We start from the raw sequence: 51693 nt of genomic DNA, 5'->3' as shown, positions 1-51693 counted from the left end.
TTTTAAAAATGAGAAGTGTATCCATAGATTTGAGGTTTACTAGGTGGGAATTCTACAGTTATATTTAGATTAGATTCATTAACATTAAATGACTGAATGACTGAATTTTTGGCCTGTTTTATTTTTTTCCTGATTATGGAGTTAATCAAACTGAACTTAAGCATTGGAGAAAAATATGAAAAACAATAAGTTGAGGACAGAACATAGAGAACATGCTTTTTATCATGCATGTAAGACTGTGTCTTGTCAGAGTCATTTCTTCCAGTACATACACATACTCTCTTAAAGACTAAGTTCTGTCTCTCATCTTAATTTCAACTCTTTCCATCATCTGGAGAACAATAAAACAAATAGTATGATTCATGCTGAGACTGTCCTCTGTCCTCAGAGCTCACTTCTGCCCTCTGCTGGTCATTAAACATTCTGTTTCTCTGGTTCATTCATTCAGTCATTCAATCATCAGTTGCACCTGTCTTTTGTTATGTAGCTGTACTGATCTCTGTGTATATATATATACCCTTGTCTGTACCTGTACCTGTGTGTGGTTAACCTGTTTTTCCTGAGTTCTCTTTTTCCATCTGCCTGTATCTGAATTTGTTCCCTGAGCTTTGTATCCTTCAGATTGTTTTTAATAAAGGGTGATTTGTACATACATCCAGCCTCCTTCATGATAGTCTGCTTGCACTGTCAGATTTGGTTGTGTCTTTCCTTGCTTTGGTCAGAGTGTGAACTTTCCTAGTTTGTGAACAATCTGTCTTAAAAACAAAAGGAAGTGAGTGAGTGATGCGGTGGAATGGTTTGTAGGAGAACAGAATCAAAAGAACAGGTAGAGAAAGTATTTTTGACACCTCTGGGTAAGCTGGGAGTAAAACTATGTGTATTGATCACATCATTATTACAGTACTTTTGGCTGTGACTTATCATTAGTCATATCATTTAGGCAGAAGAAATGATAGAATAGACAGAAATCACAAACGCCCAGAAAGCAAACAGGGCTGATTTACACTGCATCAGTTCCTCCAGCAAAATATTATGGAAAATGAAAAAACAATGGGCTGAGCACACCATTATTATTGTTATCATTATTATTATTATTGTTGTTGTTGTCATCATTATTATAACAACAACAACAACAATAATAATCAAAAATCATCACAAAGCCAAAACATCAGCGGGGCCAAAGGCATCACAGTCGTGCACATAAATCACAAGTTAAGTATTAAATGCATGTGGTGATTAAATCAGTAATAATTACAGTCCAGGGAAGCCCTGTCTCTTCTCAGTATCTGTGCTGTCGTGGACTGAGGGAGGTTCTGAATTGATGAGCAGAGTTGATTTGTTTTATTTGAAATGAACAGGATGAACTAAGGCACCTAAGGCACTATGTCATCAGAAACTAACATACCAACGCATTACTTTTTGCTGTTGTTGTTGTTTTTTTTTTTTCTTGTTTTTTGTTTGTTTGTATGTTTGTTTGTTAGTTTGTTTTGTCTTCAGCTTTTCAATGACTGGATAGAGGGCGCTGTCCAAGGTGCTGAATCCTAACTTTTTTTCTCTCTCTCTCTCTGGAATTGTCTTGCTTTTACCACTAGGGGGATACCTTCACCTCAGGACTGAATGCCTCAATCTCCATGACAACAATTACGCTGTCTACCACTAGGCCTACTGCAGTTTTATAAAACATGACCACAAGAGGGAGCCCTTATTTAATCTTTATTAGTCTGTTTTCATAATGATGATGATATTTGTTACTACAACATCTACTACTGACACTATTGTAGTTTTATTGACTTATTCCAGTCAATTCCAGTTATTATTCCAGAGTATTAGAGAGTTCAATAATAATTATGTATGTTCTGTATATTTTAACAATTTAACAGTTCACATTATTAGGTGGCAAGTCCTTACTTGGTCCTCCATTGATACTGTATCAGAAGGAGTGATGTAGCTCACGATTTACTGATTAGATTTTAAGTTGCTAGTTTCAGAATCTTTAAAAAATTTCAACATGTTGTTTGTTACAATGCTGATAGGCAAGACTTGGTATGGATAATGCCCAGCGGCAGTGACATCATATCATAATAAAACAGTTAATATATCGTCTTTTTGAATGTATGATAAATAGGATGAATTTTGCACCTTCTCCCCCAGCTTGCTAAATGTAGGGACACAGGCATAGAAAGTCTGACCACAATGAGAGAAAGAAATGATTGTATTGACAGAGGAAAAATTAACTTCTGTTGAGGCTTTTCTTTTATTTATTTTAGTAAAAGGAAATGTCCTGTAGCAAAAAAAACAAAAAAAAAAACAGGAAACAGAATATCTTCCCAGAGAAAGGTGCTGAAAGCAGACTCTGTCGTTTCTCAGTCGGAGACTGGTGTTCAGGCAACAGACTTTCCGTGCCTAGTCAAAACTATCTAACTAAATCAAAACGATACCCATTTTGCCTGTTGCTGTTGCCTGTTGTCGCAATTTAATATGACGCGGAACGGCGAGTGAATATGTAGGCTACGTACACCAATAAGTTCGTACCACAGCGTAAGAAGAGGACGTCGACGTAGAGTAGGCGCTTGTTTAATGTGGTTGAGTTCGCATTTGCGTTCACACTGCTTTAAGAATGTGGTCCTATGTGGTCCAGACCACCTCCGAATGTGGTCTGAGTGATCAGATCTTGATGCGACCTCAGTGCTCACTGGATGCGTTTACACCTGTACTTTTGAGCTGTCCACTTGTGATCGGATCACCAAAATCAGATCGTAATGCAAGGTGTAAACAGGGCCACTGTCTCTGCTCAACTGCACTTTACACATTCCTGCCACTAGATGTCCTGTCTGTACAAGGGGATGGCATTCAAAGTGTTTATTCAAATAAGTGTTGGTCAAAAACAAACAAACAAACAAATTTAAAAAAAAGTCTTGTTGATATCACTGAGCATTTTTCATACTGACTTCTGAACAATGGCCACAGCTGTAGGACCTCAGTTATTCTTAAAACATAACACTGGTGTGTAACATAGTCATTCTGGCCTCAGTTCTGTGACTGATCTGAAATATGTTCTGCTCTTTGATGCTGTTTCATTCAAACTAATGGGGCATATAATTCAAGGGATGTCCTACTGTGAAAGACAGGATGAGCTGTCTCTAAATGAGGAAGACCTGAGCACTTAATTTAATTTTTCTTTATTATTATTATATTTTTATTATGTATACACTTTCACAACTCAGACTACTGTTAGTTCTATATGATTTAGTTTTTGAAGGAGTATCTCTTCAATTTGGATTGAAGCTGCTGTCCAAGGTTCTTCATCTTCCAATATAATCCAGTAGATTCCTTCTTTGACCACTAGGGGAGCAATTTCACCTGTTGGATGACTGTCGGCACACCCTCCTCTTCCACAGCACCAATAATATGGTTAAGGTAAGAGTAAAGATTAGAGCCAGTATACACACTTGTCTTGTCTGCTCTATGAGTGAACACAGTGGTATATATGCTCTCTGCTCTAGAACTGATCCTGAATAAACGATGGAAAACATTTTCATATTTTGTCTCTCTGTCTCTCTCTCTCTCTCTCTCTCTCTCTCTCTCTCTCTCTCTCTCTTTCTCTCTCTCTCTCTCGCTCCATAAACATTTCAGAAGCCAGATTTATTGATTCTATCATCAGATGCTCAGATGTGGCTTTCGAAACTCTGGCCATCAGTCACCTTTTCATCTTCATGCCAGAACTTTCTTTTTCATGTTAGACCTATGTTAAGACTTTCTTGTATTATCAGATGTTGAGTGTTTCGTAGTGCTGGACTTGTTAACCTGCGTCAGGACTGAGTGGATGATGAAAATCTAATCAAACTGTTAGATCTTGCTGAGTGGAGTTCATTTTGGCAAAACTGTCATTGATCTGTGAGAAAACACACACACATACACTCACACGCACACACACATGCACACACACACACACACACACACACACACACACACACACACACACACACACACACACTTATAAATGGAAAGTGGTCATATGACTCTCATACCACAATTTTTTATCCCTCTATGGCTTGTTCTGACTCATAAATGATTCTTTAGGCTCTAATTTTTTCTGTGTGGTTGTCACCTTTACGCTGAGAAGCATAAAGTGAACAAACTTCAAGACCATTTCAAATCGGAGTTTAGTGTGTCTGACTAAATGCTGACAAACTACATGTTCTGCCAAAACCCTTAAAGAAACAATATATTTTATTCATGATCACAACTAAAATGTTCAAAGAAATGTCTTGTCTCAGACCTCAGATCTTTATCATCTAAACACAGGTTGAAATCCCTTGCTCTATATCATATCTCAATGTTTAATTTCTCTATAGAGCTCTGCAAACAGCTAGAGGGTGTGTGTGTATGTGTGTGTGTCAGTGTGTGTGTGTGTGTGTGTGTGTGTGTGTGTGTGGTGTGTGTGATTGCATATCTTAAGTAGATGTGTTAAAGGTGTTGAACTTTGTTCAAACAAAGTGAACAAAGTTCAACACCTTTTTAATCCACAGACACTGAAGATGTGATCCTAAGTAGGGAGAGGAGAGAGACACAGATAGAGGAGAGAGACACTCATACAAACCTAGGGCAAAATTCTATTTGTTCCATAATTATCAAACCATCTTTAACCTTTTCATGAGCTGTGTCCCGTTTAGCGTGACTGGCTGAATGCCGATAAAGTACATGTTCTGCCAAAATTCTTAAAGAAATGTTCAAAGAAATGTGTACTCTCAGAGCATCTTTAAATTTGGTTTGTTTGGTTATTTAAAATTATCAACGAAAGGAGGAACCTTTCATCTTTTGGATCTTTTTTCACCATGACTTCCTGTTTTTAGTTCTTTACAGGAAGTGAAATCAGTAGTCATAGCAGTAACCATTTCTGGGAAATAAAACCAAAGGAAAAAAAAAAAAAAAAAAAAACTTGTGAAATGCCCCACTCTCTAAGAGAAGGGGGTGGGGTTTCAGTTCCCCTTTCTCTGTGAATTATAACCAAGCCGTTTGGTATAGGTTATTCATTAACCTTCTCATAATAAAATTCATAAAACATTCTTATATTATCATACAAATTTTGATTCATGTGTCAGAGGAAAGTAATAACAGTAATAATTCATATAATACTTTATTTGAACAGTTCAGTCTACTAGTTGTTTAAATCCAAATGGTGAATATTCAGTGAACCATCACTGTAAAGACAAAGAGAAACTAAAGGAATTCCGATAAGAAAGAGAAAAGAAAGATTTATCAGAGAGAGAGAGAGGGATGGTTTCTAGTTGAAGGATTTTAGACGACTTGTTTGAGAGAGAGAGATGTTTTAACATGAGAAGAGGAAGTGAGGGAGGGTTTGTACAGTAAAATGTGCTATTCACACTCTCTAAGGACATATTGTTGGGTAGACTATATTTATACGTGTGACAACTTTCCTTTGGCAGTCAGACGATGGTGCTGAGACCTGCAACACCATGGTAAGAGACACAAGACAGTAACTTTTCCCTCTTAAAGAGCCATGCTATTTTTTAAATAGATTTTTAAATTTAAAATTTAAAGTAAAATTTATTACATTTAAAATAGAATACAGTATTGAACCTTCTTCTGCTAAGTAATGTGAGAAATGAACTGACTCATGTCTTTGACTTTATTGTACCTGTAATTGGAGTAATAAGCAATTGGTAATTTTTTTTAAAATAACGAACTATATTTTAGCCCTGTGATCAACCTGTCCAGGGTGATTCCTCACATTTCTCCCAATGAATTCTGGAATAGGCTCCAGCACCTCCCGCGACCCTAACTGGGATAAAGGGCTTAGATAGTGAGTGAGTGAGTGAGTGAGTGAGTGAGAACTATATTTTAAATGTATGTTTTAGACAATATTGAATACAGTGATAATAGTGTCTAAAAGTATTTTTACTTCCTAAAATGTTGTGAGTTATTAAAAAACTAAAACAATATTATTACACAGGTTAATGTGATGCCATCATTTGTAATGTCTCTTCCTCCTTCTCTGGTCTTTCTGTTTATGGTTCAGGGTAAGTCTTTTCTCTCTCCTTATTCTATAAAAAATGAAATGAAACAATGTAGGAGGTTTATGTGTAGAAAATGAATGCATTTCCTGTACCAACACTAGAGTTGGTCTCTGTGTACTATGTTCTTTGCTTTGTGTTTCATTAAGAAAAGTCTCACTGTATGAGATGAATGTATGTGAAATGAATCAGAGAGACTGTGTAACTGTGCTTAAGACCTCTGTGTACGTTGATCTCACAGTTCACACATCTAGATAATAAAAGCGGTACCACTTTACATAAGACTACCCTTATAAAGGTGTTTGTGAATGGTTTATAATCAGACTATTAATTAGGTTGTGAACACTTTATAAATCATTAATAAGCTGTTATAAACCATTAGATAAAAAGCACAACAGTCACCTGGTGCTTGCCAGATAGTGATCCCACATTTATGTGTACAGTTAAGCCTCCGATCTCATTGGTTACTTCGCTTACTTTGTCTTCTCCATCAGCCAGCATTTAAACCTGTCAGCCCCATCAGATATTTGTCAATAAGTTACTAGCATTTAACCATCAGTAGCATTTCTTAATGGTCAAAAAGTTTCATTTGGCGTATCAAATTACTGCATATTAAATTTTCATATCAAATTACCAGATTCATACACTAAGGCTGCAATATTGTTTATCTTGACATTTTCAGCATGCTATCAGCAGCCGTCCCCATTATTATCACAGGTATTGATATGACATATGCTATCATATTAAAGTGGTATATTGTGATGCATGTTGGGGGGGTAGATGGGTGGAGCTTCCCAGCATGCCTTGGGGCGATGAACTGTTGTTTAACCCCAGTTCGCTATTGTTCAGTTTATGTTTCTTGTTGTGGCTTGCAGAAGTTTATGTGTATTGTTCATCATGTAGTCTTTGTGTTGTTTTGTTAATAATTGTGATGGTTTAATGTTATCTGTGTACGGTAAATGTAATTGTCTGTGTGAATTATGTACTTCCTGCCTACCCTTCAAAACATTTTGGGTATGTCACATCCTGGTTTGCACTGTTGCAAAATAAAAGGTAGTGTTATCACTAACGATCTAACAATTCATTAGTAATCGGTGATGTGTTTTATGTTTTACAGTTAGGTTCTATTTAACAGTTAAAAATGTTAATAAGTCATTAGTAAATGATGATGTGTTTTACACTTAACAATGATGCTCCCTTTTAGCAGTTATAAATGTTAGTAACTCATTAGTAAATGGTGACTTTACAATAAGGCTCCCTTTTTCCAGATACTTTGCTCACACAACATTTGTTTAGACACAAATGACCGTCTACCAAAGTATCATTACACATCATGTATGATGATGATGTGTGTTTTATGTGTTTCAGGTATTTATGGTCAGAGTTGGGGTGTGTGGTACAGGCCTGATAGTATCTGTGCCGTGAAGGGTTCATCAGTAAACATGCCCTGCTCTTACACATATCCCAGCGGTTATAGAGTTAAAACAGTTTACTGGACAAAAAATGAAAATGGTAACCGCCCTGAATTGTCTGAAGAGCCAGCTTATAGAGGCAGGTTTCAATACCTTGGAGATAAACAGTTAGACTGTAGCATGAAACTGAGTGATGTGAGAGAGAGAGATGCAGTTATGTATCTATTCAGATTTGAAACAGATAAAACAGGGGGGAAATGGACTGGTTCACCTGGAGTCCGACTCTCAGTTACAGGTATTTTCACAACATCTATAGATACATGAAACTTTATCATTATCATTATTATCATTATTAATACAGTATTTAAATGAGCACCAAACATCTCTCATTATTATGATACAATTGAATCTGAGATCTTCTCTGTTCTCTCCTGTTTTCAGACCTACACGTGGAGACTCCAGAGAGAGTGAAGGAGGGTGATACAGTCACTCTGAAATGTAGAACCACCTGTTCTCTGAGTAACAGTCCAACCTTCATCTGGTATAAAAATGGACATGTTTTAACAAGGAAAAACATGAAGAACAATGAATTCTCTCTCCAGTCAGTCAGCTCTGATGATAGAGGCAGTTATATGTGTGCTGTACAAAGTCATGAGAATCTTCCCTCTCCTGCTGTCACTCTCGCTGTCATATGTGAGTAGAAATTTATTTCATGAACCATATGTACTGTGACATCACTCATGGAGTTAAACAATCACAGACAGATGTCCGTGAAGATTCTCAGTAATCCAGGTCATGGTTATCCAAGAAGGGGTTAAGTCGAGGTCAACTGGACTTGATTTGTAGATACCTAAAGACCTTTCATCTTTCATCCAAGAGGCTTCTTCAGCTCTGACTGACTCGTGTGGAATCTCGTGTATTTAACCTCTGTGGGCTCATTATCAAGGCCATTCATGTCACTTGGTTTGTTAGTTCTCCTGGTAGTTGTAACGACAGTAGATAGAGTCGCTGGCGTCACACGCGGCCAAGTGTGAATGATTGTTACATCTCCTAGGAAGGGATGAAAGGACAGCATTGTAGGTGAGAGGTGAAACATCTTCAATGATCTCCAAAGCAAGTCCAGCTGCCCTCCACTTAAGCCCCTCTTTGACAATCAAAGACAGCTTACACCTACTTCACATCACAAGGTGAACAGTTCTACCTCCATTAGATATCTCTGTAGAAATGCATATATATCTAATGGGGATTAAGATATATGATATGACTCTTCGTGTTTGTAGTTTCATTCTGGCCTCAGTGGTCATTGTGATTTTTCTATATTTTGTTTTGACTAGATTCTCCAAAGAAGACCACAGTGTCAGTCAGTCCCTCTGGTGAAATAGTGGAGGGCAGTTCAGTGACTCTGACCTGCAGCAGTGATGCTAATCCACCAGCCACCTACACCTGGTTTATGAAGAATGGAACTGTCACTATAGGAAAAGAAGTGACCTACAGGATCAACAAGATCAGCTCTGAGGACAGTGGAGAATATCACTGCAAATCCAATAATAAACAAGGACATCAGTATTCAAATACTGTATCTCTAAATGTCTTATGTAAGTAAGATATGATGTGACTCTTCGTGTTTGTAGTTTCATTATTACCTCAGTGGTCATTGTGATTTTTCTATATTTTGTTTTGACTAGATCCTCCAAAGAAGACCACAGTGTCAGTCAGTCCCTCTGGTGAAATAGTGGAGGGCAGTTCAGTGACTCTGACCTGCAGCAGTGATGCTAATCCACCAGCCACCTACACCTGGTTTATGAAGAATGAAACTGTCACTATAGGAAAAGAAGAGACCTACAGGATCAACAAGATCAGCTCTGAGGACAGTGGAGAATATCACTGCAAGTCCAGTAATCAACATGGACATCAGTATTCAAATACTGTATCTCTAAATGTTTTATGTAAGTAAGATATGATGTGACTCTGTGTTTGTGGTTTCATTAATTACCTCAGTAGTGAATGTGCATTTTGTATACTCTGTTTTCTCTAGATCCTCCAAGATATACCACAGTGTCAGTCAATGCATCTGGTGAAATAGTGGCAGGCAGTTCAGTGACTCTGACCTGTAGCAGTGATGCTAATCCACCACAGATAAACTACACCTGGTATAAAGAGAGTCTAACTTCACCTGTAGGATATGGACAGACTTACATCATCAACAACATTCAGTCCAATAACAGCGGACTATACTACTGTGAGGCCCAGAATAAACATGGCTCTCAGAGAACCACTGCTGTACCAATCAAAGAGAAAGGTATGGAAACTGCCACTGATGTTGTCATATAAAATCTGACTTAACTAGAGACGCATTTCCACAAGAAAATATGAATGCGATTGCACTGCAGCATCATCAAATCTTAACTGTAGAAATACTGGATCTGTGTCAAACTGAAGTTTAGAAACAGAGCAAAAGACCATTGAATCCAACTATTGAGCTAATGCCATCTAAGATACAATTGTTGTCCCCTCAGTTTTCACTGTGGCCTTAAGCCAGGGTGATAAAACGATTTTGATACGTATCGCAATAGACACTTTGTCAACAGCAATAAGAAAACTGTTCAACAGAATGTTCTATAGTTTCACTTATATCCATTAAATACAAACTGCAAGGAAAGCACATAAAGAATACAAAAAGTTTGTTTGCATGAACAAACGCCAAATGTGCTCACCACTGGCTCATAAACAGCCTATCATATCCCTTGATAATAGAGCATGCTTTGAGTGACACGCAAACAGCCAATCATTTAAAAGGTGTATTGTTCTGTCGCACCATCAACATTTGACAGAACAACAGAAACAGCGTGGAAGTGAGAAAATGAGTGCAGACGCTGAGGAAATTGTTGATAAAAGTAAAGCAGTTCAATTCAAAATTATGATGGAATATTAGAGCCACATTGAGGAAGAAAAAAAAATTCTGAGCTTCTGAGAATAATGTCGTAGTGTTACGTGAATAAAGTAGTATTAGGAGAATAAAGTTGTAATTTAACAAGAAAAAAGTGATACTATTACAAGAATAAATATTATGAGAGAAAAGTTGTAATTTTAGGCTTTGTGTTATGTTAGAGGGGAAATATCAGGAGAGCAGCCTGCCGCCTGTGTTAAAATGAGGAACATGGAGCATCTTGTGAAGTTATATTTTAGTACGAGTTTCACAAATTACGAAATACTTAATCTTTTGTCACATCAGCAGCACATTATCATATGTATCAGGACTTGAAAAGATTGTGCAGGAAACTGTGTCTATTCCAAAGAAAGAATCACATGGACTTGGAGGAAATTGCCTCTTTTGTTACGATTTTATTCTTGCAATATGATTTTTTCTTGTAATATTACAACTTTTTTTCTTGATTATATTATGCCTTTATTCTCATTAAATTACGACTTTATTCTCGTAATATTATGACTTTTTTTCTCAATTACGACTTCGATCTTATTCTTGAAATCTCAGAATTTTTTCCCCTCAGTGTGGTCCAATACTCCGTCATACAAAATATAGTGGTTAAATTCAACCTTTTTTTCTTTTCTCCTGTAATTAATCAAAATAGGTCATCAAAATCATCCATAATTATCGATATAGACTGAAAGGAAAATTTTTATGAAGATATTTTTTTCAGCTATATCTCCCAGCCCTGAGCCTAATCATAAGGGCTACATGTTTGCCCCCTCTCAAATCTCAAATGCCCCCTCAGCCATTGCACCCTGCAGCCGGCCCTGGTATAATTAAAGCAAATAAATCAGTTTGAAATAACCTGAATTCATGAATTTCCACGTATTACTTGAAATTATTATAGTCGAAAGAGCCATTAGTTCGACCAACTAAAAGCAGTCATGTAACATGCACTAGAATGAATTATGTTTATCCAAGTCTCACGGGTGTCCCTGCTATTGGGAGACTGCATCTGCAGCAACCGTGCGAAAAACACTGGATGGAAAGAAACGGTAAGAGTTCCTTCCAGTAAGGCAGCTTACAGCTCATACAGCTGAGACTTGGTTTTCAATTGTTAGTGCATGCCTATAACGCCAAGTTTGTTGTGGTTTTTCAGGTGGTTTCCATTTAAATGACAAAGAATCTATCATTAGGTTTATATTTACATGTTTATTGAATCTTAATTTGTTAGATCAAACTTTGAATGAACATGCTTTATTTTCGTGGAAAAACCTTCCCCAATGAAATTAAAAGGGTTTTCACACTGTTTCACACTAGACCTGGGTTAAGTGTCCGTTGGAATACACGACTAATGTTTACATTCTACCATTGTTTACTTTACCCCCGTTTCACACTGACACCTTCTAGCCCCACGTTTAGTGGAATTTCAGGGGATAACACTGGTCAGTACACCGGTTTTAATTTTCCGAACGGTATGAATTTTTCATATACCGCCATTCTGTAGCATAGCTGAAACAACAGCTATAACGTATCAATAAGCAGTAAATTACATAACGTTGTTGGCCGTTAGAAGCCGGAGTACTATGAGTTTAGGAGAGGGGACCCCTGTGCATATCCTCCTTGCACTGTTATAACTTTGACACAACAGTTGATTACCCACAACTCATTCTCTTTAATAAGGAAAAGCTCTATAGCTCACAACAATTTGTGACTCATACACAATTTGTAATACTAATAATTGTACGTTCACAAAATTACACCGCCGAGCGGCATACTGGGTACAGTTTGCCAGGTAGCATAACAGTCTGTTAATAGCTGGGATCAACTCCGTTGGTAGATTAAAGAACAGAAAAAAGAGATCGAGGATGAAAAAACTGGAGAGGCCCAAGAGAGGAGCTGTGTCTGCAGTTTGGAAGTTTTTTGGTTTGAAAAAAATCCGACGCAGACAAAAGACTCGTCCACACCAAGCTGAAGCTGAAGGTAAAACTGAAAACGCAGATTTACGCAGATTAAAACGTTTCTCCGTACACAATATCATTTTCGTACCATTTTCCAAATTTTCCACGTCCACGCCAAAACGCTGAAACGTTTACAGAGCAGCACTGACTGCATTTCGCCTGCCATGTTTGTCTGTGTCTTCAGCACGTCATTGTTTTCTCTATCCACATTTACAACGCGAACCCAACGTTCTCAAGTTTATGCATCTCACAGAGCGTTTTCAGAAAGTATTGTTTTCTGTGGAGGAAAACGCTGTTTTAGTATGGACGGAAGGGTTAAATGGAGAAATAATCATGTTTCTTCAAATTTACCTGGTTTAGTGTGGACAGGAACACTTTGAGTATTTTAGGTCAGTTTACAGTGTTTATCGAACTATCTTAAAATATTTCGTTTTAAAAACAAGCAATGTTAAAGTTGTTGAATCTATTTATTTTTAAGTTCTGTTTTTACTATGTTGCAGTTTGCACAATAAAAACTGTTTACATTTTGCAATTGTTTCATGGATATACTGTGTTATTACACATGATGACATATTGTATCTTTTTTGGGGGGCCACGCAAACCCTATAATCAAAGGCTTCATTATATACATGATGAAATTAAAATGTTTTTATATTCTGTGTACTCCTGACAGTAGAATAAGTCACTATAAACCTATATAAAGGCCCAGTCATGAAAAAAAAAGAAAAATACCGTGATATACCGTGAAACCGCCAGAATCTTCAAAAAAAATACAGTGATACAAATTTTTGGTCATACCACTCAGCGCCAGGATAACCCCCCAACCTCGGGGCTAACCCTGCTCTGGACCAGGGCCAGCAAGCCTTAGGCTAAAGTCGGGGTTAACCCACTTTGGAATGTGCCAGGATTGTGAAAAGCCCCCAGTTGTAAGATTTTCCTTGTGTAGAAGCAGCACCAAAAACTGTAGTACTTCATCCTACTACCTTAAATAGAACAATATGCGATGGCTGACACCATCACATAACTAGAGCTATGTCGAAGTGATTTGTACTTTGTTTTCTCAGGAGACTACAACACTATCATTTACGCAGTTACTGGGATCACAGTGTGTGGAGGAACTCTACTTCTCATTGGTTTAATGTGGATGAGGTCAGTCAACATGTGGGAATTTTACATTCAAAATCTCAGTGATTAATAATCCAACTTGTCTACCTCTGAGTATGTTTGTAGAAGTAGAAAAAAAATCATATTGTTGGCAAAAATATTATTTCCTCATCATATCTTCATTCACTTGTGTATCAGTAAAAAGAAGAAAAGCGGGAGCAATCCTGCAGAACAAAGTTCAAAACAGGCACGTATTCTTGTTTATTATTATTATTATTATTATTATTATTATTATTATTATTATTATTGACATTGTTGTTGTTTTCATTGTTGTTCTATTTATTGCTGAATCTCTCAGGATGTTGCCTGAGGTGCTGTTACAATGCCATGCTATTCTGATTTGGTTTGGCGAGTGAATGAGTCACACTTAAGCTTTTCAGCAGAAATGAGAATATGAAAATTTAATGATACATTCAATAAAAATAATAATCAGAAAGTCAGTGCTTATGCACACTGATGTTTTTAGGTTGTGTTATTAACTAAGTCCGGCAGAACGCTGGGAGCATGTGTTGAACATTGTTTGTTTACTCTTCTTACAGTAAGTTGAGAGAAAAGACAAAGATTTTCCATTTTGTTTTAGGGTATAAGGTTTGGTGAACAGGGATCATGTACTTCCATGCTACTGTATCAGGGTTTTTTTTTTTCATCTTTTTGTCCATGACAAAGCCACAGCCTCCTGTGTCAAACCATCTACACATTCCTCCACTCCACCCCTCTACTGGAGGAACTGTGGTGAAAACACTAGGGATGATTATCCCGTAGTTGTCCCTGATCAACCCCTGCATCAGCACAGGCCCAGAAAGTCAAGATCTCTCCTGTTTGGTTAAGGAGCTTTACAATGGGCCACTGAGCAAAGGACAAGGGAGGAACATTTTATGTCTGTGTGATGAATTACTGCCACTTCATAAACTGATATGAAACCCAAGTCATGCAGGAAATTGCTGTTAATGTTGGTAATGAATTAAGACAGGAGCTGGAGCATGTGCTCAGTGGTGTTTGATTGCTCCTCTGATGTTAAGTTTGTGTTGGAGTTTGTGATGTAATAGCGAGTTTGTTAAAACTGCACCAAAAGAGTAACACTGAGAAGTGATTTATTTGTTTATGTCTGTTGTTGTTGTTTTTTTGTTTTGTTTTGTTTTGTTTACCCAGAATTTATTTTTTTAACAGAAATTGTCAAGTCATCATTTAAATACTCTAGAATGAACAGTTATGTAAGTTTATGCTGTATAAAAACATCTTTTTTTCAATTGCTTTACTAATGTGTCTTACAGGACATTTTGTATAATAATGTCCCACCAAGCGGCTTCAGTGATGGCACCAAATCACATGACCCAAACACTCAGGATGACCCAGCCAATCAGGATGATGAACTGTATGCCAACATTTCTTTTTCAAAAACTGAGTCATCATGCTCTGTCTCTAACATCTGTTACGATGATATATATGCTAACATGTAGACATGGTGACAATGTCATGAAAACAACACAGGCAGATGACATTCAATGACAGTGTAGTTTGGAGGTTTCCTCTTTATTTTGTTTCTTTATTTTCTCCACAATGTTGTTTCTGGGCTGTCTTTTGGGTTGAGCATTTTGGGACAGTTGTCATTTACATTTACATATTTTAAAATTTTACTTATGCATTCATTGTTTAAATGTTAAGTATAATGTTTTTAATGCAATGCTGAGACCAGTGTAAAGTTATAATTTGAACTATTGCCTCTCTGTAGATTGATATAATTAAAAATACTTCTTCTATATTCTACACAGTGTCATTTTTGCTGAAATCTGCCATTTTGAGTTCTCGTTTGAAATCATGAAATGAATGTAAATTCCTGATAATCAAAGGTTTAAAATGCTTTTCTGTTATTGTCCTTTGGTGACATTGATTTCAGATGTGTTTTATGTTGTTATGTTTTTATCACAGTTTGATGTTGCCTAATACTGATATGATTTTAATGTTGTATATGTTCAGGAAAATGAATCTATTCATTCTCCTGATGTACCTGGAAGTGGATCATTGTTAATGTTCAATAAACATGTCATTTCAGTCCGTCACTGTGGATAATTCTTGCGTTACTATGGCTACTAAATCTCCAGAGCTCAGCAGTATTGAGACAATATCTCTGCTCTAATCCAGAAAGCAAACAAATCCAAATCGTTAGGCAAGAGATTGGTCAAAAACAGGGTACAAACAAGGTCAAAGCCAGAGATCCACGGGGCAACCAAATCCAAAACGTTAAGCAAAAACAGGTCCAGGTAAACACGGTCAAACATACAAAATCACAGAGGGCAAACTTTCACAGGCAGGCACAGACAGAAAACGGTCACAATCTGTCAAAGAACAGACGCCAGCACAGGGCTTAATTACACAGAACAATTGTCTTGAAGGACAGGTGATTGGTGGAAGTAAATGAGGCAATGATAGAAATCAGGTGAGGGGCAGGGACAGGAGAACACAGGAACAAACAGAAGCACATGGCAATACTAGACACAAACAAAGGCACATGGCAACACAATACCCAGAATGGCCAGCAGGGCGGCCAAAAGACAAAGTCCTGACAGGAGTACTGACAGGAACCATCTTCAGTCCTGTAATGGTTACATGCTTTGAAGTGGTGTCTCTAAATTCAGTAGATTGACAGCTCTGGAGTGTAGTGACATTTCCAACCTGTTCTCATGGAACTGGAATTGAACATTAACATGTGTTCACATACACCATGGACAAAACACCAATAATCGAATTTACTTGAGAAACTGTTGCAGTTCTTTGTTGAATCCTTTAGAGGGCACTAGTTCACCTCTCTCAGTTCTCAATTTCATTTCCAATACAATGTCTTCAATGTCATTTCATTAAGAACTGATATACAAAAGGTTGTTTTAGAAACGTTTCTGATGCTTAAGATTAACACTTAGGGGTAAAAGCAAGTTTACAACTGCTATACAATTATGAAGAACAGGCCCAGCAGGTAAACAGTTAATCAAAACAATCTCTGAAGAAGACACCAGTACAACAGAGGGTGAACAGACACATTGACACCCACTGTCAGAACCGTCTCTTGATGATTCATGCCAAATTTGATGGTTATTTATTCACCGGTCTAAGACAAGTTTGCAAAAGTAGGTTTTTTCGAAAAATTCCATACAGTGGATGATTCTGTTCAGTTCATCGTGACCTGGGGATTCAGGGGACATACAGATCACAACTCTAGGACAAATGGTTCAAAAGTCATAAGCAAAAATGCACTCTGAAATTTGGCCTGTTAATGGCGCCACAGGGAGTGACAGATTGGCCCCCTTTTTTTTTTTTTCTTCTTTTTTGCTTTTCAGAAACATAAATCATAAAGACAGTAATTAAAATTTGAATGATGAACTTTATTAACCTTTTTTTATGGCAGAGTTTCTGTTTTTGAAGCAAGAAACAGGAAGTGACAGGACACCTCGCAATGAGAGAAGTGTGAAAGAATGGAGTGTTACCATAGCAACGGTGCCACGTTGCTCACACATTACTTAGAATAACCTTTGAATTCACAAGTTCAAATTTTATCGATCGCTCCTTATCAAAAGCGAGAGAGAGAGAGAGAGAGAGAGAGAGAGAGAGAGAGAGAGAGAGAGAGAGAGAGAGAGAGACAGGACTTCCTCATCCTGTGACTGAGTGCACTCCTCTCTATCTCTCATTACATACAAATGACTGACTCTAGTTCATTTTTGGTTGATCTGAAAACTCCAACCAAACTAGCATATGGTCTAAATAGTGGAAACTCTGGCTGACTGAACTCACATCAGTCACAGACAGCTATTGACATGGTAAGTATATTGATATTGGGTATCAATATCGGGCATCGATACCAAAGGTACCACCATAGATGGCATGCAGGCAGTTTTTAAGAAATATTGACAGATGTTAAACAGCTAATTAATTAATATTTTAATAACAGCTTTGTCATCTATAATCAATTACAATAATTACAAACCTGGTATAACCTGAGGTAACAATCAGTCTGTCCTCCACTGGGAGCGTTTGTTAACATGTTCATGCTTTTGCACAGCAGTTTTCTATTTTGTCTGGTAAGTACTAACAGCATAGAGGTTCAAGTCTGTGTTGGATGCTCAAATGCCTGAGGCATGTTAAAAAAAAAAAAATAAATAAATAAATAAAGGTCAGTAACCATGACAACCTGTGTTTGAGATAAAGCCCTACTGCTCTATCTACATATATATCTGTTAAGAGTGTAACTTCTGTGCTTTGAGTGTTAACCTTCGTAGCATTAACCAAAGATCTTTTCTGGGTTCGTGTCAAAAGTTCAAACCGTATGTCCGCAGTTTCACGCCCCGGAAAGAAACAAACTGTGACAGTTGGTGGCTGATTGGCATCTCCAACCCCAGACACCATAACATTCTTAATGCTGTTTACGCTGGTCTGATCTAAGACTCTCCCTTTACCATTCTTGTGGGCATGCAGCCATCTCAAATCATACACTCAAAGAATTGAGAATCGTTAGTGCTACAGCAAATCTTTTGTTGAAGAGGCCAAGGAAATCCCCCAGGCTTCAGCTCAAAGCCCAGTTAGATGGTTCTGGAAGAACCTGCTGCTACTCCAACTGGAAGGTAATAGAATAAGCTTAGAACATTAGAATCCACCAACTGTTACAGTATCTGACTGGGCCAGACTAGAGGTAGCATCTGTTAGTTTGTCAAAATGTGGACTTTTTATGTTCATTTGAATTGTTCTCTCACACACATGCACAACAAGTGTGTGTATGTTTATGTGTGTGTGTGTGTGTGTGTGTGTGTTTGTGGTTGGGGGTGGAGTTAATGAGATAGAAGAACGTGTTGTGATGTGATATATCTGTGATAGAACTGATGTTTCTCACTCAGTTGTGTGCCACTCTGCTGAGAGGAAACAGGGTCGCTAAAAAACAGGATCTGTGCTACTGTCTGAAGTTGGTGTGACTGGCTGTAACTGGTTTGACTGGTCAGAATGAGGACTGTTCCTGTTGTCGTCTGTTGTCTCCTCTCTGGTGAGTTTAGTCTTCCTCTGTTTAGTCTACTACACTGCGTCAGACATTTTACATCAACATGTGAAGAGAAAGGTGATTAGATGAGAACTGTGTCTCGTTTCTTCATGACATGTGTGAATGGTTATTCAATGTATTTTTTTTTCAATTGTTTATTTATTTATTCATTTTTTATTCTCTTTTATTTGTAAGGGACCATGTACAACATTAACCATAAATGTTACCATTTGGTGCATAGTACCAGAGTTAGCCTAAGGCTAATTTTCATCGGCAATATCCTGGCAGGTCACAATTAAAACTTCCACTTGGTAACAGAGCAACATTAAGCAAACTAAAGCACAAAATACAAACCGCAAACAATGATGTATCACACACACACCTTGTCAGGACCATGAGTATGTTAAACAACTTAAAAGCAAAGGTAGTTGAGTACTAGGCAAAATGAAAATAATACAAAGTCAAGCAAAACACATAGAAAATACAGTCAGTGACTGCAAGGTTGAGAGGCTTTTAACAGATTTTTCAATATGACTTTAAAGCTTTTGATAGAACTACAACACTTTGTCATCTGGTAATGTCAGGGCACAGTCAAGGACAGATCCAGCAAAATCAGGTTTATTAGCCAACAGTCAAAAATCAGGAGGCAGAAGTCGAAATCCAAAACACAGTATAGGTATAATTGCAGTCCTAACACAGGGACACCAAAAGATGTAGGTGTGATAGAATTAATAAATCAGTCTCATAAAATTTATTAACCATTAATTTGGGTGTTCAATATTTTATAAATTAAACAACTAAGATTAATGGGATAAGCTAGCTGTAACACTGTGCTACAGTCTTAGAGAGTATTGCAGTACTAATGTATTACAATTACACTACTAAACCATAACACTCATGAACAACCAGGTTGGTGAAGGTAACTGGGAGTGCTTTGATGGCAGAGGTTGGCATTCGGTGAATACTGCGGCAGAAACAGACAGGACAACAGTTTATTTCAAAGATACTATTTATTAACCTAATCAACACTACTTGGCAAACTAATACTGATATGGTACAATCAAGAATCAGCAGCAAATAGAATGATCAAAGGGTAAATGGTAACAAAATGGTGATGAGTCTATGTGCAGGTATTCAGTGTAGGACTGAATGAGTGTTAGACCAGAGATGAGTGAGCGTGTGTGTGTGTGTGTGAGAGAGAGAGAGAGAGAGAGAGAGAGAGAGAGCGTGCGTGCATGTAGGTGTGTGCCCAGCTGCGCGCTGAAGAGAGAGGGAGGAGTTCTTTGGAGAGAGGCTGTGCGCATGTGCACAGGCAAGAGGTATGCGTGGTATGTGGATGTAGTAATCCCAATGTTGGAGGTGTGCAATCAGGAAAAGGGAGTTAGAGAGAGAACGCATGCCAGATCAATCCTTCATAAGAAAATAATAAACGGCTAAAAACCGCAGCGTACATGAAATACAGTGTGTACATTAAAACCATAAAGAATTCATATGATAACACTTTCTTCACGTTAACCGCATATAATCTTAATACTAAAGTGTGCCCAGATACCAGCCTTACTTTGAATAGCTCATTGCGTGGCGACCGAAGGTGCATCTTTGGTGGCCTGATGAGCAGTGCAGTTCGCAGGTCCAGGGAGAAGCTCCTTTCCTTGTCACTTGAAGATCTTCGGGGCTCCGTTACTCGTCCGACGATCTTTAAGGGTTCTTGATTTAGTTCGTCGACGTTTAAAGAAATAAAAAGGGCTCCGGTCGCCTTTTCTTCCGTCGAATACTGTGTGCGTTACAGTGTAACTAGCCGGTAGAAGTTAAAGTTGCAACTGAAAGTAAATTCAGAGAAAGTAAATTAAACTTTGGTTGTACAAATGCTTCGTTGTTACTTTGTCCTTTTCTTCGGCAGAGAAAAAGAGACACCCGCTGCTAGCGAGCCGCTGCTAGAGCGAGCCGCTGCTAGGGGGTTGCAGAATTGCGGAGCTGGAAAGAGAAAGAGTTTGGAATTTTCCGCGGTTTTATGGCGAAAATTGCGTCAACACTGTATATGGTAGCTGGCTCCATTGCTGTATCCAATACCGTTACAGTGAAATCTGAGAAGATGGGTACAGATTACCCACGCAGTCAAGCAGGGAATTATGCGTAATATGTTCTACGGGCCTGACGACCCCTACAACAGGCAGAGTTCATAACCAGGAGAGCAATCAGAAACAGGCAAACAGTCCAAACAGCAGGCAGAGATCAGATCCAGAGACGGGCAAAAATCTAAAAGCAGGATACAGGCAAGCAGAGAATCCCACATCCAAGGGGCAAGAGTAACGTCAAATATACCAGGCAGAGGTCAAAACCATACAGCGCTTACAGAGCAACATGTAATACAATAAGACATGTGAGAAAGGATCATGGGCGGCACGGTGGCGCAGTGGATAGCGCTGTCGCCTCACAGCAAGAAGGTCTCGGGTTCGATTCCCGGCCGGGCGGCCAGAGTCCTTTCTGTGTGGAGTTTGCATGTTCTCCCCGTGTCTGCGTGGGTTTCCTCCGGGAGCTCCGGTTTCCTCCCACAGTCCAAAGACATGCAGGTTAGGTGAATTGGAGACACTAAATTGTCCCTAGGTATGAGTGTGAGTGTGATTGTCTGTGTGTCTGCCCTGCGATGGACTGGCGACCTGTCCAGGGTGTTTCCCCGCCTTTCGCCCTGTGACCGCTGGGATAGGCTCCAGCAACCCCCGCGACCCTAGTTAGGATAAGCGGCTTAGATAGTGAGTGAGAGAAAGGATCATGGCATGCATAAATATCTTGGCTGCATCCACAGAGAGAGAGAGAGAGTTTCTCTGCCTAGTTGTATTTAATAGTTTTTATCATTTTCTTGACATGTTTTTTTTTTAAATTAAGATGTGGATTCAATATTACGCCAAGACATTTAAGTTCAGTAACTATATCAATCTTTTCATCCTTAATGAAGATGTCAACATTAGGAGGTTGTACGTTGGTTTTGGAGAAAATCATACCTTTTGTCTTAATAATGTTCAAGCTTAAACAGGATTGATCAAGCCATTCAGCAATCCTTTCCATAGCAGCGGTTAACTTCATACATTTGTAACTGTATCCCATGGCACTGTTGTGGAAAATCATTAATATACAGTCTAAAGAATCAGTATTTTAGACTTTACAATAAGGCTCCCTTTTTCCAGATACTTTGCTCACACAACATTTGTTTAGACACAAATGATCGCCTACCAATGTATCATTAGACATCATGTATAATGATGATGTGTGTTTTATGTGTTTCAGGTATTTATGGTCAGAACTGGGGTGTGGAATATCCTGATAGTATCTGTGCCCTGAAGGGTTCATCAGTAACCATGTCCTGCTCCTACACATATCCCAGCGGTCATAGAGTTGAAACAGTTTATTGGACAAAAAATAAAAATGGTAAACGCCCTGAATTGTCTGAAGAGCCAGATTATAAAGGCAGGTTTCATTACCTTGGAGATAAACAGTCAGATTGTAGCATGAAACTGAGTGATGTGAGAGAGACAGATGCAGTTATGTATCTATTCAGATTTGAAACAGATAAAACAGAGGGGAAATGGACTGGTTCACTTGGAGTCCAACTCTCAGTTACAGGTATTTTCACAACATCTATAGATACATGAAACTTTATCATTATTGTTATTATCATTATTAATACAGTATGTATTTAAATGAGCACCAAACATCTCTCATTATTATGATATAATTGAATCTGAGATCTTCTCTGTTCTCTCCTGTTTTCAGACCTACACGTGGTGACTCCAGAGAGAGTGAAGGAGGGTGATACAGTCACTCTGAAATGTAGAACCACCTGTTGTCTGAGTAACACACCAACCTTCATCTGGTATAAAAATGGACATGTTTTAACAAGGAAAAACATGAAGAACAATGAACTCTCTTTCCAGTCAGTCAGCTCTGAGGATAGAGGCAGTTATATGTGTGCTGTACAAGGTCATGAGAATCTTCCCTCTCCTGCTGTCACTCTCACTGCCATATGTGAGTAGAAATTTATTTCATGAAACATATTTACTGTGACATCACTCATGGGCTTAAACAATCACAGACAAATGTCCGTGAAGATTCTCAGTAATCCAGGTCATGGTTATCCAAGAAGGGGTTAAGTTGAGGTCAACTGGACTTGATTTGTAGATACCTAAAGACCTTTCACCTTTCATCCAAGAGGCTTCTTCAGCTCTGACTGACTGGTGTGGAATCTCATGTATTTAACCGCTGTGGGCTCATTATCAAGGCCATTCATGTCACTTGGTTTGTTAGTTCTCCTGGTAGTTGTAACGACAGTAGATAGAGTCACTGGCGTCACACTCGGCCAAGTGCGAATGATTGTTACATCTCCTAGGAAGGGATGAAAGGACAGCATGTAGGTGAGAGGTGAAACATCTTCAATGATCTCCAAAGCAAGTCCAGCTGCCCTCTCGGTCATCATTTGGCAAAAGCTGGCATCATGCTGCTTCTCAGACTGGGAGAATAGGTATAAGTTAACAAGCTGGTTCGTCTCAAACAGGCCTGCCCAGCAATGCTGAATAATAATCATCCCCCTAAACAGCCTAAGTGGGAGGCTTACGCCTCACCCATACAGTCACTATGCTCTTGGTTAACACTGTCACCTTCTACATCAAAGACGTACACCTTTGGTGGTCTGAAACATTCTTCAGAATAAGTAAAGGATCTTCTTAGCTTAGCTGTTTGGCCTTTGAACAAGCGTGAAATGAACTTTGAATGTCAAACCTTGTGTCTACAATGTATTTATGTCATGGCCTTGCCTCACACAAGGTCTTCCAGCGATGGGCTGGTCTAAAGCTTCAGCAGAAGTTTCCCTGAGCCCTCTGCCTAATGGAGGCTTAGGAGGCTTAATATCCCTCTTATCTGCGTGATGGGTGACTCTCTCTGGTGACGGTCATCATAAAACGACATAAAATGCCCTTTTTTGAAATATAATGGTATTCTAATTGGAATAGTCTATGCAATAGTCCACAGTCTTTCATTCTTATGTCCATTTGGCACTGCCTAAGAGGTGAGGATCAGTGCTTCAGCTGTGAAGTGAGTCGGGGGAGGGGCTGCTTTTGTTGTGTCTGTTATCATCATCACTCCAAACACCTTCTTCCATTTTTCTGCAGATCCTGAAACCACCAAGTCTGTTTTGGTAAGAATGCAGCCTGCTGAGACAGATTGCACAAGTGAGTAAGAAGAGCACTACTCCATCACCACCACTTATACCCTTTTCCTGTGCAGCTATAGTGTGGTGCTGGCATGTAATACACAGGCATGTAGTTGGCCTGGTTTCAGTGTGGCAGCAGACTATGAGGATAGTTCCTCTGACAACACGGCAGGTCATCTCCGGCTGGCTACTGTGGTTCCTCTCCTATCACTTTGTTTTTTGTACATTGTCCCTGGTTAGAAATGACTTGGCTTGGGCGACTTGTTTTCTTAGGCCTGCTGCAGAGCCTGTTGCTCTGTCTCGGCCAGGATCACTTCGAAATGACCTCCTCGATTCAGTCCTCATGTGCTCAGTGTTTTCAGAAGCAGGCCTTGCTAGAGGAAACAGTAGAAGGTGTTGTGTCCTTGAAATCAACCTGCTTCTGGAAGGCTTAATTAGCCACTCCCCCTTGAGGTTCATGGTTTTGAGATGTGGTTTACAATGCTGGGGCTTTACAGGACTTTGCCAGTAAAGACCCAGCCTGTCATAGTTTGACCTATCAGTTTGACCTATCATAGTTTCACAGTCTGAAAGCACCTCTGTGGGATGAACATTCGTCATATGTTGAAATAAACAGCAACTGATAAAACAGATACAGCCACACTTAGGAATGTACAGAGTTTAAGTCAGTATAAGGTTTAGGAGTCGTTATATGTGCTGAGAAGCTATGCCCTCTCTTGGAGACTATGAAACACATTATACATATTTTATCGTTATACTTCTTTGAGTCAGTAGATTAAACAAACTCCATTTAAAATGTGCTTATACTTTCCTTCTTTCACTAATATTTCTCTCTCTCTCTCTCTCTCTCTTTCATTCTAACAGGAAACATTGACTTGCAAAAGGCGTGGAAGGTATACATGAGAGTAACTGATGATTATCACAGATTTCAGACCAGTGACCAATGTTCTGTCATAACACTAACTTTTTTGACTTTGATGCAATGTTTATAATTTCCTCTTTTGAAATAACTTGGCAGGATGAATGCAGTTATATTGAACAGATTTATAATGTAGTGACACACTTGGATATAGGAATTTTATATTATGTTGAAATGCAGGAAAGTTCCAGCAATGATCATGGTGTGCAATTCCATATTTTAAGCTTCATTTTTCCTCATACACAAATCAGCAAAGTAGAGTCTCATTCTGCCAGTTGCAGTGTCCATTTGCCTTAAGCAGCAATGGAGGCAAAAAAAGATCCGAGAAAAATTTAAAAATGGAAGGGCAGAAAAGGTTACGTGTGCGAGTGATTTAGTAAAATACTTAGCCGTGATGAGTCAAATGCTGGGTATGTCATATGCAACAGCTGTGGAACGTAGACTGCTTTGATCTACGAATACAGACTGATGCCGGCAAATAAGGCACGGAGCCCACTATTCACCATACGCTTTATTTATCGACCAAATACATGGAACATGGAAATACTACGTACATGTGCATACTGCAAACAACTTGAAGTGCTTTCCCATTTTGTTCTGTCTACTCACATGGATGTCTTAAAGTACTCATGTAATATACTACACTCTCTGCCGTTTCCCCTTCATTGGTAATTGCAGTTCAATTAAAATGATAATAAAGTCCCACTTGCAGGAAATACTATAAAAACAATGACAGTGTAGAAAGGTTTCATTACAAATTTTAGATTCAATATTCATGTTTCAGAGGGCAGCAATTCATATTATCTGTTAATTGTTCATAATTTTCCCTCCTTTTTTTTTTTTTTACAGAGGATAACAGCACAACTGGATGAGGAGTTAAATACACTGGAGAGAAAATCTGATAAATCCAGTGAATCAGTAAATCTGGCATCACAGGCAAGCACATTTCTGAACAATTCTGAGACACTGGTCTCTTCACTGGTGAAAGCAACAGACACAGAAGAACTCCTCAACTTTACCTCCAACACCACTGGTACATAATGTCTTTACCCTGACATCATACACACAGTCCTCTCTATCAGATATGTTTACCTATGCATGGATGGGCACCTCCATATCAAATACATTCAAAACAGATCAGTGTTCACTTCTGACAGGAGTGCTACTGTAGTCCAGGTGTGCTCACTTCCTGTCTCTGTGGGTCAAAGTCCAACTGCTCTCGTCTTGGATTGTCTGAGAACTACATCCACAAAAACGAGAAGCACTTTGGTCCTCCAGCTCTGGATTTATATACCCCTGTTTTAGACCAGTCTACCTAAAGGGTGCAAGACAACAAAAGCCTAACTGTGTATCTGTAGCTCAATACTTCCTGTTCAGTTAGGAACACAAGCAATGGACTCAAATGTCTGCAGATGTGTTTTAACAGGAACAATGATACACTTCATGGAGAGAAGAACATTACATGTGCATATATGTGTATATGTGCATACCCTTCTTGTCTTCTGATTGATGTGATGTGGAATTGTCTGTTTTAATTCATATTGTCTGTCAGAAGTGAAAGTCTACACTGTCGGACCAAACGCCACTGTAAGGAACATCCTTCGGCTCAGTAATACTGCCGCTCTCATGGATATCGACATCATCAGTATTGCAAAGAACAACAAGGGTAAGTTCAAAATCTGAACAGTCCATGTTATGCAGAAATTACGATGGTTGGATGTGTGTTTGTAAAGTTTAAGTAAATGTTAAGAACTCAACATTAAACACTGAGTAACAGAAGGTACTGTGGTGATCATTTTTTGGTAGTTTGGATTTAAAACGTTGTTTATCTGAAACTCAGGACATGCATCTGCGGCCTTCATGACGTACGACAACATGTTAGAAATACTGAAGCCCACCTTCTTCCCCTCAAAGAAAGACACAGTCAACACTATGATGTCCACAGTAGTCTCAGCCTTCCTGCCCAAAACCACCAACAAAACGCTTACCAATCCAGTTAACTTCACCCTGAAACACATCATAGTAAGCATTTTGACTCCTTAAATGGATATATGGAAGGAAACAGATGGATCGTTACATGATAACAGCATTATGTATGATAAATGAGAAATTATTATGCATCAGCAGTAATAACACATGCCACAATAAGCATACTTACAAATCATTAAAAAAAAAAAACATGTTCTATACATGTGAATGTACATTTAGACATGTGAGAGGGAGGCACCTGTGTAGTAAGGCAGAAACACAAAAGCATTCATTTCACTTTATTGGATTTTACACTTTTACAAGTTTACACATGTTCCACCTCCACTGACCAGGACATGGATCCTGCAGGAACCCTTTACTGTGTCTACTGGGACAAAACTGAATGGAGCACAAATGGCTGTGTGAGAATCAGTGAGGAAAATTCCAATGATACAATCTGTTCCTGCACACACTTGTCTACCTTTGCTCTCCTCATGCAAACTGAAAAATTACCTGAGGTAAGGGAATGCAGGTACTTTATCATGTAGATAAAAGTAAAACATATTACAGAATGAGAAAGTAATGGCAATTAAATATACATGTTACTTCATGTCATCAATAATGTGTGCAGTGAAGTTTTACCACAGCATTTTGATGTGAGAAAGTGTCATGACGTAGTTGTGATGTCACGGTCTGTCCATTAGTGGCCGCTATTTTCCCCATCTCATTTTTACTTTCAGCATGATTTCATGAATTTCTTATTCGTAAAAGTGACCAACAAGGTCATGTTTCCAAAGTCATATTATAGCTTGTGAGATATTTCATAAGGAATGATAGATCAACATATTATGATGATTTTTAATGGTTTTCATTAGGGCCATACCCGACTCAGAATTTTGTCAATATAGGTTATCTGACAATCAGAAAATCCATTGGCATGAGTCCCAGTGATGATTTCAGCCACATTAACATGCTCAAAGGCAACAAAATCATGGGAACAAATTTTTGAGCATTTAAAAATCAATAAAAGATTAGACGCCTATTTTAATTGCCGACATATAATATCGGGCTACCATGTGGATTTGTTGGAATAATGAGACTGTTTAAATTCAGGTCTTGTAGCCTATTTTTTTTTCATTTCCACTTTAAGCATTAAGAACAATGTGTAGCCAAAAATGAATAAACAAATGAAACAGTTTAAAATAAATTTACAGCATTTTTCAACATTCTTGCATACAAAATTAGCATTTAACACTGTTAGGACTGTCCTTCAAAAGTTCGTAATGCCGCTTTAGACTTAATGCTTTAGACTTCTTCTGTGATATGGTTATAGCCAGCCTAGTTTACCAACCACTCCACCTCAGGTTTCAGCTTCTCTCATCAGTTAACCACCAGCGCATGTTGTCACATGGATTTTTTTTTATTCAGCAAGCGTGCCAGCTAGCCCTGCTAGAATCTAAAAATATATCTATGATTCCCTTTATTTATAATTCCTCACTGAAATGTTATCCCTGTACAACAGTGGACGGGATTTATATAGAAATGTGTGTCAAAAAACACCCTCTGAGCAGCAGTTCTGGGGATAAAAGTAGCTCTTCAAACTTCAGAGTTTAAAGTTGAATGCCAGAAATAGTTCAGTCTTGCAACAAACCATGGTCACGTCCTGTCTAGTATCAAAGTCTGGTTGTTGTGGTTTAATAGTGAGGGGAATGATTTCATTAGATCTGTGAGGTCATTTTGAAATAGATGCTGGTACACTTAAATGCCACATTTTGAAATAGATTCTTGTACACTTAAATGCCACAGCTTACCAGAATATTAGAACAGGCCCAGTGCATGTTTCATAGTCACAGTTTATCCTTTACCACTTGGATGTGTTGGATAGGCAGAGAGTTCACTTTTCTTTAGACCTTTTTCAGTGTGAATGTGGAGTCCATTACAGCAGCATGGGCCATTATTCCATTGAAACCTTTCGAGCAACTTGTAGGATCAAAGGTCTGAAGAGTTGAGATTGTTCTGGAAGCAAAAAGTCATTTGATCCTGTTCAACCTCAACCACTTGTCTTTTTTCAGTGGAGTCATCGCTTGGAGCTGCTGAACACCATTGCTTTTGCAGTAGGGCTGACATTGCTGTCCTTGGCTGTTCTGACCTTCATCCTGTTTCGTAAGAACTCGAGAGTGAGCAGCGTACTTCGACTGAACCTCTGCATCTGTCTGCTGCTAGCACAACTCCTCTTCCTGCTTACTCAACGTTTTCTGGCTCACAGCAATTACAAGGTGTTGTTAATGGCATATCACCCATCATCAGTTCACTTATATTAATGAAATGGTAACAGTGGTATACATGAAAAATAGGTTGATATTAAATTACTTTATCAAAATCACAAGGATGCTGCTGATGTTTATAGGGATGATGAAGATGATGATGATGATGATGATGATGATGATGATGATGATGATGATAGTAATGGTGACAACTAACATATTTCTTTCTCTAACATCTCGCCTTCTGCTCAGAGAGCATGTGCTGTGTTTGTGGGAATATTGCACTTCCTTTTTCTCTCTGCATTTATGTGGATGTTCCTTGAGGCCATAACACTCTTCATCTCGGTGATGAACCTATCAAAGATCAAATCCAGGCGGAGGGAGGTGCTTCAGTGGAAATACCAGCTTGTGATTGGTTATGTGGTCCCCACTCTTGTGGTTGGTATATCTGTGGCTGTTCAGCGTGACGGTTATGACAGTGAGACGTGAGTCCGGACAGAGCATTGTATTTTATCCACCATCGATTAAATTCTTCAAATGATTTTCAAGTTTGTCAGTGAACAAGAATATGATAGTAATTGCACATTACTGAGGATGTAGAAATCAAAGTGTGACTGACAGGATGATACATTCCATTTGAAGTGCTGTGTTGATCAGTATTAAACAATAACAAACCATTTGGTGTAATGGTTTATAAAGTATGATTTGTGATGGATTCTCTTCTCTTCTATGAAGGTGCTGGATTAAGTTGGGGACGAGCTTTGTCTGGAGTTTCTTGGGTCCTGTTTGCTTCATTCTTGCAGTGTGTATCCTTTAGTGATCCTATTCTGTGTTGGTCAGATAGACTTGCCTCTTATACTGTGAATATACTAATACAGAAGGTGATGGGAGTTCCCTAGGTCCTGAACAGGTTTTAACTAATGTACTTAAACTAGTTGTAGAATCAGCAGTTGAAGCTATAATTTGCTCTCACCTGTCCAGGTGAATTTGATCCTCTTCATCACCATCATCATCACTCTTCAGTGTACACTGATGCACCTGAGCGGTGATGTCTCACAGATCAAAACCAGCAGGTAACACAGAAAGACCCACAACACACGCCTTCACATAAACATCTACATTTTTCTACCACTCCATTACTAATGTCATTAATGCACCTGCAAATAAATTGACACTCTTTAGGACTATGGTGTTCAAAGCACTGGCCCAGTTTTTTATACTGGGTTGCCCCTGGATAATGGGGTTCTCCACAAACATCAGTGAGGGGGCAGAGATCATCTTCCTACTCCTCACGTCCCAGCAGGGCACCTTCATCTTCCTGGTCCACTGTGTCCTCAATAAAGAGGTAAAACAGAAACAGTTTCAAAAATCTTTGAATTTTTTTAGCATGCATATGTTTCCATATGTACTTCGACCTGCATCAGTGAACTCTGGTCATGATATCAACACCCCCCACACACACACAGTCCCACCCCTGTCTTTTTACGTTTGTCTTCAGGTCAGAAAGCAGTACAAAAAGTTGTGGTACACCCTTTGCCCTCACCATGACATCTATGCATTGTCAAATGAGCAGATGACAGAGGTGAGTGACATTACAATTTGCAATTTAGCATTTAGCAGATGCTTTTAGCCATCAGTGCATCAGTCGGATTCCTATAGCTGACACCAGTCAGATTCAAGTGTTATATTTCTGACATGAGTGAGATGTAGTGTGTCTTGGCTTAGGACATGACTTGGAAATGGAATTAAAATAAAAGACTTAGGGAAGTCTTGAGTTTCTGAGGTTGCTTTTACTCCACCAATTCACTGTACAGCATATAAACGCATTAAGATATGTAATGAACTGTTGGAAACAATTATGCTGGTTGGATATCTCCAAAGGGTCCGTTTAACACCTGTTATCAGTGTTTAGGTTACGATTAAAAATGAAAGTGTATATAAAATAACGGTTTTCCCCTGACTCTGTGACCATTAATTTGACTTTTGTGTGTGTGTGTGTGTGTGTGTGTGTGTGTGTGTGTTCTGCAGAACATGAGGACTGTCCAGAGTACCATTTACAGCACCGATGCTGTATGTGTCAACTTGAATAAAAAGGATTAGCAGGGATAGGGGAGCAGAGGAGAGGAGAAGAATCTACAAGCGGTTTAGTCCTTAGTTTTGTCTTTTAGCCCCTAATTCAATTTTTTTATTGTTTGAGTGTCCATTATATATATGTGTTCTTAAGAACATGAGGACACAGTGCAGGGTTCGTATGGTCATGAAAAGCCTGGAAAAGTCATGGAATTAGAAAATAGCAATTTCCAGGCCTGGAGAAGTTTTGGAAAAATAAATAAACCCAGAAAGTTTTGGAAAAGTCATGTGAATTTGCTCCACAGATACCTGTTTAACAGAGCATATCTGGTTCAGTAGGGCTGTGTCGAATGCTAATCGAATTTTAGGCAACCTTTTTCGAACGAAGCTTCAAAAGTCTCTGACGTGATCGTTTTGGCCTGTTTTGGAATACTCTACTTTCTACTCAATAATATGAAAAAAGAGATGATTAATATGAGGGAACTGCAAGTCACATTTTTTATTTTTAAAAGTTTGACACTCTTTACTAGACATTATTTACATCACTTGATCCTGAATTTGCTGTCTTTGTGGTGTCCACGGTTGGCATACCTTCCATAGCTGAGGAGGCCTAAGGTTAAGCTAAACTTAGGCGTAACTAACAATATTGTACACCTTAATTATTAAGAGAGCCATTTTACGAATTCAGAAATTAACATTTCAGATGGTTTCCCAGATTTGTTGTTGAGCGATGGTACACGAGTTTTATCTCGCATATCTGGCACTTTGCTATTTTTTTAAAAATCATTTTCAGTAAGCTTAAAATGCTTTCCAACCAGGGATTTTTTGGACATTTTTTGTCCAGGACTGAGAATCACGAAAGAACGTTATTCCTATTTTATCCGCGAATTTAGGATGCCTTCATAGAGAGCAACACGAGGCTTTCGTTACTGAAATTCAAAAAGTACAGTGTGTTTACTGGCAAAATTGTTCGTTAAATGATATTAAAAGTTGGCCGCTTTGTCTTGCAGTAGCAATAACCTTAAAACTCCAACCGAGCACACCTAATCATAGAATGCTTAATTTCCCAATCGAATGCCAATTCAGTGAACCAAGCCTCGACTTTTTCAGCACCACCCTGTGGTTCAGTTAAGGTGGACTGAGAAAAATCTATATTGGTTAAATGGTACTTTAATATTCTGGCAGATCAGTCACGTCATGTTACTTTATGTTGTTCTCTGCGTGGAGCAACATCAGACTCCGACGTGAGTTGCAGCTTGTACTTTAACAAAATGTAAATTTGCGCAATGCCAGGAAAATGGCGATTTAATCATGTCTGGCTTCAAACCGCATAGCTTGTCATTAATTTTAGTTAAAATATACTGTGATAAATTTGGACATGGATTTTTATTCTTATTTTTCATGTATACACAGACATTTCAGAGAATGTAAGGTCATGAAATTTTACCTCATGGAAATGTATTGGTAAAAATGTGTATGAATCCTGACAGTAGTATTTACAGCACTGATGCTGTCTCTAGTGTTGACTCAGATAAAATGGATTAGTAGGGAGGGGAGAGTTCAGTCCCCGTGTCTCTCTTTACATATTAAATACTAATAAAACATAAAGAGGACATGACGAAATAAAGGCATGGAAGAACAGGGGGTTAAGAAACCATTAAAATGCAAAAAAAGAGCGATTTACAATGCCTACGTAAAAGCACTGTTAAATGTATTAATGAATGTGTTAAAATGAGTTCATTTTAAAAATGTGAAGTGTATCCATAGCTTTGAGTTCTACGAGGGAATTCTACAATTCTACAATCAGATTAAGCTTAGATTCCTTAACATTAAATGACTGAATGACTGTCTGTTTTATCCCCCCCGCCCCCCATTATGAAGTTGATCAAACTGAACCTAAGCATTGGAGAAAAATATGAAAAACAGTAAGCTGAGGAAAGAACATAGAGAACATGCTTTTTATCATATATATAAGACTGTGTCTTGTCAGAGACATTTCTTCCAGTACATAAACATACTCTCTTAAAGACTAGGTTATGTTTCTCATCTTAATTTCAACTGTTTCCATCATCTGGAGAACAATAAAACAAATAGTATTATTCATGCTAAGACTGTCCTCTGTCCTCAGAGCTCACTTCTGCCCTCTGCTGGTCATTAAACATTCTCTTTCTCTGGTTCAGCCATTTAATCATCAGTTGCACCTGTCTTTTGTTACGTAGCAGTACTGATCTCTGTGTATATATACCCTTGTGTCTCTTTGTCTTATTGTGAAGTCATGACTCTGACCTTTAGCAGTATTAATCTTGTGTTTCTGTAAGTACCTAAACCCCTCTCTGGACCTGTACAGAGAGTCTAACTAACCAAAGGCTTTCAAAAAGGGGTGGGGACATGTCCCCAGCGTCCCCAGCATAAATGACGCCAGTGGTTCCAGTGTACTATGCTGTCCAATTAAACTAATAGGGCATATAATTTAAGGGATGTCCTGTTGTGAAAGACAGGTTGGTGTGTGTGAGGAAAATGAGCTGAGTTTTTTGGGGTTTTTTTTTGGATTATGTTTTTATTATGCATGTACTTTCATAACCCAGACTACTGTTAGTTCTCTATGATTTAGATTTTGAAGGAGTATCTCTTCAGTTTGAATTGAAGCTGCTTCCCAAGGTTCTTCATCTTCCAATATAATCCAGTAGATTCCTTCTTTGACCACTAGGGGAACACGTTGACTTTAGGGATCACTGGAAACACATCTTCCTCTCTCAGAGCAGCAATTAATATGCTCTACCACTAGGGGCAGTGATGGGACTAAGGTAATGGTTAAGATTGCAGTGAAAATTAGAGTCAGTATACACACTTCTCCTGTCTGTGAACATTACAGTATGATCTCCTCTGCATGACTGACCCTAAATGAACAATGGAAAAACCTTTCTCTCTCTCTCTCTCTCTCTCTCTCTCCCTCTCTCTCTCTCTCTCTCTCTCTCTCTATCTATCTATCTCGCTCTCGAAACATTTCAGAAGACAGGTTCATTGACTGTATTATCAGATGCTCAGATGTAGCTTTTGAAACTCTGGCCATCAGTCACCTGTTAGACTTCATGCCAGAAATTTTTTTTACATATTAGACCTGTGTTAAGACTGTCTTATCCTATCAGATGTTGAGTGTTTGGAAGTGCTGGACTTGTTAAGCTGCGTCAGGACTGAGTGGATGATGAAATCCAATCAAACTGTTCGATGTTACTGGGTGGAGTTCATTTTGACAAAACTGCCACAGATCTGTGAGAAAAGACAGTTTGAACTGACAAATATACGCATACACAAAAATGCAGCAATGAGGGTGAAATGTTTTATTCCTCTATAACAGCTGAAGGGTGTGTGTGAGAGATAGAGAGTGTATGGTTTACACTCTCTTTTTTACTGTGTGGATGTCACTTTCAGGACGAGAGGCACAAACAAAGTGAACAAAGTTGAACACCATTTCAAATGGGAGTTTAGTGTGTCTGACTTAATGCTGAGAAACTGCATGTTGTGCCAAAACCCTTAAAGAAACAATATATTTTATTCATGATCACAACTAAAATGTTCAAAGAAATGTGTTGTCTCAGACCTCAGATCTTTATCATCTAAAATGATCAGCATAAGAGAAAAGCTCACATCTGTGTGATTCAATTTTTCACCCTGATTTTATGTTCCTAGGTCTTTATAGAGAAGTTGTTCAGTAGTCATAGTGAACGAAAGAAAGAAAGGAAAAAAAAAATCACCTTTTAGCCTACATGCCAGAAATTTCTTTTTCATATGAGACTCACCTTGGTCCTAGCAGATGCTGAGTGTTTGTATTTCCTCGTTCACTCAGTCCTGACCCATCTCAGCAACTGTCTCTGATCTGATCTGTGAGAAAATGCAGTTTGAGTGCTAAAAGAAAAAAAAAACAGCTTTAAGTGTGACACTGTGGATCGGAGACAAACCGATGTTTGTTTCTCTATAGGACTCTGAAGGGTGTGTGTGTGTGTGTAGAAGTACTTTATTCGTCACACACACACTGAGCAGTGAGCAGTGAAATACAGCCTCTGCATTTAACCCATCCTAACATCAGTGAGCACACACACTAGAGCAGTGAGACACACACCATAAGCTACGCTATGAGGACTAACTCCTGGTCTTTTCTGCCAGGGCCTTGGAGCACTAATCCTTCTTCTTTTCATATGAGACTCACCTTGGTCCGAGCAGATGGTGAGTGTTTGGATTTACTCATTCACTCAGTCCTGACCCTTCTTAGCAAGTCAAGCACTACCAGTTAAGCTGTTAGTTCTTCCTAGGTGGAGCTCATTTTGAGTGAACTATCTCTGATCTGATCTCATCTGTGTGAAAAGGCGGTTTGAATGCTACGAGAATGTTTTCATGAGCCTCATCAAGTTTACCGTGTCTGACAAACGACAGTCGAACCTCGACTCTCGTGGGTTTAACTTTCGTGGATTTGATTATTTGCGAGTTTGCCAATAATAATTAAATGGGAACTTTTTTTTTTTTTTTGAGTTTTGCGGCCTACTACGGAAAATTGCAGACAGTGCATAGACTAGAAAATGTAAACCAAGCTAAAAAAAAGTTTAGTAAGTCATAAATGCATAAAATGTATATATTATTAATCCATTCTATCATAAACATATCGTCACTGTCAGGTGGAAACCTTGTATCTCCATATTTCATCTGTTATTTTTATTCATAAATCAATGCTGTTGTTCACCCTTTACGTCTGTCTGTGGGTTTCATAAATATTTAACTGATGAAAAGTTTTAAAAAGAGGCCTGAGACAAGCAGAAGCACAGAAGAATGCAGGTAAACCGCTGTGGGTTGGGGTGCAGTTTAGTCTAACGTTTACTAAAGGAGAAAAAACAAACTGTTGTGAGTGTGAAATGAGTACTGGCCTGTGGATCAGAGATCTCACATGTCTTCACACTCTATCATACCCCAGTGTGTATTTCTCTATAAGACTGTTTGTGTGTATGCGTAGAAGAAGTGTGTGTGTGTGTGCATATGCATATGCGTATGTGAGTGCATGCCCATGTGTGTGCATGTGTGTGTGTAGTGTGTGTGATTGCATGTCTTAAGTAGATGTATTAAGCTCTGTTTTTCTGTGTAGTTCTCTTCTCTAGACTGAGAAGGACAAACAAAGTGAAAAAGGTTCAACACCATTGAAAACCACAAACACTGAAGATGTTATTCTGAATGCGGAAAGAAAGAGACACTAATACAAACCTGAGTCAAAATTCTCTTCATCGTACAATTATCAAACTAGCTGTAATGTTTTCACGAGCCTCATTGAGTTTACCATGTCTGACTAAATGCTGACAGACTACAGTCAAACCTCGACTTTCATGGCTTTAACTTACGTGAATTTGTATCTCCATACTTCATCTGTTATTTTTATTCATAAATCAATGCTGTTGTTCACCCTTTACGTCTGTCTGTGGGTTTTATAAATATTTGACTGATAAAGTTTTAAAAAGAGGCCTGAGACAAGCAGAAACACAGAAGAATGCAGGTAAACCACTGTGGGTCAGAGTGCAGTTCAGTCTAGCATTTGCTCAAGAAAAAAAGAAACTGTTTTAAGTGTGACACTTGTGGACACTTGCCTGTGGATCAGAGATCTCACATGTCTTCACACTCTATCATACCCCAGTGTTTATTTCTCTATAGGACTCTGCAAACAGCTGTGTGTGTGTGTGTGTGTGTGTGTGTGTGTGTGTGTCTATGTGTGTGCGTGTAGAGGAACAAATACTTTATTCGTCACACACACACTGAGCAGTGAGCAGTGAAACGCAGCCTTTGCATTTAACCCATCCTAACACCAGTAAGCACACACACACACACTAGAGCAATGAGACACACACTATAAGCTATGGGGACCAACTGCAGGTCTTTTTTGCCAGGGCCTTGGTCAAGGTCACCGACTGGAATACTGATACTATTCCTAACATGCAAACTCCCCACAGAAAGGGCCTGGGACCCAGGGCCTTCTTGCTGTGAAACACCAGTGCTAACCACTGAGCCACTGTGAAGCATGAGTGTGTGTGTGTGTGTCTTAAGTAGATATGTTAAGTTTTCTTTTTTCTGTTTGGCTGTCACGTTTAGACTGAGAATGACAAACCTGGTGAACAAAGTTCAACACCTTTTTAATCCACAGACAGTGAAGATGTTATTCTAAATGTGGAGAGGAGAGAGAGATAGAGGAAGAGACACTCATACAAACCTGAGGCAAAATTTTATTTGTTCTATAATTATCAAACCATCTTTAACGTTTTCATGAGCTGTGTCCCCTTTTAGTGTGACTGAGATGTTCTGCCAACATTCTGCAAGAAATAGTGTGTTTTATACATGATCTGAACTGAGATGTTCAAATTAATGTGTACTCTCAGACCATCTTTAAAATCTTTGTTTGGCTATCTAAAATTATCAGCGAAAGAGGGAAGGTTTCATCTTCATGGACAATTTTTTCACCATGACTTCCTGTTTTTAGTTCTTTACAGGAAATGAAATCATTCAGTAGTCATGGCAGCAATCATGTTTAAAAAAAAAAAAAAAAGACACGACTGAAACCCCCCACTCTCTAAGAGAAAGGGGTGGAGCTTCAGCTCCCCTTTGTCATACTGTGAATTATGACCAAGCCTTTTGGTGTATGTTATTCATTAACCCTTTCATACTACAATTCGTAAAGCTTTCTAATATTATCATACAAATTTTGATTCATGTGTGAGAGGAAAATAATAACAGTAATAGTTCATATAATACTTTGCTTGGACAGTTCAGTCTTCTAGTTGTTTAAATCCAAATGGTGAATATTCAGTGAACCATCTCTGTAAAGGAAAAGAGAAACTAAAGGAATTCTGATCACAAATACAAAAGAAAGATTGATCCGAGAGAGAAAGGGATGATTTCTAGTTGAGAGTTGATTTTAGATGCTTTGTTTGAGAGAGAGAGAGAGATGTTTTAACATGAGAAGAGGAAGTGAGGGAGGGTTGAACAGTAAAACATGTTAAACACACTCTTTAAGGACATATTGTTAGGTAGACTATATTTATATGTGTGACAACTTCAGTGTGGCAGTCAGACGATGGTGCTGAGACCTGCAACACCATGGTAAGAGACACAAGACAGTAACCTTTCTTTCTTAAAGAGCTTTTGCAGTTTTAAAAAACTATATTTAAAATGGAATATAATAACAAAGCTTCTTCTGCTGACTAATGTGAAGAAATTAACTGACTCATTCCTTTGACTCCTTTGATACCTGTAGTTGCAGTAATAAGCGATGTAGATTTCAGAATAAAAAACTATATTTGAACTGTATGTTTTTGAAAAATTTGAAGACAGTGATGATGTTGTCTAAATGTGTTTTTGCTTTCTGTGATGTTTTGAGTAATTAAACAAACAAAACAATACTATTACACAGGTTATTGTGGTGCCATCATTTGAAATGTCTCTTCCTCCTTCTCTGGTCTTTCTGTTTATGGTTCAGGGTGAGTCTGTTCTCTTTCCTTATTCTTTAAAAATGAAATGAAACAATGTAGGAGGTTTATGTGTAGAAAATGAATACATTTCCTGTGCCAACACTAGAGTTGGTGTCTGTGTACTATGTTCTGTGCTTTGTGTTTCACTAAGAAAAGTCTCACTGTATGAGATGAATGTATGTGAAATGATTCATAGAGACTGTGTAACTGTGCTTAAGACCTCTTTGTACGTTGATCTCACAGTTCACACATCTAGATAAAAAAAGCAGTACCACTTTACATAAGACTACCCTTATAAAGGTGTTTGTGAAAGGTTTATAATCAGACTATTAATTAGGTTGTGAACACTTTATAAATCATTAATAAGCTGTTATAAACCATTAGATAAAAAGCGCAACGATCACCTGGTGCTTACCAGATAGGGATCCCACATTTATCTGTACAGTTAAGCCTCCGATCTCATTGGTTCCTTAGCTTACTTTGTCCTCTCCATCAGCCAGCATTTAAACCTGTCAGCCCCATCAGATATTTGTCAATAAGTTACTAGCATTTAACCATCATTAGCATTTCTTAATGGTCAAAAAGTTTCATTTTCAGCATGCTATCAGCAGCCGTCCTCATTATTATCACAGGTATTGATGTGACATATGCTATCACATTAAAGTGGTATATTGTGGTGCATGTTGGGGATAGATGGGTGGAGCTTCCCAGTATGCCTTCGGGTGATGAACTGTTCAGTATATGTTTCTTGTTGTGGCTTGCATGTAGTCTTTGTGTTGTGTTGTTATTCATTGTGATGGTTTAATGTTATCTGTGTACCGTAAATGTAAATGTCTGTGTGATTTATGTACTTCCTGCCTACCCTACACACATTTTTGGGTATGTTACATCCTGGTTTGAACTGTTGCGAAGTAAAAGGCAGTGTTAGCACACTAGAGAATATCTAACAATTCATTAGTAATTGGTGATGTGTTTTATGTTTTACTGTTAGATTCTGTTTAACAGTTAAAAATGTTAATAACTCATTAGTAAATGATGATGTGTTTTACATTTTACAATGATGCTCCCTTTTGGCAGTTATAAATATTAGTAACTCAGTAGTAAATGGTGATGTATTTTACACTTTACAATAAGGCTCCCTTTTTCCAGATACTTTGCTCACACAACATTTGTTTAGACACAAATGATCGCATACCAATGTATCATTAGACATCATGTATAGTGATGATGTGTGTTTTATGTGTTTCAGGTATTTATGGTCAGAACTGGGGTGTGGCATATCCTGATAGTAATTGTGTCCTGAAGGGTTCATCAGTAAACATGTCCTGCTCCTACACATATCCCAATGATAGTACAGTTAAAACAGTTTATTGGCCAAGCATAAAAATGCTAAACGCCCTGAATTGTCTGAAGAGCCAGATTATAAAGGCAGGTATTAATATCTTGGAGATAAACAGTCAGACTGTAGCATGAAATTAAGTGATGTGAAAGAGAGAGATGCAGTTATGTATCTATTCAGATTTGAAACAGATAAAACAGGGGGGAAATGGACTGGTTTACCTGGAGTCCAACTCTCAGTTACAGGTATTTTCACAACATCTATAGATACATGAAACTTTAGATTGTCATTATTAATACAGTACACTCTGAAATGTAGAACCACCTGTTCTCTGAGTAACACACCAACCTTCATCTGGTATAAAAATGGACATGTTTTAACAAGGAAAAACATGAAGAACAATGAACTCTCTTTCCAGTCAGTCAGCTCTGAGGATAGAGGCAGTTATATGTGTGCTGTACAAGGTCATGAGAATCTTCCCTCTCCTGCTGTCACTCTCGCTGTCATATGTGAGTAGAAATTTATTTCATGAACCATATTTACTGTGACATCACTCATGGAGTTAAACAATCACAGACAGATGTCCGTGAAGATTCTCAGTAATCCAGGTCATGGTTATCCAAGAAGGGGTTAAGTCGAGGTCAACTGGACTTGATTTGTAGATACCTAAAGACCTTTCACCTTTCATCCAAGAGGCTTCTTCAGTTCGGACTGACTGGTGTGGAATCTCATGTATTTAACCTCTGTGGGCTCGTTATCAAGGCCATTCATGTCACTTGGTTTGTTAGTTCTCCTGGTAGTTGTAACGACAGTAGATAGAGTCGCTGGCGTCACACGCGGCCAAGTGTGAATGATTGTTAAATCTCCTAGGAAGGGATGAAAGGACAGCATGTAAGTGAGAGGTGAAACATCTTCAATGATCTCCAAAGCAAGTCTATCTGCCCTGGACTTAAGCCCCTCTTTGACAATCACAGACAGCTTACACCTACTTCACATCACAAGGTGAACAGTTATACCTCCATTAGATATCTCTGTAGAAATGCATAGATATCTAATGGAGATTAAGATATATGATGTGACTCTTCGTGTTTGTAGTTTCATTATGGCCTCAGTGGTCACTGTGATTTTTCTATATTTTGTTTTGACTAGATCCTCCAAAGAAGACCACAGTGTCAGTCAGTCCCTCTGGTGAAATAGTGGAGGGCAGTTCAGTGACTCTGACCTGCAGCAGTGATGCTAATCCACCAGCCACCTACACCTGGTTTAAGAAGAATGGAACTGTCACTATGAGAAGAGAAGAGACCTACAGGATAAACAATATCAGCTCTGAGGACAGTGGAGAATATCACTGCAAGTCCAGTAATCAACATGGACATCAGTATTCAAATGCTGTATCTCTGAATGTTTTATGTAAGTAAGATATGATGTGACCCTGTGTTTGTGGTTTCATTAATTACCTCAGTAGTGAATGTGCATTTTGTATACTCTTTTTTATCTAGATCCTCCAAGAAATACCACAGTGTCAGTCAATGCATCTGGTGAAATAGTGGCAGGCAGTTCAGTGACTCTGACCTGTAGCAGTGATGCTAATCCACCACAGATAAACTACACCTGGTATAAAGAGAGTGTAACTTCACCTGTAGGATATGGACAGAGTTACATCATCAACAACATTCAGTCCAATAACAGCGGACTATACTACTGTGAGGCCCAGAATAAACATGGCTCTCAGAGAACCACTGCTGTTCCAATCAAAGAGAAAGGTATGGAAACTGTCATAGATGTTGTCATATAAAATCTGACTTAACTAGAGATGCATTTCCACAAGAAAATATGAATGTGATTGCACTGCAGCATCATCAAATCTTAGCTGTAGAAATACTGGATCTGTGTCCAGCTGAAGTTTAGTAACAGAGCAAAAGACCATTGAATCCAACTATCGAGCTAATGCCATCTAAGATAAAATTGTTGTCCCCTCAGTTTTGACCATGGCCTTAAGCCAGTGTGATAAAATGATAGCGATACGTACCGCAATAGACACTTTATCAACAGCAATAAGAAAACTGTTCAACAGAATGTTCTATAGTTTCACTTGTATACATTAAATACAAACTGCAAGGAAAGCACATAAGGAATACAAAAAGTTCATTTGCATGAACAAACACCAAATGTGCTCACCCTCGGCTCATAAACAGCCTATCATATCCCTTGATAACAGAGCATGCTTTGAGTGACACGCAAACAGCCAATCATTTAAAAGGTGTATTGTTCTGTCGCACCATCGACATTTGACAGAACAACAGAAACAGCGTGGAGAGAGAAAATGAGTGCAGACGCTGAGGAGATAAAAGTTAATAAAAGTAAAGCAGTTCAATTCAAAATTATGATGGAGTATTAGGGCCACATTGAGGAAGAAAAAAAATTCTGAGCTTCTGAGAATAAGGTTGTAGTGTTACGTGAATAAAATAGTATTAGGAGAAAAAAGAAAAAGAAAAAGTGATACTATTACAAGAATAAATTTTATGAGAGAAAAAGTTATAATTTTAGGCTTTGTATTATGTTAGAGGGGAAATATCAGGACAGCAGCCTGCCGCCTGTGTTAAAATGAGGAACATGGAGCATCTTGTGAAGTTATACTAGTACAAGTTTCACAAACAACGAAATACTTAATCTTTTGTCACATCAGCAGCACATTATCATATGTATCAGGACTTGAGAAGATTGTGCAGGAAACTGTGTCTATTCCAAAGAAAGAATCACGTGGACTTGGAGGAAATTGCCTCTTTTGTTACAGTTCTATTCTTGCAATATGATTTTTTCTTGTAATATTACGACTTTTTTCTTGATATATTATGCCTTTATTCTCAGTAAATTACGTAATATTATTCTCGTAATATTATGACTTTCTTTCTCAATTACGACTTCGACCTTATTCTCGAAATCTCCGAATTTTTTTCCCCTCAGCGTAGTCCAATAGTCAGTCATACAAAATATAGTGGTTAAATTCAACCTTTTTTTCTTTTCTCCTGTAATTAATCAAAATAGGTCATCAAAATTATCCATAATTATCAATATAGACTGAAAGGAAAATTTTTAAGAAGATATTTTTTTTAGCTATATCTCCCAGCCCTGAGCCTAATCATAAGGGCTACATGTTTGCCCCCTCGCAAATCTCAAATGCCCCTTCAGTCATTGCACCCTACAGCCGGCCCTGGTATATTTAAAGCATTTACATGACAAAGAATCTATCATTAGGTTTATATTTACATGTTTATTGAATGAACCTTATGCCACTGTGTACTTGTGCCACTTATGTGTGTGATGTACCTCATTCCGCTGTGTGGAAACTTTTCAAACATGTGTCCATTTATTGTGTGATTTTTGAAAATACAAGTTTTCTGTTGGCTTCACGGTGGTGCAATTTATGAGTTAATATTAGATTAGATTTATTTGTTCAATTCACATATTCAAACTGGATCACTGACAGCTGTAGTAAATACCTACTCAAATAAATCATCTAACTTGATCACATTAAACTGATGTTATCACAGTTAATTACATTCATTTAATCCGTTTTAATTTGCTAGATCAAACTTTGAATGAACATGCTTTATTTTCGTGGAAAAACCTTCCCCAATTAAATTAAATGGCTTTTCACACTGTATGAGCTGACCCTGGGATAACTTAGCCCCTTTCCACACACACATTGTTAACCCAGGACTAACCTAAGCCCAGGGCTATACGATTCACACTACACTTCTACTAGACCTGGGTTAATTGTTCGTTGGAACACATGACTAATGTTTACATTCTACCATTGTTTACTTTACCCCCGTTTCACACTGACACCTTCTAGCCCCATGTTTAGTGGAATTTCTGTAGCATAGCTGAAACAACGGCTATAACGTATCAATAAGCAGTAAATTACATGACATTGTTCACCGTTACAAGCTGGAGCACTATGCAGAGTTTAGGAGAGAGGATCCCTGTGCATATCCTCCTTGTACTGTTATAACTTTGACACAACAATAAATTACCCACAACTTATTCTCTTTAACAAGGAAAAACACTATAGCACAGGACAATTTGTGACACATACACAATTTGTAATACTAATAACTGTACGTTCACAAAATTACACCGCCGAACGTCATACTGGGTACAGTTTGCCAGGTAGCATAACAGTCTTGTTGATATCTGGGAGAAGCTCCGTTGCTATGGTAGATTAAAGAACAGAAAACAGAGATCGAGGATCAAAAAAGTGAGACTGGAGATGCACCAGAAGAACCTGTGCCCAAGAAAGGAGCTGTGTCTGCAGTTTGGAAGTTTTTTGGTTTGAAAAAAAATCCGTCCACACCAGGCTAAATCCGAAGGTAAAACTGAAAACGCAGATTTTATGTTCAAACGTTTCTCTGTACACAACATCATTTTTCGTACCATTTTCCAAATTTTCCACGTCCACACCAAAACGCTGAGCAGAGCAGAGCAGCAATGACTGCATTTCGCCTGTCATGTTTGTCTGTGTCTTCAGCAAGTCATTGTTTTCCCTGTCCACACTACAACGCGAACCCAGCCATCTCAAATTTATGCATCTCATAGAGCGTTTTCAAAAAGTGTTGTTTTCGGTGGAGGAAAACGCTGTTTTAGTATGGACGGAAGGGTTAAACAGAGAAATAATCATGTCTTTTCAAATTTACCTGGGTTAGTGTGGACAGGAACACTCTAAGCATTTTAGGTCAGTTTACAGTGTTTATAGAACCATCTTAAAATATTTTGTTTCAGAAAGAAGCAATGTTAAAGTTGCTGAATTTATTTATTTTTAAGCTCTGTTTTTACTATGTTGCAGTTTGCACAATAAACATTGTTTACATTTTGCAATTGTTTCATGGATATGCTGTATCATTACACATAATGACATATTGTATCTTTTTTGGGGGGCCACACAAAGCCTATAATCAAAGGCTTCATTATATACATGATGAAATTAAAATGTTTTTATATTCTGTGTACTCCTGACAGTAGAATAAGTCACTATAAACCTATATAAAGGCCCAGTCATGAAAAAAAAAAAAAAAAAAAACGTGTTATATCGTGAAATCACAAGAATCTTCAAAAAATACCGTGATACAAATTTTTGGTCATACCACCCAGCGCTAGGATAACCCCACAACCTCGGGGCTAGCCCTGCTCTGGACCAGGGCCAGCAAGCCCTAGGCTAAAGTTGGGGTTAACCCACTTTGGAATGTGCCAGGATTGTGAAAAGACCCCAGGTGTAAGATTTTTCTTGTGTATAAACAGCACCAAAAACTGTGGTACTTCATCCTACCACTTGAAATAGAAGAACAATATGCGATTGCTCACGCAATCACATAACTAGAGCTATGATGAAGTGATTTGTACTTTGTTTTCTCAGGAGACTACAACACTATCATTTACACAGTTACTGGGATCACAGTGTGTGGAGGAACTCTACTTCTCATTGGGTTAATGTGGATGAGGTCAGTCAACATGTGGGAATTTTACATTCAAAATCTCAGTGATTAATAATCCAACTTGTCTACCTCTGAGTATGTTTGTAGAAGTAGAAAAAAAATCATATTGTTGGCAAAAGTATTATTTCCTCATCATATCTTCATTCACTTGTGTATCAGTAAAAAGAAGAAAAGGGGGAGCAATCCTGCAGAACAAAGTTCAAAACAGGCATGTATTCTTGTTTATTATTATTATTATTATTATTATTATTATTATTACTACTATTATTATTATTATTATTATTATTATTATTATTACTATTATTATTATTATTATTATTATTATTATTATTATTATTATTGACATTGTTGTTGTTTTCATTGTTGTTCTATTTATTGCTGAATCTCTCAGGATGTGGCCTGAGGTGCTGTTACAATGCCATGCTATTCTGATTTGGTTTGGCGAGTGAATGAGTCACACTTAAGCTTTTCAGCAGAAATGAGAATATGAAAATTGAATTGATACATTCAATAAAAATAATAATCAGCAAGTCAGTGCTTATGCACACTGATGTTTTTAGGTTGTGTTATTAACTAAGTCCGGCAGAACGCTGGGAGCATGTGTTGAACATTGTTTGTTTACTCTTCTTACAGTAAGTTGAGAGAAAAGACAAAGATTTTCCATTTTGGTTTACGGTATAAGGTTTGGTGAATAGGGATCATGTACTTCCATGCTACTGTATCAGGGTTTTTTTTTTCATCTTTTTGTCCATGACAAAGCCACAGCCTCCTGTGTCAAACCATCTACACATTCCTCCACTCCACCCCTCTACTGGAGGAACTGTGGTGAAAACACTAGGGATGATTATCCCGTAGTTGTCCCTGATCGACCCCTGCATCAGCACAGGCCCAGATAGTCAAGATCTCTCCTGTTTGGTTAAGGAGCTTTACAATGGGCCACTGAGCAAAGGACAGGGGAGGAACATTTTATGTCTGTGTGATGAGTTATTGCCACTTCTTAAACTGATATGAAACCCAAGTCATGCAGGAAAGTGCTGTTAATGTTGGTAATGAATTAAGACAGGAGCTGGAGCATGTGCTCAGTGGTGTTTGATTGCTCCTCTGATGTTAAGTTTGTGTTGGAGTTTGTGATGTAATAGTGAGTTTGTTAAAACTGCACCAAAAGAGTAACACTGAGAAGTGATTTATTTGTTTAAGTTTATTGTTGTTTTTTTTGTTTTGTTTTGTTTTGTTTACCCAGAATTTATTTTTTTAACAGAAATTGTCAAGTCATCATTTAAATACTCTGGAATGAACAGTTATGTAAGTTTATGCTGTATAAAAACAATTTTTTTTTTTAAATTGCTTTACTAAAGTTTCTTACAGGACATTCTGTATAATAATGTCCCACCAAGCGGCTTCAGTGATGGCACCAAATCACATGACCCAAACACTCAGGATGACCCAGCCAATCAGGATGATGAACTGTATGCCAACGTTTCTTTTTCAAAAACTGAGTCATCATGCTCTGTCTCTAACACCTGTTACGATGATATATATGCTAACATGTAGACATGGTGACAGTGTCATGAAAACAACACAGGCACATGACATTCAATGACAGTGTAGTTTGGAGGTTTCCTCTTTATTTTGTTTCTTTATTTTCTCCACAATGCTGTTTCTGGTCTGTCTTTTGGGTTGAGCATTTTGGGACAGTTGTCATTTACATTTACATATTTTAAAATTTTACTTATGCATTCATTGTTTAAATGTTAAGTATAATGTTTTTAATGCAATGCTGAGACCAGTGTAAAGTTATTATTTGAACTATTGCCTCTCTGTAGAATGATATAATTAAAAATACTTCTTTTATATTCTACACAGTGTCATTTTTGCTGGAATCTGCCATTTTGAGTCTGAAATCATGAAATGAATGTAAATTCCTGATAATCAAAGTTTTAAAATGCTTTTCTGTTATTGTCCTTTGGTGACATTGATTTCAGATGTGTTTTATGTTGTTATGTTTTTATCACAGTTTGATGTTGCCTAATACTGATATGATTTTAATGTTGTATATGTTCAGGAAAATGAATATATTCATTCTCCTGATGTACCTGGAAGTGGATCATTGTTAATGTTCAATAAACATGTCATTTCAGTCCGTCACTGTGGATAATTCTTGCGTTACTATGGCTACTAAATCTCCAGAGCTCAATATCTCTGCTCTAATCCAGAAAGCAAAGAAATCCAAATCGTTAGGCAAGAGATTGGTCAAAAACAGGGTACAAACAAGGTCAAAGCCAGAGATCCACGGGGCAACCAAATCCAAAGCGTTAAGCAAAAACAGGTCCAGGTAAACACGGTCAAACATACAAAATCACAGAGGGCAAACTTGCACAGACAGAAAACGGTCACAATCTGACAAAGAACAGACACCAGCACAGGACTTAATTACACAGAACAATTGTCTTGAAGGACAGGTGATTGGTGGAAGTAAATGAGGCAATGATAGAGATCAGGTGAGGGGCGGGGACAGGAGAACACAGGAACAAACAGAAGCACATGGCAATACTAGACACAAACAAAGGCACATGGCAACACAATACCCAGAATGGCCAGCAGGGCGGCCAAAAGACAAAGTCCTGACAGGAGTACTGACAGGAACCATCTTCAGTCCTGTAATGGTTACATGCTTTGAAGTGGTGTCTCTAAATTCGGTAGATTGACAGCTCTGGAGTGTAGTGACATTTCCAACCTGTTCTCATGGAACTGGAATTGAACATTAACATGTGTTCACATACACCATGGACAAAACACCAATAATCGAATTTACTTGAGAAACTGTTGCAGTTCTTTGTTGAGTCCTTTAGAGGGCACTAGTTCACCTCTCTCAGTTCTCAATTTCATTTCCAATACAATGTCTTGAATGTCATTTCATTAAGAACTGATATACAACGGGTTGTTTTAGAACCTTTTCTGATGCTTAAGATTAACATCCATCCATCCATCCATTTTCTCCCGCTTATCCGGGACCGGGTCGCGGTGGCAGCAGGCTGAGGAGGGTCGCCCAGACATCCCTTTCCCCGGCTACATCCACCAGCTCCTCCTGGGGGATCCCAAGGCGTTCCCTGGCCAGCCGAGATATATATTTCTCCCAACGTGTCCTGGGTCTTCCCCGGGGTCTCCTCCCAGTTGGTCGCGCCCGGAACACCTCCATAGGGAGGCGCCCAGGAGGCATCCTGACCAGATGCCCGAACCACCTCAACTGACTCCTTTCAATGCGGAGGAGCAGCGGCTCTACTCCAAGCCCCTCCCGGGTGTCCGAGCTCCTCACCCTATCCCTAAAGGTGCGCCCAGCCACCCTGCGGAGGAAACTCATTTCCGCCGCTTGTATCCGCGATCTCATTCTTTCGGTCACTACCCAGAGTTCGTGACCATAGGTGAGGGTTGGAACAAAGATCGACTGGTAAATTGAGAGCCTTGCCTTCTGACTCAGCTCCTTCTTCACCACGATGGTCCGGTACAACGAACGCATGACTGCCACCGCTGCCCCGATCCGCCTGTCGATCTCTTGCTCCATTTTTCGTAGGGGGCAAGCCACCTTTTTCCGGCATAGGACCATGGCCTCGGACTTGGAGGTGCTGATCCTCATCCCGACCGCTTCACACTCGGCTGCAAACTGCCCCAATGTGTGCTGGAGGTCACAGTTTGATGAGGCCAACAGAACCACATCATCTGCAAAAAGAAGAGACGCAATCCTAAGGCCACCGTACTGGACGCCCTCCTCACCCCGACTGCGCCTTGAGATCCTGTCCATGAAAATTAAGAACAAGATCGGAGACAAGGTGCAGCCCTGGCAGAGTCCAACACTTACTGGGAATGAGTTTGACTTTGTGCCGAGAATACGGACACAGCTCTCACTGCGGTTGTACAGAGACCGAATGGCTCGCAGCAGCGAACCTGGCACTCCATACTCCCGCAGTACCCCCCACAGGACACCCCGGGGGACACGATCGTAAGCCTTCTCCAGGTCCACAAAACACATGTAGACTGGATTGGCAAATTCCCATGATCCCTCCAGTATCCGTGCGAGGGTGAACAGCTGGTCCGTTGTTCCACGGCCAGGACGGAATCCACATTGTTCCTCCTGTATCCGAGGTTCGACAATCGGCCGCAGTCTCCTTTCCAGTACCCTAGAGTAGGCTTTCTCAGGGAGGCTGAGTAGTGTGATACCCCGATAATTGGAGCACACTCTCCGGTCCCCTTTTTCAAAAATGGGGACCACCACCCCCGTCTGCCACTCCACAGGCACTGTCCCTGACTCCCATGCAACGCTGAAGAGGCGTGTCAGCCATGACAGCCCAACAACATCCAAAGCCTTCAGCATTTCAGGGCGGATCTCATCCACCCCTGGCGCCTTGCCACTGTGGAGTTTTCTAACTGCCTCATTGACCTCTGCCAGAGAGATGGGTGACGACCCTCCTGAATCTTCTGGCCCTGCCTCCTCTATGGAGGGCGTGTCAGTCAGATTTAGGAGCTCCTCAAAGTGTTCCTTCCACCGTCCGACCACATCCTCAGTTGAGGTCAGAACATCCTCATCCCTGCTGAGAACAGCCTGGATGAAACCCTACCTTCCCCTCCTTAGTCTCCTGACGGTTTGCCAGAGACTCTTTGAGGCCAACCGAAAGTCCTTTTCCATGGCCTCCCCAAACTCCTCCCATACCCGAGTTTTTGCTTCCATGACAGCTGTCGCTGCAGCCCTTTTGGCATACCGGTACCTCTCAGTCTATTCCGGAGGTCCCCGTGCTAGCCAAGCCCGGAAGGCCTCCTTCTTCAGCCTGACGGGTCCATGACAGGCACCAACGACCGTCTGGCCACAGCTCAAAGCTGCCGCTTCAACAATGGAGGCTCTGAACAGGGTCCATTCAGACTCCATGTCCCCAGCCTCCCTTGGGATCAGGGAGAAGCTCCTCCGGAGGTGTGAGTTGAAGATCTTCCGTACAGGGTCCTCAGCCAGCCGTTCCCAGTTCACCCTCACTATGCGCTTGGGTTTACCAGGTCTGTCTGGCAGCCTCCCCCGCCATCTGATCCAACTCACCACCAGGTGGTGATCAGTTGGCAACTCTGCCCCTCTCTTCACCCGAGTGTCCAGCACATACGGCCGCAGGTCTGATGAGACAACTACAAAGTCGATCATCGACGGTTGGCCTAAGGAGCTCTGGTACCAGGTACACTTATGAGCTACCTTATGCTCGAACATGGTGTTCGTTATGGACAATCCATGACTCGCACAGAAGTCCAATAACAAAGCACCACTCGGGTTCAGATCAGGTAGGCCGTTCCTCCCAATCACTCCCCTCCAAGTCTCTCCATCATTGCCAACGTGAGCATTGAAGTCTCCCAGTAGAACTACAGAGTCCCCAGATGGTGTCTTCACTAGGACACTTTCCAGTGTATCTACGAAGGCTGGGTACTCTGAGCTGCCGATCGGCGCGTACGCCGTCACGACAGTCAGAGATTTCCCCCCTGCAACCCGAAGGCGCAGTGAGGCAACCCTTTCGTTCACCGGGACAAACTCCAACACGGCGGCGCTCAGTCGGGGGCTAACAAGTAACCCCACACCTGCCCGCCGCCTCTCGCCCCAGGCAACTCCAGAGAAGGACAGAGTCCAGCCCCCATCCAGGAGTTTGGTTACAGAGCCAAGGCTGTGCGTAGAAGTGAGCCCAACTATATCTAGTTGGTATCGCTCCACCTCCCGCACAAGTTCCGGCTCCTTCCCCCCCAGAGAGGTGACATTCCACGTACCAAAAGTCAGTTTCTGCACTGTAAGTCCAGTCCGCTGGGGCCCTCGCCCCATCCCGCCACCCGTGTGGCATCGCACCCAGCCCCTATTTCTCCCCTCGCAGGTGGTGGGCCCACGAGAGGGCAGCCCCACGTTGCTCATTCGGGCTGAGCCCGGCCGGACCCCGTGGCAGGTCCAGCCACCAGGCGCCCGTCGACGAGCTCCCCTCCCAGGCCTGGCTCCAGGAGGTGGCCCCGGTCTCCCTATTCCAGGCGAGGTGCCTGTATCTTCGTGGGTGCTGATCATAAGGGCTTTCCGAATCGCTTTTTGTCTGGCCCCTCACCTGGGACCTCTCTGCCTTGGGTGACCCTACCAGGAGCTTAATACTCCAGGCAGCACAGGTCCCAGGATCACAGGGACTCACAAACCCCTCCACCACGATAAGGTTGCGATTCCAGGAGGGGTTAAGATTAACACTTAGGGGTAAAAGCAAGTTTACAACTGCTATACAGTTATGAAGGACAGGCCCAGCAGGTAGACAGTTAATCAAAACAATCCCTGAAGAAGACACCAGTACAACAGAGGGTGAACAGACACATTGACACCCACTGTCAGAACAGTCTCTTGATGATTCATGCCAAATTTGATGGTTATATATTCACCGGTCTAAGA

General features: G+C 39.5%; 2 protein-coding genes across 2 annotated transcripts; both read left to right on the top strand.

Annotated features, from left to right (window-relative positions):
* The first annotated feature begins 7663 nt into the window (after positions 1–7663).
* On the top strand, positions 7664–9778 carry LOC115815903 (B-cell receptor CD22-like). Its single transcript, XM_030778872.1, has 3 exons — positions 7664–7742; positions 7889–8140; positions 9483–9778. Exons 1-3 carry the CDS (start codon positions 7664–7666, stop codon positions 9776–9778), a joined length of 627 nt encoding a protein of 208 aa, XP_030634732.1.
* Positions 9779–12244: 2466 nt separating this feature from the next.
* Positions 12245–50092, top strand: LOC115815902 (adhesion G protein-coupled receptor E3-like). The gene is made up of 15 exons (XM_030778870.1): positions 12245–12359; positions 21798–21862; positions 25484–25667; positions 26187–26300; positions 26475–26656; positions 26956–27120; positions 28675–28883; positions 29121–29351; positions 29602–29668; positions 29848–29939; positions 30049–30261; positions 35298–35380; positions 39679–39780; positions 41412–41531; positions 49986–50092. Exons 1-15 carry the CDS (start codon positions 12245–12247, stop codon positions 50090–50092), a joined length of 2049 nt encoding a protein of 682 aa, XP_030634730.1.
* The last annotated feature ends 1601 nt before the right edge of the window (positions 50093–51693 follow it).

Source organism: Chanos chanos, chromosome 7 (assembly GCF_902362185.1).
Source record: "Chanos chanos chromosome 7, fChaCha1.1, whole genome shotgun sequence".
Lineage (NCBI taxonomy): Eukaryota > Metazoa > Chordata > Actinopteri > Gonorynchiformes > Chanidae > Chanos > Chanos chanos.
The sequence above is the reverse complement of the archived record's forward strand: the minus strand, read 5'-3'. Positions and strand labels throughout refer to the sequence as shown.

Coding starts and splice junctions, on each gene's coding strand:
- LOC115815903 (XM_030778872.1), top strand. CDS start 7,664: ATGTATCTATTCAGATTTGAAACAGATAAAACAGGGGGGAAATGGACT. Junction 7,743..7,888: donor AGTCCGACTCTCAGTTACAG/GTATTTTCACAA, acceptor TCCTGTTTTCAG/ACCTACACGTGGAGACTCCA. Junction 8,141..9,482: donor TGTCACTCTCGCTGTCATAT/GTGAGTAGAAAT, acceptor TGTTTTCTCTAG/ATCCTCCAAGATATACCACA.
- LOC115815902 (XM_030778870.1), top strand. CDS start 12,245: ATGAAAAAACTGGAGAGGCCCAAGAGAGGAGCTGTGTCTGCAGTTTGG. Junction 21,863..25,483: donor GTGCCCTGAAGGGTTCATCA/GTAACCATGTCC, acceptor TTTTTTTTACAG/AGGATAACAGCACAACTGGA. Junction 26,657..26,955: donor TCACCCTGAAACACATCATA/GTAAGCATTTTG, acceptor TCCACTGACCAG/GACATGGATCCTGCAGGAAC.